Genomic DNA, 71505 nt, shown 5'->3' on the forward strand with positions numbered 1-71505 from the left:
TGTTGAGCCCCTTTGAGGGTATTTGGTACCACTGCTACACCGATGATATCCAGTTATATATTTCTTTTAAACCCCAAGATGTTTCTAAGCTGCACATTCTGAATGAGTGCTTATAATCCATTCAAGGTTGGATGGCTGAAAATTCCTCCAACTTAATAAAAAAAGAAAACTGAAGTCCTCTTATGTGCTCCTGACAGGCATGTACCTAAGATAATGAATGGTCTTGGTCCCCTTTCAACATTTGTGAAATCGTCTATCAGGAACCTAGGGTTAATCTTTGACACGGCTCTCACTTTGGGTGTTCATGTCAAATCTCAGGTTCGGTCGTGCTTTTATCAATTAAGAAACATTTCTAAATTAAGCCCTGTTGTGTCACACACTGAAATGGAGATTGTTATACATGCATTCATTTCATCATGATTGGACTATTGTAATTCACTGTTTACATGTCTAAGCAAAAACTCCCTAGAGCGTTTGCAGATTGTTTAAAACACAGCAGCAAGACTTCTGACCAAATCCTCGAAGTACTCACATGTGACACCGTTGCTAATACAGCTGTATTGGCTGCCCATTGAATTCAGAGTCCATTTTAAGATTCCGGTTCTGACCTTTCAAGCTCTTCATGCACAAGCACCAGCCTACATCATTGAACCTTTACTGCCCTACATCCCTAGCAAGTCCCTGAGGTCATGTGATCAGGGCCTTCTTGTTATTCAGCTTACAAGGCTGAGAACTAAGGGAGAGAGAGCTTTTGTCACTGTGGCTCCCAGACTGTGGAACTCTCTCCCACTGAGCTTAAGATCTGTGGACTCAGTAGTTTCTTTTAAAAAAAACAACTAAAAACACATCTTTTTAGAATTGCATTTTTATTAACTTTTGTCTGTTTTTGTTTTATACTTTGTTATCTCTATGTGAAGCACTTTGCAATCTTTTATCTAGAAGGATGCTATACAAATAAAATTGTACTTACTTACTTGCTGGTTGCTTTTTTAGAAAAAAAGTCATTAAAGGGGTGTGAAAACTTGCTAAATATAGTGACAAAGTCGCAAAGTTGGCAAAACTTGTGCCAGTTTGCGTAACTTAGATGAGCAGGCACCCTTAGAACGGGCGGCACAGATTTGAATCCTACCCGTGGCCGTTGCAGCATGTCTTCCCCGCTCTCACTCCCTCTGCTTTCTTGTCACTCTTCAGTGTACCCTTTCAAATAAAGCCATCTGCAGCAGATACTTGAGCTTTTTCATCTCTTTTCAGCAGATAGTTCTGCTTCTTCAGCTGTAAGTTCCGTTACACGGCATTCACCTGGCATTTTTGCAGGAAATGCACCTTTTTGTATTTTTTTAAAAGATTTTTGTAAGGTTGTCATTTGTAATATTATTTATTACTTTTCAGATTGTTGCACTTCTCTGTTAATTGTATTTTATATATTCAACTGATGGGGCGTAGACTGTTTGCCAGGGTGTTAAGAGGTTTGTTTGAATTATTGTACGTTTGTCTTTATGTAGTTGTTAAGATTTATTGATTGTTTCTTTTATTTCTTTAGAATATTAAAGAAGTTGTTTTATCAGTGGAAGCAGGGGAGACTCCTGGAGGATTTTGAGGTATTTAGCTCTGGGCCAGTCCCTTAACCCACATCTGCATCTGCATTACCTGCTGCTAGTTTATAAGAGAGTCGAACCAGACTTCCTGTCGGGGGTTCGTGGGCTTTGGAAATTGACAGATGCTTTAAATTAGCCCTCAGAAAGATAGCATTACACAGACAAACACAGAGTAAATAGCTGATATTAGGCTAAATGACTAGTACATTTGACTGCAGTATTCAAATGGTACCTGTTGATGTAATTAATGATTCTTGCAATTGAATGTCCGAATAACTTAACTTACCCTGACCCTTTTATTCCTCCCCACAATTGTGAGATTAACTATATGTGTCAGCTTCAAAAGATCCATCATTCTCTAACACAGGGATGTGATCGTGAAGCTGACTTCTGCTTAAACATCTCCTGCCTGTGTTTTTATTTTATTTTATTTTATTTTTTTGTCTATGTATTTATGGAAAGTAAAAGGGATATGACTTTAGTTAAAAGAGCATGCTGTTGTTATTTTTCTTCCTTTTCTTTTTTTAATAGGAAAGGATTAGTACTTAGCTGCTGAGGCTGCCTGACATTGCTTAATTTGAATGAACACCTGCTTTTGATCACAGGCTATTTGAATATGGTCAGATGTAATGGAGTGAAGGAAATGTAGACATTAAAAATCTCTAACACTACTCTTTCCACATTGTTGACAGCCCAAACTGCATGTTATCTGTCACATATAAAAAACTGAGTCTAAACCAGTTGCATTCTTTACACAAATTCTTTGTTAGTTTTAGTTCGAGTTAGTTAGTTTAGTTTTAGTAAAAATAAGAATTCTGTTTTAATTACATGAAGTTTCCATATGGTTTGATAATACACATGTACCCTGTGATATGGCTCTGTGTCCCAAAGGCTAGAGTATAATTTGCTGCTTGATTTACATTAAGAGCCACCTACTGAGTCATGCAAAAAGCTCCTATCACTCTGCTGCTGTGTGAACTACCCAGTGTGAGTACCCAGAAGCATCGCTGCACATTTAGTGTAAAGAGCAATCAATCAGTTTGGAGACGCAAGCCAGAGGAAACAATTCAGCAAAAAAGGTGCTTTTTAATGTCTTTTATTATAGTGACAACTTCATTTTAAAATGCCTTATTTGATTATTTAAGCTGTTATTTATCTTTTTAAAACTAATTTTAAATTGAATATTAGGCGCTATGCAATTAAATCATTCCTTCTAAAGGCAACAATAGACACTTTTCCATACATGAATCTATGTTGCCTATACGCTACTTGAAATGTAAAAAAAATGGTATCCACTGCACAAATGTTTTTGTGTTGGTTTTCCGTGATTAAATCAGACTTGATTAGGTGAATCTAAGAACACTGACTATGATTACATAAGTATATGCTATCATAAGAGAGACAGTATATTTTATGTTTTAACATATATTCATATAGAGAGTCAATCTTCTGTAATAACATAGATATTAGGTAGACATAGATACTGGCTCTAATTATTTAATTTTTTTCAGTGTGGACAAACCAACAACTTAATGATATTGTAGATAACAATGATAATGATCAGTTCTATGTTATTATCACAAGCTTTGCTGGTAGATTTTTTCCAGTGTCAATAATTCTTTTCATTTTGGTTTTGTATTAAAAAGTCAGTTAGCATTTAAGATTATATGTCCTGTAAAATTCCTTTTAAAAAATATTTCAGGAAGCACTTTATTACTCACACTTTCGCTCCCAAAGATATAGTAACTGATCTATGACTGTCTAGGAGTACATTTTCTTGATAAGATGCATTTTAATTGTGAACTGTCGATCCCTCCCCTGTTTGCCCCTATAATTTTTTTTTCCTCAGACCTACAGCAGATATGTCACTTAACTCCACCTCCAACAATTTTCTGGACTATTTCTGTTCCACAAATGCAAATTCATCCCAAATGGTTCCCTTCTATACAGTGAGAATCATCCTCCTCCTCACTCTCTCTGTCCTCATCTTTTATATTGGTCACCAAAGATGGCAGCAGCAGCGCTCCTTTAAAACAGCAAGCCACTCTGACATCTTCACCTACCACATGGCTGCTATGGAGCTGATCTGGGTCTTAGCATGTTTGGTCATGTTTTGTGGTGCATACACTAATCATTTAGTAAGTGAGACTGTAGGATCATATGCCTGTAGCATTGCTTATTATGGAGAAATACTTTTCCACCTCCTGACCTGTGTAGAGCGTTATATGGCTGTTGTTCACCCCATCACCTACATGGGTCTAAGAAATGCCCGTGGGGTCAGGATCAGAAACATCAGCATTGGCTGTGTTTGGCTGCTGAGCTTTGGACTGTCGGGTGTTAAAGTTTTATTACCCTCTAACTACAAAAGTGCCCCATTGTTCTGCATTTTGGCTCTCTCCATAATAATCATAACTTTGTGCAGCCTCTCTGTTCTGTGTGTGTTGATTCGCCCAGGGCCAGGGGAAGGAGGTGGGGAAAAGGAGATGGTTGACCAATCAAAGCTGAAAGCTTTCTACACCATCATGGCTATAACCTGTGCTGTGTGGCTATGGGTTGTTGGGGTGCTTTTATTTAATGCTCTCAACATCTCACGTCTAGTGAGCAGCACTGCTCTGTGCTCAGCATTGATGTACATGATCTGGTTTAACTTTCCAAATTGTTTGGTGTTACCTCTGCTGTTTCTGCATAGAGCAGGAACACTCTCATGTTCCTGTTGTATCAACAAATGAATACAAGAATTGAATTTGAGTACAACAGAGATGTAACAGATGTAAATGATTTATATAATATGCTAAAATATTTGGAAATGTTTCAGTTTTATTACTACCATAAGACAGGGCTAAGTCAAGACTCGAACCACACTTAAGATCCAGAAGTAGACGATAAGTCTAAACTGGTGGTTTCCTTTTGTAAACTTATCTGACAAAACATTGTTGCTGAACAGTCACAGGATTTAATTAAACCCTATGACTTGTTCCTTTGTTTTGTTATTGAGTTATTCAACGTCAGAGTTTATAGAAGTTTTACAAATTGTATACAGAGTATCACCATTGATTTTGGAAATAAAGGAGGCTGTTTGGCTTTATTTAGAGACATCATAGTCTTAAAATAAAGCCTACAGCTGATGCTGTCCTATTAACAGAAAAATGAAAAACACCAAATGGATCATACATGATCATAAAATTTGTATGTTTCCTTTTCTAAAAGACACACAGAACACAAAAAGCTGTTCTGCATTTGTCCACACTAATTACGTTTGATGTAGCAGTGCTACTTTCAATGTTTTTTTTTAATCCAACATCTGAGAGTTATGGACGACTGAAAAGTGCAGCAGAGTAACCTCCATGTGAAACAGAGTCTTGGAGAAGACAAACCTAAATTTTGAAGCTCCATTTCATCAGCTGCTCACAAAAGAAAGAGATTATAAGATACATGTTGGGTCCATCACTTGTTATTTTACTAGATGTGAAATCATAGACATCCTCAGCTCTTATAGTTATCTCAACCTTTGACAAAGGTTGTGGATTGAAGTGAAATGTTAAACACATTGCTTTCATTCTTATTTGAATTGAGGGAAAAAATGGAAAATGGACGAAATGATTTGCCTTCCAAATGTTTCATTTCCCATACAGAATAAAGGTTGCTGCCCATGCAAATGACAGCACAAATCACCTTTATTGTTTGTACAATTCTTGTATGTGATTTGTGTGTGTTTGTATGTACAATTCATTGTTGCCCAATTGTAGTCAGCAGGATGCTTTAAAGTTAAAGTGTATGCTCATGTGAGGCCTAGCAGGCAGTAATCATTCAGATAATCTCTGTAGTATTCATAAGTTTGAAAACTAATATGACTGAACCTTTACTTCATCATTAACAGAATGTTACACAATTGTATCATAATCACCAGCTAGAGATAATCAAGGCAGGCTGTAGTTTTTTAGGTCCTTCAGGGAATTTTAGCTGAACTGTAAGAACACACACTTGACAAAAAGAAATTAGGCATTAATTGTTCATGTTATTAATCTTTTGCAGAATTAATAAGGCATAGCTCCTATATATTTCTGTTCACATTCAGATTTTGTAATATAGCAAAAAGTTATAGCAAAAAGTTTGTTTGTATGTTTGACTATGTTGATTAGGTTCATTAGTTTTAGCTGAGATGTGCAGCATCTCCATGATGCCAGTTAAAAATCGTTTCATTATCAGTTTATTATTTAAATTTACAGTACTGTGCAAAAGTTTAAGGCAGGTGAGAAAAAATGCCGTAAACAAAGAATGCTTTCAAAAATGGAAGTGTTAATCGTTTATTTTCACCAATCAACAAAATGCAGTGAATGAACAAAAGATAAATCCAAAGTCAAATGAATATTTGGTGTGTCCAACCTTTGCCTTCAAAACAGCATCAATTCTTCTAGGTACATTTGCACCCAGTCTTTGAAGGAACTCGGCTGGTAGGTTGTTCCAAACATCTTGGAGAGCTCACCACAGGTCTTCTGTGGATGTAGGCTTTCTCACATCCTTCGGTGTCTTCATGTAATCCCAGACACACTTGATGATGTTGAGATCAGAGCTCTGTGGGGGCCATACCATAACTTCCAGTACTTATTGTTCTTCTTTATGCTGAAGATAGTTCTTAATGACTTTGGCTGTATGTTTGGGGTCTTTGTCCTGCTGCAGAATACATTTGGTGCCAATAAATAATCATTTATATTTCTTTGCTTGCAGCATTTTTCACACCTGCCTAAAACGTTTGCACAGTACTGTATGTTTGTAAAACTTTGTACGAATCTATCATGGCATAGGAATCATGGCAACCTTATCTAGAGCATAAATTATGGTAAATGGTAAATGGCCTGTATTTATACAGTGCTTTACTAGTCCCTAAGGACCCCAAAGCGCTTTACATATCCAGTCATCCACCCATTCACACACACGTGATGGCAAGCTACGTTGTAGCCACAGCCACCCTGGGGCGCACTGACAGAGGCGAGGCTGCCGGACACTGACGCCACCGGGCCCTCTGACCACCACCAGTAGGCAAAGGGTGAAGTGTCTTGCCCAAAGACACAACGACCGAGACTGTCCAAGCCGGGGATCGAACCGGCAATCTTCCGATTACAAGGCGAACTCCCAACTCAGAGCCACGATCGCCCCATGGCCACAATGCAAATTAATTTGCATTGTGGCCCTGTTGACTGTAAATGCTGAAATTTCTATTTTATTGTGAAACTTTATTGTAATGGAGAGCTCATCTGATAAGCTGAATGAAAATAAACACTTCAAAAAAGAAGTCTGCATCCATATCGTCAATATTGCTTCCGTGATTATTAATCCTTAGGTCAAAAATCCATACATTTGACCATACATGTTCTGATGTTTGTTATACGTTTTAGTGTAACATATTTTAAACAGTACTGCAACCTAAACACTTAACAGCATACACTACAGGTTTTCTGGTCCACCCCAAGGATCGGGTTCCCTGACACAAACAGAGTAACAGAGTGTACACTGTTAAATGCCAGGATGATTGCCATGAGTTATACATCAGGGAAGCCAAACAACCTCTGGTGAAGCAGATGGTACAACACAGAACAGCTAAATTGTCAGGCCAGGACTACTTAGTTTAAGCTGGTTAAATATCTTTAGCCTTTCCTCTCTGGAGCCACCTTAGTGTGCCCATAGTTGTGTGTGTGTTGCTAATGTTACACGCCGCATGTGACGCTCAAAAAAATTACAAAATACACACATACATCATGTGTAAAAAACGTGTGGCGAGAGGTTCCATAAGAGCGCAATATGTAGACAAGAGTAGGGGTTGATGTTGTCTGATTATGTGTATGCACATTAACTTATATGAGTGAGCGTATCGGTAGGCACTGAGCATTTCTAGACACTGAAGTATGGTGGCCCCTAGAGACAAAGCATGTACAAACTCCAAAACACTTACAAAATACAAAACACATCCAAACTCCAAAACACAACGGAAGTGCTCCAGGACGCTAGGGGCAGTGTTGAGCTTTTGTCACCTAGTAACTACACAAGCCAGGAAGTAACAATGACCGGATTTGGGCTGTATCCCAATTCAGGGTCTGCAGCCTTAAAGGCCGCATTTTAAGGCCGATTACGTCACAGCGATGTGACGAAGGCTGTCCCAATTCAAAGGCTGCTCGAAATGCGGCCCTCAAATGCGTCCTTCATTTCCCTGAATTTGAAGGATGGGTCGGTGTAGCCTTCATGGCCCAACATATCCCAGACTTCATAGCACGTTGGTGGTGTGGATAATTTTGCCGAAACAAACGGTGGAAGCGGAGCGGCCGAAGAGTAAACTTTCAAAAGTAAGTACTGAGTATTATGTCACTTATTTATGCGCAAATGTTTAATAATGAAGAACATTAAAACATTACTGTTGGCCACATGTCAGCAAAGTTATGTGACATTAGTGATGTTTGTACTAACTTGGTTTTAAAGCCTTTACTTCAAAATATACGCCGTTCAATAGTTGACCTTAATCTTGGATAATTAAAGTCAGTCATATATCCACAAACACAACAAGCTGAAAGTCAGTGATGCTGCTCGGTTTGCAGGCCTGAATATGACGGCACAAGCAGGATTCACTGCACTGTTAATGTTAGCTATGTTATATTGCTGCCTCTGTTCGGTGGTGTCGAGCCAAACGGACTTTAACGTGTGTTTGAACGAGCTGACGGTTCACTCGTTAAGCTGAAAGAAAGATGCTTTAATCACAGGAGTCACACATGTGTCCACTGGACCATCTGGGAACTCTTCTTGTTTAGCACTCGTAATAACACAAACACTAAATCCTCCTTCTCTTGTGCTGTTTTGTAGCAGTGTATACACCTGAGACTGTCACCTGTCTGTCTGTCCTGCACTCTCTCTCTGTTTCTTTCTCTCTGATTGTGGAATAAAAGTATGAACATGTATTTATAAGTTACACTTGTGTTTGAATCCTGCAGCTTATCACACATTTGATTTCCATGTGTGACAACTGCAAGTGTCCAGAGTGAGGACAGACTGAGGGACCCACTGCTGCACATCATCTGTGAGGCTTTGCACCCCTGATGATCGAGGAAGAGCCAGCAGCAGCTGACAGATGGAGAGAATAGACAGACTGTTCCTGTTTGTGAAGGACTGCTAGAAAAGTTTAAAATAACTAATTGTCTGTCCTGAATCAGTCTTATTAGGTAATGTTCAAATAATTTTATCATTCCAGTGTTTTCAGTGTGGGAGAAAGTACTCAGGGCCTTCAAGTTACACACTATGAAAGGCAGCAACAAGTTTAATATTCAGAAACCTAAAGTATGTATCAGCAGCAGAATGGAGCTAAAAATAAATGTTTGTTTCAGTTCTATGAAGCTTTGAGTATTTTGGATTAGTAGCACTGCTGTGTTTGTTGCATCATATTGCTGTAATTGTTTATATGCTTTATATATTCTGAGGTAAGTTGATCTATAGTGTTACATCATATTCTATAAGGACGTTATGTGTTTGTATAGTTTCTGCCCAGTTTGACCCATTTAGCAGAAGTCAGCCTGTTTAAGGCCTGATATCTATTCTGTGTGACTTAAAGCAGTTATGACATGGTCTGATTTTCTCAACCAATAAAGGGATATTTCATATATCAGTCTACTCTTCATTCTATCAGAAACAGTTATCACAGCTCGTACATTTGCTTTTTACACATATAAGCATTGAGCCAAATTTAGTAATGCCAACATATTAAACGGACAATATTTGTCTCTTATATATAATACATCTGTATATACACTGTCAAAGATACTTGTCTTTGAGTGAAGATTTAAGGTGATAGGACATATAAATAACTGCAACTTGAATCTTTACTGAAGCTCAGTATTAGACACAGAGTTCACTCACATGAATTTCACTCACATGTGCTGTACCAGTGTACCTGCACATGTGATGTGACAATAGAAGTGATTTGATTTGAGAGTTCAAACTCACTGCTGTAATAACTTATGATTAATATAATAACTATAATATTGGCCATATCATATTTACACTGACTTTAGTCTCATGAACAACATTAACTAATTGTTATTTACTAGCTAATCTTAAATGACTGTTCAGTACAGAACTGAAGGCCAACAATCATGTTTTACAGTCCCGTGGTCTCAGCCTCAGATACTTATTAAATCACACAAAGCTCGTGTAGAAACAAACACACGAACAAAATGTGTTCTCCTTCATTTCTGTCAAACAAAGCTGTATGAAACGTTTCCAGCGGTTGCTGTTATGGTTGCTAGGCAACCTGGGCAGCGCGACGGAGGCTAGACCGTCCCATTTTACAAGCCTCGCACTTCCGGCCTTAGCGGTCTTTGAGTACGCGGCCCTTGAGGATCGTTGAGGCTGCGTACTTTAAGGCTGCAGACGCTGAATTGGGATACAGCCTCTGTGTCTCATCTCCCTTTTCCTAGAGAACTATTTCCTGTTCTCTTCCTTGTGTCTCCTCCTGTTGTCTCCCTAGTCATTCTCATTTCACTAAGTGTCCTTTCCTACCAGCTCCCATGTCTTGTTGTGTGAATTAGTCTGCACCTTAGTGTTTCCTGTTTTACTTTCACAGTGTCGTGTCCTATGTTCAATGTGTTTAGTTTTGCTTCTTCTGTCTCATAGTGTCTGATAAGCTCCAGCTGTTTTTCCCTCCTGTTTCTCGTTCCCTCGTTATTCTTTGAGTACTTAAGCCCTCTGTTTCTGTCTACCTGTTGTTGCAATCTCTCTTATTCTTTAGCTGTGTGTTCTGCTTGTTTGTCTAGTTTTCCAAATTAAATTTGTTTAAGAGTCTGCATTTTGAGTATTACTGCCTGCCTGCTGCACACAGTTTTCATAACACTACCTTTAACTAATCGTAATATCTGATTCTGTAGAGGTTAGTTGGAGCTGACGGGTAAAGGGACTCTAAGAGTTCCCTGAGTAGCCTTTCAGCTCAACGAATATTCCTTAGGTGCACCTATTAATGGAAGTTCCCTTGTAGATCAGTGCTTTTTGAATATAATTAGGTTTAATATAGTGGTTTGGAAAACTAAGCCCAGATATGTTACTTTCAGAGGCTGAAGTAACCAGTAAGAGCTATTTATACTAATGTTAATTAATACTTAGACTTTTACCTTCACTATTTGACAAAGGGTTAAAAAAGGAATGTCAAGCATGTAGACGTTTTGAATGCAGAATTTCTTATTTAAGCTGTTTAGCAGGACCCAAACAAAAGCAAAATCAAACTGATGAGATAGAGACTGGCTTAGCTCACCGTAGAAGTTAGTCTGTAGAAGTTGGTAGAAGTCTGGTGTGTTTGATGTCAACAGTTACATAACAATAGAGAAAAGCTTCTAGAACACAGTTATTCCCTTTTTGAAAGAATATATGAAATTTATCTAGAATTTCCTCCACTAACTCCCGGTAAGATATGATTTGTAAAGAATACTATTGTACATTCACAATGTACAAACAATGCACAGTGGGCTAAAAATGGTGTATGACTTATACATTTTGAAATTTGACTAGTAGATGAAGCCTGAAGAAAAAAAATGTTGCAATGTTTTATGATGCACTGCAGGTGGCAGAATTGGACAGAAATGAACACATGCTGTGATCACTGCAAACGCACTGCAGAAAACTAAACAGAGACAATCCACTTATTGGCCTATTCATACATTCCACATTGTTCACAAGAAAACACCTACAGAAACATCTTTCACCATTTCAAATTATTATATGATTATTTTTTTTTATGGAGGAAAGCCTAGCAAAAAGCTTAACTAATAAAATATAACTTAAATACCAAGAGGTTAAGAGCAGCTGATATTCTTGTAATCAAACTAGAACTGTAGTTAAAAGTTAAAAGTAGTTTTCTATCCTCTCACTCCTGTTTTTCTCCATCATTTAACTCCATTAAATGTCATGAACTCCGTTTCGTTTTCATGGCTGCCTGGATGATAAACTCAATTGTTACACATGGTAGAGCAGAACGCTGATCATTTTATTACAGATGAAAGACTTTAGATAGTTTTTCAACACTCAGTGATGCCACAGTGATTGTGTGATTTATGGACCTGCATCAGAGTTTGAGCCCAGACACGGCTAGTGATGTCAGACTTAAAGACTGGATAAAGAGTGATATGAACATATCTATAACTTACCGGAATGAAAATGTCTGGAGCACCAACAGATATTTGGAGATGGAAGAGAACTGGATATCAGCTCGTCTCACAGCTGCTATCCAGACTAGAGGCCTTCTTTTGGTAACATCCGATACATGAGCTGCCTCATGTTGCTTCCAGGTGGGGAAAGAATGAAAAGATAAACCATTTTCAACCTTATTCCCTTGACGGTCGTGCGATCTAACATTACAACCGACCGCACAGCAAGTACGAACCATAGCTGGTGTTATCCATGTGCTTTCGCTCCTCTTTCGCTAGTGCTTTGTTCAGCCCAGAAACATGGCGCCTCAACCAAAAATCCTGGCCACGCCCCCTCTCATGACATCATGCTTGTTTTTTTTTTAATTTGTTGTGGATTTTTAATTTGTTGCGGATTTTTAATTTGTTGCGCTTTGCACTTCCCAGCCACCGTAATATTTTGATATTGTTAGGGATGATGCAATGATCGGGGACCATTTTTAATTTCGTTGTACCTGTGACAATGACAATAAAGATTCAGATTCTGATTCTTATGAAAATGATTCGTTAAACATGTTTGTGGTGTTTACAGTAAAAACTTTTTTATCTGAATTTAGATCAATTGTGCTAAAATAGTATGTCAAAATGAAAAAATAACTCCAATTTCAGATATTTTAGGTTTTGCTGAAAATAATGATACCAAACAAGGCAAGATAAACAGTGTTTAAAGGTGAAATATAGAGGTAAAATCAAAAGTAGTCAAAAACGGCCAATTATACCCTGGACCCCAGAGGGTTAAAAAGCATTTTAATGATGGCATTGAGATTAATGTCAAAGATGCCCACTGCTTCCTTCAGTTTTCTCCTGTTGCTACCTTGATTCAATTTTTCTTTTTCTTTTTTTTTTCACACAGAGTCAGTGAGTTTCCTTCTTAAACCATATTTTCTCTTGCATCATGGTGATGGTAATTCTTCTTCTGCATCTAGTGGGAGTCCTTCACTGTGGGAAAATTGAAGCTACAAATATTTATTCCTATTCACCGAAATGTAAGATACATGTTAGTATAGTGGACAGTTTCTCCTATCACGTGGAAGACCAGGTTTTGATTCTCTGATGGGGAGTGAGCAGTATCTTTCTTTGCTTTGCTATAGCTCATGAGGTAGAGCAGGTTACCTACTAATTAAGGTTGGTGGTTTGATTCCTGTCTGCTCAAATCTGTGTGTCAAATATCCCTGGGCAAGATACTAACCTCAACTTCCTCTCCAATACATCTATCAGAATATTAATGTGTGAATAGAGACAGCTCTTTTGTAGAAGTAGCATAGAAAAAAAAAACTTGTATGGCTTAATGAGACAAGTTGTGTAAATTGCTTTGAGTCCTCAAATGAGAAAAGTGCTATTTGAGAACCAGTCCATTTAGACTTTTAAATGTAATTTCTTTTAAATTCTGTCATGGTACAAATAACAGTGCAGGCAATGTTTACTGTGAGCTTGGTAGTAAACTTCTAGAATGAACAACACCTTAGAATTACCTCTGCTCTTTGTAACCAGGTGCGAAAAAAGGCAGCTCCCCCATCTTTAATCAAATCATTGTTAAATATTATTAATAATATTTTTTTAATGATCTATGATCTATTTGAAATGAAAGTGACCATGGGAAATTATACATGACTGCAAGTTGCACTGAAAGCATCAGTCTGTATTTTTCTCCTGATCTGTGGGCAACTTGAATGCAATGCAGCTTCGTTGAAAACTATTTTTGTTTAGCATCGCTTGAGCTGCAGAAAGAAACCACACAGTAAAACACCCCATGCTCACTGTCAGTTGTCCACACAGTCAGCAGCACAGCATCGTGGATGTCACAGCTCCGTACATCAGAATGTGTAAGTGTCTATTTCCACATGAAAAATAAGCTTCAGCTTCAGCTAGTCATTATAGCCACCATTAAATCAAACTCTTTCTGCATTAACCATCTAACAGGCAAATGTATCCAGATATTTTAGCAGATATAAATTCCAAAATCAATTCACAGGTTCAAAGTTTGGACTTTCATTACCCCTTTTAGTGTCCCTGCTAGAATTTTCACCTCTTTTCACCTCCAGTCTCGTGAACTGCTCATCTCACAGAAGACAAAAGGGAAGAACCCCAAATCTCTTTTACATCCCATTTTTTTTTACCTGCTTACCCTTTCTCCCCCCTATTCTACTGGGTGTCACATCTTCACATTTTGGACATCCAATCAAGTTGTTGACATTTTATCACCCGATGTCCAACCACACCTTATCTGTCCCTCTCTGTCTGTCTGACTTACATGATTTAACACAAAGTTTGTACTTTTAAACTTTAAAATCAATTCGTTACATTTTCTTTGCTATTCTTAACATTCTTTAGCACATTTTCACATTAACTTTCATTGTAACATAATTCAAACACAGAGGAATACTTTCACCTCTTTAAACTCTGTTAATTCATTTTTAAAAATGTATTTATTTTATTAAACTTTTTTATTTTTATAGTTTTATTTAATCATACATTTTGTAGTCAGACATTTTCTTAAATTAGTGGCCCCAGGCTGTCCCTTTCACCCCCCATCCTGCACCACACACCCACACACACACCAAGGTCAGACTCTTGGTGAGGAATTAGACACAAAACTGTAAAGGTTGAAGTTGCTCATGAGCATTTAGACACCACCACAAAACTCATACATTAAAACAGTGATTTCTATGAATCAAACTATGTTTCTCATTGAAATATTGATCAAACTTATATTTTAATTCATCTTTGATTAAGAACAAAAAAAGCTTTATTATGAGGAAAAAGAGGAAACCTCTGTTTTAGAACTTTGATGACTTTTAGGCTACGTCTACACTAGTCCGAATTTGAAAAGGCGTTTTCATCTTAAAACGCTCCGCATCCACACTATCATTTTCAGTCGTTTTCACAGAGTTGTGTGTCCACATTGAAACGTCCAAAAACGCTACTTTCATTACTTTCCGGCTCTTTGAAATGTCGTGGCAAAATGTTGAGGAAAAGCACCGAGTTTTTTAAATGGACTAACAGTGAGGTGGAGTTGTTGCTGCGAGTAACACAAAAGTACAAAGTTACAAAAAGCAATTAAAAACAAGAATTAAAGAATTTGAAGAAAAGCTGATATTAATCTTTAATGGGGCTGTCAAAATTGAGAGCAAACAAAACAACTGCTGTATAATGCCCTCCACTATGTTAGTTTAACTGGTCACATGACTGCAACACATGACTAAACTGTGTCATGGTTTTCGAAAAAGGCTCCGGGTTCGCTGTCCACACTGCGACGTGAAAACAGCATTTTCAAATTCATATCCACTTTGGAGAGCGTTTTCAAAACACTGCATTTTCCTGGACCGAAAAAGCAGACTCAGTGTGGATGGAAGGCCAAAACAGAGAGAAAAAGATGCATTTTCAAACGAAATCGTTTTAGTGTGGACATGGTCTTACTCACATAAGTCTGAATATTAAGACCTTTTAATCTCTCTCAGCTGGGATTTAAAGACAACTGGGGGAGTATTTCAGTCTCTTTCTACCTCAGGTCTCGTGACAATACAGACAGCATATTTTCCTCTTTTTCTCACAGTGTAATTCTTACTTACAGACAGACAAAAGATTACAAAAAATGGAAAAATACTGATGCATTTTATCATAACAAAATCTCCTATGATAATATACTATCAAAATGCATGTCTTGTTTAAATGTATATAATATAAAATTAAAGCAAACAAACAAAGACATATCAGGTATAACATCGCAAAATGACAGCAATGAAAAAAAAAACAGCGAAATCCATGTTTCATTTATCGTGTTACTCTGTCCTTCGCCGAGGAAAAAACAAACATAGGGTTAGATTCGCAACTGAAGAGATTGAGAATATAAATTCAAAATGAATTAAAAAATATTACATGTGATTGTAGCAAGAGACATATTAAAGAAAAACTCAACCTGGCTTCATAGACAGTTGTTCATTGTTTCTCACTCGTTTCTCTGACAGTTTCTTCTGAATCTCTTCTATTTCTTTCTGTTTCTCTCTCAAGTGTTTAATAATTTGTTGCTTGTCATTTTCAAGCTTTCCCTTCCTTTCTGTCATTTGAATTATAATGTTGTCAGTTTCCTCTATTAGTTTTTCTGTCATCTTTAACAGTTCTTCATGTACTTCTGTTCTTTTTTCCAGGTCAGTTTCTTTATTTATAAGTTTCTGCCTTTGTTTGTCTTTTTCCAAAGACAAAGGTGAGATAGTCTCTGACCTTATCTCTTTCATCTCTGTCTTGTCCTCCTGCAGTAGTGTGTTGAGTTTTTCTCCCTGGTTCTTCAGACATGTCTTCTGCTCCATCAGTTTTTCAATGGTTTGTCTGACATGTTTTAAATCTTCCTCCTTGTTCTGCAACTCATCTTCAAGTCTTTTATTTTCCTCACATTTCCCCTTCAGCTCGGTTTGATAAAGTTCGTTTTCATCCTCATCATGTGTCTTGATTTCTGTGTGAATAAAAATGCAGGAAAAAAATGTTTAAAACTAGTATCGCTGAGAGCGAAAACACATACTTGGAAACAATGCTAAGGATATTACTTAAAACAAAACAAAACAAACAAACAAAAAATTATACACTCTTCAAGACCATGAATTACTGTATAATATAATACTAATTTGAATGAATAAATCAAAACATGAAACAGTCTTGAGTCGAATGTATATCCACATACATATCGATATAAGGGTTAAAGAAATACCCTTTATTTAACTTATCTACAAGTCTGTAGATAACAGGAATACAATTTTGGTAATTTCTATGTATTACACATGCGCTGGCAGTTTTAAGGTACTATACCAGTATTAAAATGTAAATAAAAATAAACAGTTTGAAGCATTACTATTACATTAGAGAGGTGCTGCCAGTTTTATTCAAAATCACATAATATCTATTTATACATATCTCATTTTCAAGTTTAATTTCCTTTCACTTTGTTGTTTATATGAGTAAATGAGTGGGAACATAATATTTTGGTGGCAATTCTTACAATCAGGATGAAGCACAAAAAGTTTTATTTTTTTAATATTGTTGCTATAATAATATTTTTACAGTGGGTGATTGAATAATTTGAGGTTGGGATAAAAAGTACAGTGAAATTTGAACTTACTGGTTTTCTTTTGTCCACATTTCCATATTAGCAATATTACAGTGCCAAAGCTTATTAAACAGACAGCCAAGTTGACGATAATGTGAACAGCAGTATTGGACTGGACCATAAAGAGATCACCTGTAAATATATGGAGACATAAATTGCCAGAATCTACTTTATGTAACTGAAAATTAATGTGAGTGATAAAAAAAAAAAAGCATTTCTACCTGAAACATGGATGTTTGCCTCTTTGATTTGACTGATATTCTTCTGTTGAACTTTGCAGGTGAAGCTGTAGCTCTGTCCTTTCTCCACAGTCACTTTACTGCTGACACTATAGAGGCCATCAGAACCTCTGACATTCTTTGTAGGTTCAACAGAAATAGGTTTTCCCTCACTGTCCACCCACAACATCTGAGGCTCTGGATACCAGCCATTAGATTTACACTCTAACACCATTTTATTTTTGACATTGGTGAGTTCTATGACTGGTGAGGAAACTGAACCTGCAAAGAAAAGAATGACCAAAATTTGGTGAAAAATAATTGACAACATATTTTAAACATTGTTTCTTTAAATAGTTACAGTTCGCACAAATTATCTCTGATCAATATTAACTCAAATTGCCCTTTTAACTGCCCTAAGAGACTTACAGAGAGGCCCAATGCTATGTGAAATCTACCGTGCCAAACTGGCTGGACAAAATTCTAATATTCTTATTTATTCTATTTGCTCTTGTCAAAATTCCTGTATATAAGCTGAAATTACCCTGTACCTATCCAAGTATTTCTTTGTTAAATCAGTGTTCCTCTGGTCCCTCTTGGTGGGTAAAAGGGCCACCTTGGCCTCAGTGTTTGTATTACGGGGCCAGCTACCCCTCGGTTGGCTAAAAGCCCATTTAGTGGATGCACAAATCCTCTCCAATTATAAATACTGTTGTTTTTTGTTATGCACCTCTCTTATTTGTCCAGCTGCTCCGTGTGCTACACTGGTCAGGTTGTGTGGCCCTATGGCCAGAATACCAGAATGCCTTTGATGTTGTACTCATTCCGTCTTGTCAGTTTGTGTCAATATACTCAGTCCAAATATCTGTTCAAGAAGCATTTTTTAGCCCAAGTAAGAGCTGGTTTGGTCACCCAAAATAAATGCACTTCTATTCTCAACGCATATGCCTCTGTGAATGATCTGCTTTCTATTGTAGCTGACCCAAGTGTTCCTTTAAGTAACATAGATATTAAGGATCAAAGGGCACAGAATGACAAGAGGGATAAAGTCTTTCTTCACATCTAAACCGCAAAGTGAAGAAATTAATCTAAATGTAATTAAACTTACCTACAGCAAGCGTCACCACAGTTTCTGCATTAAATTTAGGTACAAGGCATTTGTATGTTCCTGCATCAGAGAGTTGCACCGTGGAGAGTTTCAATGAAACGTCTCCACACTGCAGTTTGTTGACAGAAAGTGATGTTCTTCCTGTGTACAAAGGATTGTGCTCAGTCAGAAGCTCCACACCCTCTCGCCTCACATAGACAGATCTAGGTTTGAGGTCAGTTCTGGACCAATCCACAGTCAGGTCAACAACATCCACAGCAGGTTCCAGGTGGCATGGCAAAATGATGTCATCACCAATCATGGCCACTACTGGCTGAGTTGGACCAATCATCTGATGCTGACCTAAACAAAGTTAAGCATACACAGAATTCTGCAGTTTTGGAATTTTGAAGACTTCATGAGTTTCCAAGATCAGGCTGAGCAAGATATGTAACTAATTTATTTCACTACATCAACATAAACTGTTGCTGTTACAGTGTTTGTTTTCATGTTTGATGAAAGACTAAAGGTAAGTACTTTAAATTGTGGATTTTATAAATATTTGTGGGCAACTTACCACCACAAGATTGTGTTAGAAAAATGAGGATCACAACATGTTGCAAAACCCAGCGATGTTTATCCTTTATTGGACTCATTCTAGATGTCTGCAAAAAAAGTGTATATATCAAAACTGCAAAAACAACACACACACCAACTCCAGGCCTCGAGAGCTAATCATTTGAGTCAGGTGTATTGACACAGGGTGAGATCTAAAACCTGCAGGACACCAGCCCTCGAGGCCTGGAGTTGGCAACACCTGCATTAAGTCATTCTCATGCTAAAATGCCCTTAAAAAGGAATTCAATCATTTTAAAATAAAATTAATAAAATGTAATCATTTAAAAATGATCTATCTTGTAACTGGGCGGAAGTTGGAATACATCACGGATCAGTTGGCTGTGGTCGCGAGGTCTCAGAATCTGCTCTGTGAGCAAAAGAGTGACAAGATCTCGGATTCGAAGGTAAATAACATCATGGAAAAACTCGCAGCTATCCAACGGATGATGGAGGGACCAGTGTCGGAGTGCTAAAAGAAACAGCTCGAAATTCTCATTAGTTGGTTGGAAGACAATTGCTATCATAATCTGGCTACCCCTCCGGCGCCAGCTGCGGGCTCAAGGCTGGAGCCGATCAAAACAATCCCTGATAACGACTATGTTGAGACTGTTCCTTCCCATCCCATGCAAGGCCACCTGGGTTGGCTGGTAGACTGTTTACTTAGCCTGGCAGGGCGAAGGACACTGTCTCAGCTGAACTCTGGACACGCACACACATACATATACTGATACTGATAAGCACTCACCGACGCATCACCCTCCCTACCCCGGATCCAACGCCACCTCCAACGCTTACCTCCCCTCTTATGTGGACATCGGGTCAGCTGGAGGCGCAGTCGAACGATTGCAGCGGTCCCAGATCAGATGTACACACTGGAACTCTTTCCCATGTTGCTCGTCTGTGTTTATTGTGCTATGGTGTGTTGATATCTGTCCATTCCTGTATTATCCTTTTGTGTTACACATTTCGATGTTTTTTTCCTCGCTACCTAGCCTGACCTGTCTCCCCAATGTGATGTTGTGTAATGTATGTACGGTCGGCAAGGTCTGTCATCTCGGTTGCGGGCAAAAGACCTGCAACTGACAAATAAAGGCTATCTCATCTCATCTCATCTCAACTGTTTGTCTGGGGAGGAGTGCAAGGACATTGCAGGAAATCTGGATATTCAGTTAAAAGACAAACTGGAAAATTTAGACTTTTCTTCTTGGCTTTTGATGAGAGGTACCATGTCATCTGGGCGTAGACGAGTTACTCATCTTTGTGAAAGCAAAATCCCAAACTACTTTTTACAAAATCTGAAGTCTCTGAAATTTTATGGAATGCCAGGAGTGACATAATGAATTAATTAAATACACCATTAAATAATTAATTAAATGTGGCAATAATTAATTAAAATTGGAAATAATTAATTAAATAAATATTTGAGATACAGCCTCTTTCCAAAAGTGCTTAGATGATTTCGGAGATATCTGCCCAGCCCAGTCTCAGGGCAAAGTGTGGGATAGACCCGCTCGCCTCGCAAGCAATTGAGCTGTTATTACCACCGACAAAGCGCAGGCCCCGGTACACAGCTGTAATAACACCAGCAGTACACTGACTTCATTTACTGTTCATTTACTATTTATCACGTTTTTATTTCCTGATGTTCGTATGTGTCCTACGTGTTTCAGTCGCCAATTCTGAATTATGACTAACATTAAAACCATGTTTAAGGAGGAGAGAGAGCAAATAAATCCGATTGACATCAGTGTGACGTGTGTATATACACAAACTTTATTAAAAGAGATAACGTTGATGTTTCCGTCATGTACTAACTGCTAGGTTTAACTGTACAAAGCTTGTTTTACACTATGAAACACATACAGATTTCATGTTGTTTGGCTAATTTTTTTATTGTGAATATTAATCATGAGGGTAAACGGCCCTGTACACCACAGAGTGAGGTCAGCATCTCCACGATATCTTCAGCTCTCTGAGTTAAACCAGAGTTTCCCAGCAGGGTCACATGAAAGTGTTGGCAACATCAAACTAATAACAGTCATCTACGAATATGTCACGGGTCATATCAATATGATTTTACAGAAAATCATCCTTAATACTGCCAACTATTCCAGAGATGTGAAAATCTACAGTATAAAGAACACAAAAATATAGCAGTCTAACGCAACACTGTAAGAGAGATGAACCGTCAGTTTGTCGCAGATCAAAGTGGAATGAATGTGATTGGTTGAACAGGTGTTCGTGATCTGTGTTATCTGTGTTGTTATCAGTGTAAGAGACTCAGCAGCAGATTAAACATTTATACATTTAATAAATCACCAAATTAATACACGCAAGAAACGAGCAAACCTGTTCCGACAGTTTGTGTTTGTATTCCCTCAGCTGCAGACTCGCTGCTGTTTAAATATTTGAGAGCGAAGATTAGATAGAAAACAAACATCAAACATAGACTCAGTCTGTATTCACGTTTGATATGAGGCCAGCACGTATAGTGGCTGTGTCCTGTTTTAAGATTATATATGTAAAATTGTTGTCTGACCTGTATCGATCCAGCCGCTCAGAGTCAGTGACCCGACAGACAGAACCTGAGTGAATTAAGTCCAGTGTTTAACCACTGAGAGCTAAAACTTAGTGGAGGTTTCAAAGCTGTGTGCCGGTGATTGGACATCAGCTGATGAAGTGGGTTCGGCTATAAAGTGCTCTGTTTCCTGAGCGCAGAGCTGCTGGAGCTTGTTTTCCTACAAACTATATTTACTTAATTTGTGCAGAGTAATGCGCCAACATTGTGTTAAGTTGAGCCTATCATGACTATCACCAAGTAACGCAGTGTTTCTTGAAAACTGGGGGCCCGCTGCTTTTGTCATGAGAAAAATTTCAGCTCGTTCTTTATGTTATGGAAGCACAGAGACACAAGACCAGATGGAAAGAGATGATTGTTCGGTGAAACTGAGAATCTGCGAATGCAACATGTGGAACACGGAGAGTGGAATATGTAAACAAACCAGTTAACGTAAAAAAAAAAAAAACAGGTAAGATGGAACACAGGGGCTGTGAGCTACACTCTGTCAGGTGACTGTTAGCAGAGCTAGAGACATCTCCAAAAACATCGGACCAGACATGTGAAGATTACGCCACTACATTTGCGGCTAAAACACTATTAAAAGTGTAGTTCGTGACAGAAAAACGGGTATTTTAAAACTTTACACCACCACCCACACTGCCTGTGATTTGAAATGCATTCTGGGATACCTGGCTGCCCCAAATCCACACCATCAATCGATTATCTAGGATCGACCTGTCTTCACCTTCTTTGCACGGCAACCAATCAGATGTTAGAGAACCTGCAGTGGCAGCATTAACCCCGCCCCCTTAGTTTGATGGGTGAGACTGACAGATAAAATAATTTCAGGGTGAGAGCTGAAGGGGACAAAAGTGCCAAAATGAATTAAATAAATACATCATTAAATAATTAATTAAATGTGTCAATAATTATTTAAGGGTCAATAATTAATTCATAAATGTCATAAATATTTATTTAACTAATTATTGCCACATTTGATTAATTATTTAATGGTGCATTTAATTAATTAATCATGTCAGTCCTGGCCTTCCAAAATTTAGCATAAATGTACATTTTTATTTTATAACAGTCATAAACATTGGCAGTTTTACTCTTTCACATTTTCATTGTCTAATTGCAACATCTATTTTAACTGTTTATAAAGAGATCGAATTAATAGAGTGATTGAAAGTAGAAAGACAAGACACACAAGTAATACTGAGTTCAATATATCCATGAGGTCCTACTCATCCTATAAGCTGTGCCTGTGTATAGGTCATGCTTTCTATAGTTTATTTTTCCAATGAGATAGACTTACTGTGTATTAAATGCTGATAGAAGATAAGGATTGTATTTCAAATTTCAAGCTCTCTGAGCAGCAACTAATAACAGCATGTAATTGAAAATACACATTTTAAATATTTATGAATGCACAAGTATCCAGAAATAATAATTATATTACTTTTACTCTTTCACTACAAAACATTTCATTGCTTACAGCACTCTTCGTGCCTCATGTAATTGTTAATGCTAATGTGATTCATTTGATTTTATGCATTATACGCCCCTGCTAGAAAACTGAAACGAAGTAAATAATCTAAATAATCTAAATAAATACAGAAGGAAAATGTTACAGTTTAGCTTCTAGGATAAAAGTCTACGTACCACTTTAACTGCTCAAAACAGTCACCACAGCTCAAACAAAAGTAGGTTGTAATAAAACAACTCTCAACCCAACCCTCTATTACACAATAACAAGTGAGGACGGATTGGAATTTTGTTAAACCTTCAATTTGATTCATTTGTCCATTGAAGTCAAAGCTGTGAATATGCTTCAACATGCTACATGCTGTGGATTCAGATGATAGCCAGATGCATATACTGAAGCACCTCTTCAAGCATACATTACACACATCTGTCCAAGATGACGTTTTTCACCATCGAACAGTACATGTTTACAGATTCACAAACACTTTCTCATACACAACCAACACCACACACCACACACACACACACACACACACACACACACACTCACACAGAGAGAGAAAGACATATCCTCTCTCAATCCATGTATCTCTTTCTCCCAGACACACACATACATCACATATTCAAAGCCTGGATATTTCAGTTACAAATGTATACATACTTCATTCTGTTGTGTTTATCTTTTCTTCTTGAAGTTTTCAGTGTTGGTGCAGCTTACATAATAAATGTGCTCAATAAGAAATCAGATGTTGACCTGAAAATTTCTTCAGACACATCCATATCCTGGTGGTTCTTGACTCCACCCACTCTGTAAACAGCAGACAAAACAGCAGCAGTCTGTGGGTATGTAGCTGTGTTGACAGAAAGAAAATTTGAGAAACCTGTTGCTGCAGTCAGCTCTGTGTTTTATCTCTATTTGGCGAATACATTAAAGAAAAGCACAAAGCCTCAGCCAAGGTTGGAAGTGACCCATCAAACTCTCACCAGAAACACAGATCAGCTTAGACTGATCTGATGAAGCAGGTTAATTTTTAAATTAACCTGCTTCATAGTAGCGTAAGTAAAGCACATAACTTAAACTAAAAGCACAGAGTTTCTTTTAAGTCACCTCGATGAGACAAAGTCCTGCTTTAAGTGCAGGTCTCTGCACGATTCCAAGAACAGTTCTTTATAAACATAAATACTGCTTTTCTCACACTTTGCTGCTACATTTAGAGCTTTGTGGGAGTTTTTAACAACTGACAAATGTTTGTCATCTTGTATGTGCTCACGGTTTCACAGAGAAACAACAGTCTGACTTCATTCAGAGTTTATTCAGTAACATGTAGAAAAAAATCCCTCCGCCACTGCCTCGTTTGAGTTTTGGACAAAATGCATTCTGGGATATTTGCCTGGGTTCGGCTACAGTAGCTAGCAAGCTGATTGGAGACCAAAACAGCCAATCAGATTTTTTTTGCTTTCAAGTCTGTAATTGGTTGGTTTTCTGGCACAAATATAACGGTGTACAGAAAGAGGTTAACGCGCAGGGACAGAAATGTTGAAAGTGTGAGCGACACACAGCGAGCAGGTCCCCAGAGATCTGACCAAGAGCAAATGCAAAAGCTTGGCAAGAGGGGCTGTATGGATAATAGCAAACACTGAAATACATTTTTTGTACGCAGCAATGAATTTTGGTCACTCAAGTTTAGCTTTTCTTCATTCAAAATAAATTTCTCCTGAAAATGCAACACTTGTACTTGCAAATTCTTTTTACGTGCGCTCAATTTTTTTTTACATGCTCAGAATAGTGGCACAAAGATAACGCTATAGTTTTTCACAACAAATTTGACTGTTTTGTTACAAACTTCTTGTTTGCTTGTTCCCTATATCAAAAACAAACACAAAACAAACCAAAACACAAAACAAACAAACAAATAAAAGCGAACGACTTACCGATGAAGACTCCAGACTCCGACACAGTGATCCAAACTGTCACTGTCAAAGTGAAATGAGTCACTGGAGCTGAGCAGGATCTAACGAGTCACTGCAAACCTGACATTCCTGTCTGATCAGTTTCTAGTGTTCCTTGCTCTATTTATCAGACACACACTGAGCATTATGAACACAGGTACAATTGACTTTCATTGCATATATTTTATTAGATCAGTACAGATTATGTATAAACCAAAGAGGAACTCAAAATGGTTTCAGCTGTTTCTTATTAACTTCAACAAGGAGCTCATTTTTTTGGTAGTGTTTGCATTTCATTCTGTCTGTAAACACAACAGCTCTAAACGTTTTGAAAATATTATGATAAAACTCTGTAGGGTGTACAGCAGGATCATATTATAACAATCCATTAAAATCTGGCTTACATCCACCGAATTCAACTTTATGATTTGTTGGTGGAAAATTCACAAAAAGCCTTAAAACTTAGAAACGATATCCTTAAAATTGCGATGTACAATGTCAACATTTCTAAAGTATAAAGATTTAAAATATCATATCACATTTGACTTCTGACCTCTCCCTAAGTTTAACAGACCAACCTGAAAGTCAAAGTAAAAGGAGGCAGCACAGCTGGAACTGTGTTCAGGCCACAGATCATCGTTCATATGTCACGTCACTGTTGTGATCTTTATAAAGAATCATTTTTACCTCTAACTTTGTTCTTTTCATTCACAGCTGCTGTTTGCAGAGGTCTGAATTTTGTTTTTTCAAGGTTTGAAAACTGCTTGAATTTCGGATGTGGTTCTGAAACTGCTTGAAACTGTAACTGTATTTCATTCACCACAAAAAACTTTCTGATTGAATAGTTTGCCACTCATTTTATTTCTCTATCTCATAAGAAAAGTCTAAAAGCAAAAATTCCCTGCCTGGGCTGCCTTGCACCTCTGCATGTCACTGATTCTCACTCTTAACTAACTGAAGCCTTTCATTGAACTACCAAATAAACGCATTGGTACTCTCTTTCTGGCCACACTCATGGCAGTACTTCTGCTTTATTTGTATTTTTTCGTATTTAGCAAAACAAAAATGCAGACATAAGTGTACACATTAGTTTTTGACTGCTATTGAAAATTGTTTTCTTTAAAAATAACTCTCACTGAACCAACACAGTCAATCCCTCAACATTAATATTATCGCTGCTCATTCTGCCTTCATATTAATTAATAATTTTTTTGCTTTTTAAAGAACTTATTTTAACATTGCACTCATCAACAAACAAATCCTCCCTAACAAAAAAAGTAACTTCAAGGGCCAAATTGCATTATATGTCTACATGTCAACATACAGGCCGCAAGTAGGGGTGACATGGGCCTAAAGAGAGAAAGAGTTTGAGACACCTGCTTTAATCGGATTATCACACGACACAGATATAAAATGGTAGAATATGTTTTCAATTATAATTTTCCTTAAATGTATTGCTCAGGGGTAGAACAACTCAAAAGACTACAAAGGCTGAACAGCAAGTCCTACTTATTATTTCTCCATTATACACTTTTAGTGTTGTTCCAGCCTACATGGTTCATGTCACGGTCCTGGTTTTGGTGACCTGTAGTGTTTTGTGTATTGTTATTGTTTTTTTATGATTTCGTTGTGGTTTGTGATTTCTAGTGTTTAGTAGGGGTTTAGTTCTGTGCCAGTGTGTTTCCTTTTGTACTTTGAAGGCCCGTGTCTCATGTTGCTCCAACACGTTCTCATCCCAAAACGTAACATTTTACGCTAGGTGACAAATCGTCAACATATTACATTTTCGGGCACCCAACGCATTCCTACGTGACGACATCGGAAACACATGAGAACCGTTTGGACTCAATCTACACATCTTCGCTGTTTCCCTTAAAATCGCTTGGGAAAACACTATTTCACGTCATTAAAGTGCTGGTTAAGGTTATGGTTAAGGTTACAAATAAGGTTATGGTTAGGCTTAGGGATAAGGTTAGGATTAGGGCTGCAATGGACTACTTGCACAATCACTTCCGCGTTCTATGTAGTCCTGCCCCGGTGCTTCCGGTATGGTTAAACCATGGCGACGTTCTACACTCGCTGCCTACAAGAGCTCCCAAAATTGAACATCACTGATGTTCATCGGATTTGCAGAGTGACGACTACCCCAGCCAGCAAATTGGATAAAGGATTTAAGTTATATGCTGCATCATATATACACAACTACGAAGGTAAGAAAACGTAAATTAACCGACAAAGAAACGTTAGCTAACGTCAAATGCAAACACTACGTTACTCCGCTATGTCCTTCATTTGATGTCAATTCTCTACATTACATGTTTTCTTAAACGGTGTTTTATGTCGTCCGAAACTATAGTTGAGGTTTTCTTAACTAATGTCGCTTTTGTTGTTAGACACTGTTATAATAGCGTTAGGTAGTTGGCTAACTAAGGAGGTAGTTAACTACCTAATGCTACTCTTGCTAAGTGTAAAGTATATATGTTTAAGACGTGCTGACATGAGTAATACAGAAATAATGCTAATGGTACTTGTATCTTTATTCAGTGTCCAATAAAGACAGGTTGTCAGGGGAGGTCGGTGTGAGAGCCCTGTGCTACAGGTCAATGAGGAAGAGTGAGGCACCACACAGACTAAGTGTAGGCAGGAAGCTGTGTAAAGTTGTTAATCCCAGTTCAGTGGGGTTCAGTTCATTTAAGCATTAGTTAAGTGCATTCCTAAAGGCCCATCAACTTGAATGTTTTCCTTGTCTCCCTGCTTTATCACTCCTAATTTGACTAGTCAGATAGTTTAATCAACGTGTGTTTGGGTGATCAGAAACATTTGACACCAAGTTAATACTGCAAATATACACAATCTAAGTTATTACAGTTATCAAGGATGGTTAAGTTGTTTTAATAGGGAGAGAAGGAAACACTATGCATTCAGGAGGGTAAGCCTGTAGGGGTCAGTAACCATAACACTGAACTATGTTCCTGTTCGGCTCTTCCATGAGGATGATGTTACATTTTTAATTTTCGTTCTTTCTTCGTAGATTAAGCTTCTGGATTCATCGCCGGTGGTACTGACACATAGCCAGTGCTCCTGTGTGGCAGGCGCTGTTATGTGCAATCACACTGTGGCACTGCTCTTCCAAACAGCACAATACTCACAACTCAGAGTGCCGGTTGTCCCCCTGTGCATAGCTGCACGGAATCTGAACAGCAATGGCACAAGCCACGGACAGTGGTAATTTAAATTAGGTTAAAGTTTTTGAATTAGTCCATGTTTACATATGAACAGCAACACCATCCATAGTAAATGTGTCTTCTGTTAGGGTGTGAAGCCAGGACCCATCAACTCTATGATCTTCACTAAGCCGGTACCAAATAGGATGGCCCAGACTGGAGTACGGTAATTAGATTTTAAAATTTGGTTTCCTGTGTTACAAATGCATGTTGCTATTTGTTAATACATACATGTGTCTTCAGAAAGTGTAATGTTGTATGTAAATTAATACCTATTCTGACACATGTATGAACAAACTCTGGGATGTATATGTACATGACTGTCTCTAACTTATGCACCACTGTTTTACACCTTTTAGTTTAGTTGTTGTTCAGTATAATAACCTTCTTCCTTACATTATTGTCATTGATGTTTTCTTTAGGAGTGGCTTCTACAGAGGCATGGTGGGTCCGTTACCAGATCCCTGCTTGTTCAGAATAACGGAGGCATATGCAAAATTTAATATTGAGGACAGGCCACTTGTGACCACAATGAACATGAGACCTGACAAGCCCCTTGTGGAAAGTGCTTTTGGGCTGGTGCAGGAGGGCAGTGTTCTGTCATATCAGCAGCCGGTTTTGACAACCCGGTACATCACACTACACCGTGATGCACCACCAACACCGCACTTGCCTCTGGAGGGGTATGACATCTTGCCATCAGATTGTGTGTTTGTGTGCTCAGAAGAAGAGCTTCTGCATCTGAAAAGCTTGTCTGTAACTCTGGAAATGGCTCACAAAATAGAGGAAGCTACACGTGAGCAAAGCTCTTCATCTGAGTGGCATCAGCTCCGCAGGCCCAGAGTGACTGCCTCTAGGTTTCGGGAGGTGTGTCACGTCAGAGGCCAGAGCTCGGCAGAGTCACTAGCAGAGCGTATATTGAAGGGAACAAGGCAGACAGCAGACATGAGGAGAGGAACTGAGATGGAGCCTGCAATAGCAGCAGAGTATAGTAGGCTAATGAATGTTAACTACTCACCCTGTGGTCTGGTCATTCACCCCATTGCCCCCTGGCTTGCTGCATCTCCTGATGGTGTTGTTTTTGACCCCAATGAATACCCCCAGTTTGGCCTTGTCGAATTCAAATGTCCCAATGTACAAAACTTTATTGACTGCAAATATGTGCAGATGGAATGTGGTACCCCTAAACTAAAAAAGAGCCACGCATATTACTGGCAAGTGCAAGGACAACTGCTCATCAGTGGGATGCAGTGGTGTGACTTTGTTGTGTGGGCACAAGAGGACTACCTAGTGCAAAGAATATACATGGATACAGATGTGCACAATGCAATCAGAGAAAAGGCTGACTATTTCTTTTTTTACATATATATGCCAAAATACCTGTGTTTGGAAAAATGAACAGTGAAAACATAGCAAAAAGGAAAACAGATTCTTCAGGCTGGCTGGAACAAAATAACTGATGTTTTATTTGCAATGTATTTCATGAATTATTTTGTTGTTACTTGTTGTTACATGTTACTTTTATGTGAAATCAATAAACTGTTATTTAAGCAATGGCATCAATTTCATTTTTTAAAAACACACATTAAAACATTGAATTTGTGCTGAACTTATTTACATGGTAAGTATTTAAAAATCCATGCCTAGCATACTGACATACATTTAGACAATAACACAACTGAATGAAGAAAATGACAAATGGTATTTTGGATGTTACAAAAGCACAATGTCACTTATGATTTTAAAACGATTTAGTGATTTACTTTATAATTTTGATAAACAATTTTGTTGAATATGAATAGTAATATAGTAGTATAATTAAACAGTATTATTAACATTCAACATTTGCAATGAATTAGAATTATCAATAACTGGAACTCAACTATCAGCACTCAAGTACCAGTTCTGTAATCAAGTTTTGTCAAGGAAGAAATGCAACTGTAGTGGCCTCAGCTGCAGGTCATTTTCCATAAGTTACTTGTACTGGCACTGGTGTCTTGGGAAAAGTCCATCTTGTCTCACTTAACCCATTTTTTAACTAATGCTGTGTTCTGGTAATTTGACAGCATACATGCTACTGCAAACAGTTGGTTGATATTGTAAACATGTGACATGGTAATGATGCTATCAAAAAGTTTGTTCTGTTTTATCCTCCTAATGACTCGCTCCACATGTACCCTGAGTCTGGCTATGGCCTGCGTCTCCTTAACCTGGTATGCTGGCATCTGCTTCTGCTTAGATAGAAAAGGTGGGCAGTACACTTTGCATTTACAACAATCGGTGATTAGGAAGCCCTTATCTACCATCACTGCCATGTCTTCAGTCAACTTCTCAGCAATGCCTGATTGTTTGAATAGTTCCTTGTCACTAACCGAACCAGCATACAGATTAGAGATGAATGTCACTGGACCATGTGGAGCTATGCCAACCAGGGCTTTCATCGTACAGTGGGATTTGTACGAAGAGTACATTTCACTTTGGAGAAGTGGTGAGGATGGTGTCTGACACCTCAGCTCTGTACAGTCAAGGATCATCTGGGTGTCTGAGAAATCTTTGAATTCCTCAGGGAGGTAAGCTTGCACTTCTTCACGTGTAAGCCAGATGCACTGAGACCCCAGTGCAGTGGCAAGAAAATTTGTCCATGTTGCAATAATGCAGCTCACTGTGGACTGGTGTATGTTAAATCGGTGTGCCAGGTCCCTCTCCTTCAAACCAACTGACAGGAAAACCAGGAAGAGAAAGAACTCGTCAATTGGCTGTAGCAGCTGCCTCTGGAAGGTGAAAACAAAAGGGAAAATGTTACTCCTTAAGCTATGAACTAGTAAAATTATGCTTTTCTTGGCTAAATGTTTTGTAATGGTTATGCATACCATACTGTACCATGGGGTAAACAATGAGGTGCTGTAGTACACAGGTGTATGTATGTAAAGGATGCTGAGTCATTTAGCATATATATACCTGTGTATGTATGCTATTGTACATAATGTAATGTAATTGTACATAAATACATTAACATTACACCTCTAGTTCTAACTACCAACAAACCCATAACCTACCGTTGATGTGCGTGCAGGTGTCAACAATTCTTCGTTCCTATTGGCAGCTGACTTGGCTCTTGAAACCCGGATCATTTCATAGATGCAAGGCTCAATCAAAAACCAAAATGCCATCAAATGATCATAGCTTGGAAATCTATTCATGAGAGAGACAAACATCATGTCAATCATTAATTAACATTACACACTGACATAAAAATAATGTAAACTGTGACAAATATGCTAATGGTATGCTGTATAACATAGTCTGATTAAGAGTCTATTTGGTGTTGTATATTACCTGTAGCATATTGTTTAAATACTAAAGCATCTACATGAAACATACAATCAGCAGAGAAAAAGTAAATATCTATTTTGTTTTCATTAAGACTGGAAACACTTTCGAAATTTAACTGATGGTGACTTTGGTATATTTTAAACAGTTAGCTTGAATAGAGCTTAGGTGTACCTGGTATAGAATCGGATGTCAGTGTCGGAGCCAGCAAAACGCTGTAACCCAAATTCTCGCTGGACACGTAACTCCTGTATCTCCTTCCTCAGAGTCTCCACGTCTTTGGACAGGTCTTCTGCAGCTGATGCAGATATGTCTAATGCAGACGGCTCAGGGACTGAGCAGTAGTCATGATCTCTTGTAAGACTGTGCTCTTCTTGATCGTCAGCAGGAACTAGTTCAGGGCGTCGCTCCGTTCTCTCCCAAACACTACGCCGCAGTGGTTCAACTTTATAGCCATTCCACTCAAAAAGTGTTGGTACAGCACCTTTAATAAGCCGCCTTCGACCATCAAGGGTTGTTGGCTCTATGAGTTGATCACTGGCAAAGTGTCTGCTGCAGACCCTGGTGTGAGAGGTAATCGTGAAATGATCCCGGCGTATGTTTACCAGCCATTGTCTTCTCAAGTCGGAATGGGTCGGAAAGCCATGAAAACTTAGTATGCCGTTAAATTTGGCTGAAGCCGAACAAAGTGGGACACAGCAATGCTCGGAGTATTTCTTCTCCTGTTTTTGAAAATGTTCTGTTTTAAATACTTTCCTTTTTATACTCATTCTGAAGTGACATTAGCGTAGCTACCAATACATAAACAAACATACCGGAAACGCCCAAGCGGTAGTATTTGGAAACGGAAATACGTCACATGCCTTAGTGCAAGTAGTCCATACAGGGCTGGAACCCGCCGCGTACCATAACAACGTGGAAGGTCACCTTTCGCGTTCCTCAGGAACGCCGCGGGACATGACAAAACGTCGGGATGTTACGCCTCGGGAGTGAGAACGGGCTCGTTAATGTGTCTGATTTTGCTTCCTTGTCTCATTAGATCGTATTTGTCCCAGCTGTGTTGCCCTCCTGTCTCTCATTCCCTGATTGCTCCCTCTGTGTATTTAATCCCTGTGTTTCTCTTTGTCAGTGTTGCGTCGTACCCTCATTCTGGCCTGTGTGTTTTGTTTCCAGTTCAGTTTCCAGCCCTCTTAGTTTCATTCTGTTTTTTGACTAATGCCTGCAATAAAGCAGTGGACTTAAAGTTTACGTTCTGCCTCCACAAGTCTGCATATTGGGTCCTTTTTCCTGCTTGGCTGCACACAGCCATGACAGTTCATGCAGTCAGCTTGATATACTGTTGATACAGAAATTCACTCTCACAATAGGAGTGCCTGTAATCATAACTCTATGACAGAATGCCAAAAATACACAATTTCCTGTAATACTGTTTGGTATATGCCATATTTGTATAATATTGGTACTTCATTTGTAAAATATCACGTCACATATCAGATGTACCAATGAGAAAATATATAAATTATGTTGATACTCATATATCTTATACACATTTATATCAACTTTTTCTGTGGTCTACTTTTCCCAAGCTCTCCAGTCACATAATCATATGACACATGACTTCAAGTACTCTTTCACCCTTTTGTATCCTCCTGTCAAGGTCTGTGTGCGACAGGCAGGAAGGGAGGAACCAAAAACTCCAGGAGGCGAAACTTAAACTCAAAAACCTCAGCTTTATTGCTGGCACGAGCCAAAAACAAAACCAAACTGGAAAAACTGCAAACAGAACCCACAGGCAAGTAAAAGGGTATGACGCAACACTGAACAGAGGAAAACGCAGACAATAAATTCAAGGAGTAAATGAGGGCCAGGAGAGAAACACAGCTGACACAGAGAAGAACTAAAGCGCTGGAAATACAAAATAGAAACAAAAATACAAGTAATCATAAACCCCGATGAAATCACATAATGATAATAATGATAATAATGATGATAATAATGATACTTTAATCACTGGTGACCCAGTGTTTTGACTTTTTTTTTAAAGTGATTAAAGTTTTGGACATTTTTTTTTTGAGTGCCAAATACTCTCTACTACACTACTACTCTGTACCCTTGTACAAAAATGCCCCATTCACTTCCACTAAAACCACATTTTTTTTTTTATCTCTCTGCCATTGCAATATAAAACCATGCATTCTGTAATGTCAGCATTTCATTTTGAAGAAAAGTAGTGATATTTGACATGTTTTACTTTATTTCACCAGATTTAACCATTTTGCCATTCTAAGCCAATTGAGAACATTTATTTTGGAAACTCCAACAACACCGAAAACTTCAACAACATAAAATAACACCACTCGGCATATGAAATGTGAAAACATTAAAATGGAAATATCCAGGTTTCGAATGAAAAAAGGTGTGCGTGCGTGCGTGCGTGTGTTCCTGTCTAGCTATCTTTGTCAGGACCAAAATCTGCATTTTATTATACTTGTGAGAACCAACAGTCACTTGTGAGGACACACAACCCGGTCCTCACAAATTTGAAGGCATTTTTAATACTCAAAATATGGTTTTAGCCTGCAACAAGTGCTTTAAGGTGATACTGAGCAAAGGAGGTAACACCTTGAATCCGATGAAACACCTGGCGATGCATAGCGTTTTTTTAAAAGCAGAGAAATGCACCGTATTTAATAGCTTGCTGCAAAACCGAGCACCGAGCACATCTACTGCGGGTGTGGTGCCTGTTATCGGACCCGGAGTTAGCAACATCCATCAACAACCTGAAGAGGAGAGTCCTGGCCCCTAGCCCTGCCAGTGTAGCAGAAATGATGATGGATGATGATGGCAGCAGCAGCCGTTCTTCTCTGAGTGAGTAGCTTAATGTTGTTCGTGTGTAATTTACGTTGAGTAGGCTAACCACGTTATTAAATTAATGCATGTAAGGTGAACTAGCAAACACCATCGTAGTTACATGCGGCTGTCTTCTTGTTTGATGGCAGATACTCCCTTCACCCTGGCCAAAAAGGCTAAAATGACCAAAGAAAAAGTGGTCATTTTAGGACAAAGGACCTAAAAGGACCCCCTGATGATCCTCTAATCACATGAGTCATTGATTAGAGGATCATCAGGCGGTCCTTTGTCCCTCCTTGGGGGGATACTCCCACTGGGTTTAAATCTGGGACTCTCCACCATTTGACCTTAGAACTGAAGAAGCTTCTCGGATGAGAGGTGAAACGTCTTCAAGCAACTTAAAGAAGTCCAGACGCTTTTCTTTGCAAACTCCTTTGACTATGATGACCTGGATGACTGAGAACCTTCACAGACATGAAATCTGATTGTGAGGTGGATAGTATAATGTTACTTTTACTACCATACATTTCCTTGTGAAAAATTTTCAACAAGTTTTACCTTTTAAGAGTAGTTTTACTGCAACATATTTTGTTATTATTATAGTATTAGTGTTAAACTAACAGTTCACCACTACATTGAGCAACACTTGATTACTTATAACATATTTATAAAGGATCACTCATTGATTTAATGGTAATCATTTGAAAAATATGTTACATAAAAAAACAATACAAGTGAGTTTAAATGTATAGGGAAACCGATTACTGGAAGCAGGAAAGATGTGGGTAATTAGGAGAAAAGAGAGAGACTGAAGGAAAACAACACAAAAAGTTCATCACAGTTATGATCAAACAGTTACTTGCAAAATTCTTTAGGAGACTACTTTTTGCTTCTACTTAGAAATTGGACTGTGGAGTAACAATACTAGAGTTTTGGCTACTCTGCCCAGCTCTGTATATACGTTTGAGCAATTCAAATGTATGTTTTTTTACTTTCAAGTTTTTCATAATTAGTAGATCATAGTATGCTTACCAGAACTGATGGTCGATGACGCCCTGAAGGATGACAGAGCGCCAACCTTTGCGGTTGAAATAATCACAGTGATTGTCCTCAGGAGCAGTGAGGGGAATGTGACTCCCATCTACTGCTCCAGCGCACTGTGGGAACCCCCATCGCTGTCTGAAGCCTTCAATAACTTGTATCAGGTCATCTAATCGAGGCCATTTAATGTACATAGGCATGAGGACATAGCGGACTGCAAAGGAGAATTCATGGACGATCGAACAAACTGTGGATTTGGCAATAGTGATGTGTCGGTCGCGAATGAAATGGCTCTTAGAGCCGGATCTTTGACGTGAACGACGCGAGCCGTGGGTTTTTTTTTTTCTCTCACCCTCTCTCTCTCTCACACTTTTTTTTCCGCTTCACTCCGCACGCGAGCCTTGTGCTTTGCGCTGGGAAGAGTGGGGAGGGGCGGTAGTTACACTCGCAGGAGCACAGGAACAGAGCGGGAGGGAGTGACAGAGAAAGAGAGCCAGGGACAACAACGTCACATTAGAAAGGTATAGTAATCATCCACAACTATTTTCAGTTGCGGATGATAAAGGATTCAGAAAGTTTATTCATGCAGGCCCATATGACAGAGAATATGCATCTTCTTTTTCATATTTTAATTTATATTTAATTGTGTTGTGTTTTCTATTGTTTCACTTTAAATTTGTTTAAAAGGAAAAAGCTGAAAATTTAAATAGTTAAAAGCTGAACTGTGAATATTTGGTTTATGTATTATATGATTTATTTATTAGATTTTATGTGGAGTGAATAAATAAAAGTATATTTACGGTACCCTAGAGACAAAGCACGTAAAAACTCCAAAACACGTAAAAACTCTAAAATACATAAAAACTCCAAAACACGTACAAAAGACAACAGAAGTGCTCCAGGATGCTAGGGGCAGTGTAGTGGCTACACAAGCCAGGAAGTACCAATGACCAGATTTGGTGTGTGGTAGTAACAGGTAAATGAACATTTTTTTTAAATTATTTGAATATATATGAGTGCTTGTGTAAAAACACACAAACAATACACATTGTGTAATTTAAGCGATCTTGGTAGCTCTGTTTTGGAAGTTCAGTTCATGCTAGAAATGTGTTTTGGATTTTGTACGTGTTTTGTCTCTAGGGGCCACCGCATACATTTATATATAAACATATATAAATAAAACCACTTTTTTTACATTAGTAATTCCTTTTGTGCATAATTTTATATTATTGTTAATATTAAATTAATTAAAACAACAAAACAACCTGAGGAGCTGGTTCGGAGCCGAAAGAGCCGGCTCTTTTTAGTGAGCCGAGCCGAAAGAGCCTTGAACTTGAACTCCAATTTTGAAAACACAACTTTTTTTTTTTTTTTTTATAAAGCTCTGACTTGTATTATGAGCATGAGTCTGTGGTCTGGGAGAGAGTCCTATAACTCTGTTGTTTGCATAACTCAGTTACTTTTTTGAAGAAGTAACTATATAATTAATTGCCCAACATTATCTGCAAAATACAGTATATAATGACCAAAGTTTTTTGCAGCTGTTTGCCTAAAAATGCAGTTAAGGTGTTTTTTTTTTAAATAAACATTTCAAACTATTTACAGAACAATCAGCTGTTCTGCATCAAATCTGATGCCACACAAATTATTTGTGCCACTCCAAAAAATAATTTCTGTCCACTATGAGATAAAGGAGAACAACAGCCTGATACCTGCAGGCCTGACAACAGGAGATGTATCACTCCTGTAACACCTGTAACATTCAGCAGTCGCCTCATTGTTCTGACACACAAAAAAACTATTGACTACACTACACACTAACTACACAAGATTTGCGCTAAACGTCGCAAATCTCTCACATCTCAAAACACCGCCATCACTCCTAAAACGTCCCCCTTTCCTAAACAACTAAATGCCATTTTGCCATATCATTTTTTGATTGGTCGACATGGTACATTTTTCGACCAATAGGAAAGGCTGGGGGGGAGGGAGGGTTTGGTTTTGGCTTTTCTCACATTTTCTTGCATTTTCCTTATAAAACGCTGTTTTTACCGTTTCTTCCCGCAGTAAATATAAAGAACGATAGTATTCGGGAAGAAAACCAAACATTGCAAATATTTTTATCATAACTCTGGTTTTACGTGGCCTATCAACACAATTTAAAAACTGGTATAAAGTCCACACTTTTCCGTCAATTGTTCCGTCTGTCCTGCTCACATCTCCAATGGTTGTACACGTTGTCATTAACGTGGCTTCACTCCACATCAGCCACGCCGCTTTGCTGGCTAAAACACCGGTGTCGGCACATAAGGGCGCTGTAATAGCCTGTCAACCACGTTGATTAGCTGCGTATATACGAATGTGAATCGCATTATTGGCTGGATTATGGGATAAGGTGGATCGTTCTAATCCCACACAGGAGCAGCCAGTCACTCACTGACTAACAATTCTGTTTTGCAGTGTTAAAGTTTTAATTTTAATTTCAATTCAGGTTAGATTTTTTTTTTTTTTTTTTGTGCACAACGCAGACTTTCTGTGCGCAGAGACCGTGCCAGCAGTGCGCAAATGCGCAAACGTGCAGCTTAGAGGGAACATTGCTTGTGTGTATGCAGGGAGCATGTCTCTAACAGAAGTGTGGTCCAGTACCCAGACAGAATAAGTGGTGTCTTGTTTCATGCTGCAGCAACATCTGATCAAACTGTGTGAATGCAGAAGTTATAAGCTAAGTAAATATTGGCACTGTCATTTCTCTTATTTTTCATACTTCCACTTTGCACTGTGGGTCCTACTTGTCTATTAAGAGACACTGTGGGCAGTTTGTGAACACACATGTCCTGTGACTTAGTTTCCACCATAAAGCATTGCGTTTATTGTCTGTGTTAGAAATCACCAACTATTTTCATATATATATTCAAAGAATTCTGACATGGCCACAAACAGTTATGTGTGTCTGATTTTTGGTACTTCGATCTACAGTTTAAAACTGGTGTGTTTAATGGGGTCTACAACAAGCATCATCACAAAATTTGGATGAACTGTTTAATTAGAGAAAGAAAGCAAAAGAATAACAAAGCAATCTCTCACATAAGTCAAACAGAAGAAAGTGAAGTTTAAAATACAACTGACAATCAACTAAATCACTCACATTTGACCTACGTTCGCAGCAGCTCTGCTTCTCTGAAAACTATTTAGAGATGTTTCAAATTCACCACCCAGGAAGAGTTTGTTGGTCAGTCAGCAGCAACACATCATGGAGATCACAGCTCTCTGCATCAGACTGTGTGAGTACTGTCTCCATTTATACATTAAATCTAAACTGTAAAGACTTTGTTTTTGTTGCTGTTAAAATGCTGCAACTCTTCCAGCAACTAAACTGTGTGTATTTTAAAGCTTCGATTAATCATTGTTTTTAGTCTGAAAACCAACACACACAAACAGCATTACATTACATCATCTATGAAAAAATTGTGATCAGATAAAATTCACTCTAATGACAACTGCTGTCTTCACTCTCTTGCTCTGTGTGATCACAGACACCACGTTTGCTGAAAATGAATTTAAAGCTGTATCATTTACACACTCGGTTGCAATTTCCCCTTTTCTTTTAGACAACAGAACAAGTGTGAATAAGTGACTTTAATAATGGCCAATAAACATCAAGCAGTATTTTTTAACATAATTATTTTAATCATGTGACACAAATCACAATAAACCCATATTTTTGAAAAGTTGCACTGGCAGTATCAGGCACATGTGTTGACCTGTTAACCTTTCTGTCCTTTAAAAAAATAAATGTTGCAGTGTGTCATGTTGCACTGCAGGTAGCACAATTAGACTGCAATGAACACATGCGGTCATCAGTTCAAAGGGACTCACAGTGGTGTTTCTGTGTAGCTTATCTGTGTATCCAATTTAAATAAAAAGTTAGAGATGACGTTATTCATAGTATAGTCTTCAAGTGCTTAATCCAAAGCACACTGTCTGTTGATTCACTCACTAATTATATTCACAATATTCACTTGTTTTGTCTTTAGGGATTGGTTAGCTTAGCTCATAGCCAACGTGGTAGCAGTTTTTCCCTTAGAGTCAAGCAATCTTTTCTATTAATGAATCTGTAAGATTTGTAAAAAAAGGCACTCACTGGAAAACTAAATATTACAAGGTGAACACTGACTGATTCATAGTCATTATGAATCAGTGGGGCGATCGTGGCTCAAGAGTTGGGAGTTCGCCTTGTAATCAGGAAGGTTGCAGGTTCGAGCCCCGGCTCGGACAGTCTCGGCCGTTGTGTCCTTGGGCAAGACACTTCACCCGTTGCCTACTGGTGGTGGTCAGAGGGCCCGGTGGGGCCAGTGTCCGGCAGCCTTGCCTCTGTCAGTGCGCCCCAGGGTGGCTGTGGCTACAACGTAGCTTGCCATCACCAGCGTGTGAATGTGTGAATGACTGGATATGTAAAGCGCTTTGGGGTCCTTAGGGACTAGTAAAGCGCTATATAAATACAGGCCATTTACCATTATCGTTTTAACCACATGATAAAGATCACATTAAATATCATATTTTTAAAGTTTTAGTGGTAGTATCAGGCACATGTACACAATGTAAAACTGCATGTAGTAAAAAAAAAGTAAAGTAAAAGTAAAAAAAAAAAAAAATTGCAATATTTCATGACGCTCTGCAGATGGCAGAATTGAGCAGAAATGAATACATGCTGTCATTACTGCAAACTGAAAACTAAATACTTACTATACTTACTGGCCTATTTATACAGTGCACAATGTTCATAGCCAGTTGGACACAATTTTCCCTCCAGAACTAGTTTAGTTCTTCATGGCATAGACTCAACAAGGTGCTGGAAACATTCCTCTGAAATTTTCATCTATATTGACATGATAGCGTCACACCTGCAGATTTGTTGAAGTTTCAGACTATTTTCAGAGTAATTTCTATTTTTTGTGGAGCTGATATTAGCTGACATTAATCCCTTTGCAAGCAATTATAAGAATCAACTACATTTTTTTTTGTAATGTAATGTTTATCTCTTCAGTGATGACTCTTGTAATCCTGCTTTGTGCACATGATCAGAAAGTTAGTGAGTATCAAAAATCTGCTCATTGATATGGAGGTTTTCTGTTTTTGTGTTTGGTGGGTCGCGGGGGGAAGCAGCCCAAGTAGATAAGCCCAGACTCCCTCTCCCCAGCCACCTCCTCCAGCTTGTCCGGGGGAACACCCAGGTGTCCCCAGGCCAGCTGAGAGATATAATCTCTCCACCGTGTCCTGGGTCTGCCCCGGGGCCTCCTCCCGGTGGGACATGCCCAGAACACCTCACCCACAAGGCGCCCAGGAGGCATCCTTGTCAGATGGCCGAACCACCTCAACTGGCCACTTTAAATGTGAAGGAGTAGTGGCTCTACTCTGAGCCCCTCGCGAATGGCCAAACTTCTCACCCTATCTATAAGGGACAGGCCAGCCACCCTTCAGAGGAAGCCTATTTCTGCTGCTTTTATCTGTGATCTCGTTCTTTCGGTCACTACCCACAGCTCTTGACCATAGGTGAGGGTAGGGACGTAGATCAACTGGTAAATTGAGAGCTGCACTTTTACACTCAGCTCTCTCTTCACCACAACAGACCGGTACAGCATCCGCATCACTGCAGCCACAGCACCAATCCGTCTGTCGATCTCCTGCTGGTCAGATATAAACCAAGTTTAGGTGGAGTTTATTTTTGTTGTGCTGACTTTTTACAGTCAGTTACAATAACTCATACTGCGTGCTAGCTAGCATGATGGAGTTTATATACTGCTGGGCGGGTGCTGTGATTTTATTGATAGTGAACTTTATTTTATTCATAAGGTTAATTAGTAGAGTTGCCAACCGTCCTGTACAAACGGAATCGTCCCGCATTCAGAGAAATTATTACGCGTTTCGTGTTGAGCTGAGAAGGAACACAGTTTGTCCCGGACTTCAGCCAGGATGGAAAAAGACACAAAGCTGGAGTTATTGTGTCTTTGCTGCACAGCTTCCTCTTCTTCTCTCATTCTCTCCCCTCTCTCTCCTGTTGCTACTTCAATCATGAAACTGATCAATGATCAGCTGATCAGCTTTTCTCTCTTGTTTATTTATCGCTCACTTTGCGCCACAAAGAGGAAACCGCTGGATGTCGCGCTAAACAACAGCAGCACGTTTAAGCTTGATCAGCTGTTGTTAGAATTTATTTAATATTAATTTCTAGTATCAGCTGATGTTTGCTGGAGCCACAGCTGTAAAAGCTGCTGGTCATGATGGTTTGTATATCTGGTGAGAAGGAAACATGAAGATGAAACCAGGAGATGTCCTTACTGAATCATCAGAGCTGAACAGGTGATGGAGAAACAGGTTTACCTTTTAGGTGACATGAATGAGTTGAAGGGAAGTTATGAACTGTTTCTGAGAGACAAATAACACCAGGATCCTTTTTTATATAGCTGACAGCTGGTAACTGTGCAGGGGCGGCTCTAGCAAAGTGTTGCCAGGGGGCCAGGTAGGGCATTAACAGGGAAAGGGGGGCACAAAGAAATACTTTCTTATTCTCATTTAAAATGTCTGGCTGTTATTAAATAATTATCTGAAGCTTACAACCAAAGTTTTTATCTGACGTAAAATGAATAGAAATCATACATTTACCAACAAGACAGCGTACATCACTGTCACAACAGCGTTTGTTTTCATTCAAAGGCTTTATGGCTTTAATATCTGGGGGGCCGGTCTTTGGTCAAAATGCATGCATAGACTCGAGACACAATGCATTTTTGGGACTTTCAGGTGTATGGACCAATGTTTTATTTTCTGATTAAACCGGAAATCTTCAATGAGCAGCTAGATTTGTCTCGCATTAACTGGCTGAGTTAATGCCAATTAATGCGACATCGAAGCAGCTGGAATCCACAGCTGTGTGTGTTCATGGAGCTTGCATTTTCACCTGCTGGACAATCACTACCTGACAAGTTTAACTGTCTTCAGAACATTGCAGAGGCCTTATTGACAGTATTTGGCTCTACATATCTGTGTGAGCAGATTTTCTCTCACATGAGTGTCCTCAGGTAGCCGTCTGAATGTTGGACACTCGGAGACCTGTGTCTCTGAGTGGGAGACCAGAGATCACATTAACATGTGTGTCTCTGTATTAACAAACATGCCATATTGGCCCAGTTTAATTTTCTTATCATTCTTGTGAGGAGACCATAAATAGCATTTGTATTTTCTGTTGTACAGTTCATTTGCTGTTATGGATAAAAAGTGTCTTTCTTTGTTTCAAAATAGCTGATAACTTTTTGCTGATAGCTGCCAACATCTGTGATCAAATATAATTCTATAAAGTGGTTCTATATAATGTGTAACTGTTCATATAGAGCGTTATTAAATTTATTGCTAATGCAATCATATGGCACACTGACTTCTGAGGAAATTTTAAATGGCACTCGCCATCAGAAAGGTTGCCTACCCCTGCTTTAGAGGATGAAGAGCTGATCCAGTGTTCCACGACCGAGACGAAAACCGCATTGTTCCTCCTGTATCTGAGGTTCCACTAACGGACAGACTCTCCTCTCTAGCACCCTGGCATAGGTAGGCTGAGGAGTGTGATTCCCCTGTAGTGGGAACACACCCTCCGGTCCCCTTTTATTAAAGATGGGAATCACCACCCCTGTCTGCCAATCTAGGGGTACTGCCCCTGATCTGCATGCAACATTGTAGAGGCATGTCAACCAAGACAGCCCTACAACATCCAGAGTCTTCATAAAGTGAGGGCAGTCCTCATCCACCTCAGGGGCACTGCCACCAAGGAGTTGTTTAACTGCCTCAGTGACCTCACACCCAGTGATTGACGGGTCATCCCTTTCATCCCCAGACTCTGCTTCCTCCAAGGAAGACGTGTCAGTGGGATTAAGGAGGTCCTCGAAGTATTCCTTCCACCGCCCGACAATTTTCTCAGTCAACGCCAGCAGCACTCCACCCTCACTATACACAGTGCTGGTAGAACACCGCTTTCCCCTCCTGAATTGCCAGACAGTTTGCCAGAATAGCTTCGAGGCAGTCCGAAAGTCTTTTTCCATGGCCTCTCTGAACTCCTCCCACACCCGAGTTTTTGCTTCAGCCACCGCCCACGTGGCGTCCCCTTTGGTCTGTCGGTACCTATCAGCTGCCTCTGGAGTCCCACAGGCTAGCCAAGCCCAGTAGGACTCCTTCTGCAGCTTGGTGGCACCACCACTACAGGCACCAACTACCTTGCAGCCACAGCTCAATGCAGCGGCTTCAGCAATGGAGATGGTGAACATAGTCCATTCGGACTCAATGTCCCCAGTCTCCCTCGGAATGCCGTTGAAGATCTGCTGGAGGTGTGAGTTGAAGATCTCGTGGACCGGGACCTCTGCTAGGCGTTCCCAGCACACCCTCGCTGTATGTTTAGGCACGCCAGGTCTGTCCCCCACCACCTAAACCAACTCACCACCAGGTGGTGATCAGTTGACAGCTCAGCCCCTCTTTTTACCAGAGTGTCCAAAACATATGGCCTTAGGTCTGGTCATATGATTACACTTATCGTATTCCTTTTTTTTTTTTTTTTAAACACAGAGTCAATGAGTCTCCTTCTGAACAATATTTACTCTGGCACCATGGAGATTTTGGCTTTTCTTCTGCCTCAAAACTTCCTATTCCTATGACATGTAAGATCCACCTAAGTATTTTTGTTATTGTTCAATTTTAGCAGTAAAAGTATAAAATTAGTATTTTCTTTACTTTCTTTCTCAGATGCAGTGTCCTTTTGAATCAGTTGAGGCAGATTGCAGTTCTTTAACTATGAATTTGAAGGATTTTACTGTAAGGGTGTCATTCATTGTGAAGTTGTGTGTACATTCAAAGGGGAAATAAACCCATGTAGCAAAACAAAGAAGAGTAAATTCATTTCAAATCAGTTGTATTCATTTAGGGCCAAATCACAACAGGTGCATCAAGGTGCTTTACAATGTAAGATAAAGTACACAGGCAGACTAACAGATGTAATCCTACAAATATTTATAAAGATGACAGAAGAGAGTACTGGTATGAGACTGAGCTCACAAACAGTGATTTTTGGATTTTTTCCTGTAGTGCTTTTTAAGACAGAACCCTTCCTTTCTCTCTTGTGTACAGAGATTTCTCCAGATTCTTGGAATGTTTTGATGATATTATGAACTGTGGATGATGATGATAGAAGCCTTTAAAATTTTAGATAATTTTATATAATACACAATTTGTGAATCCAGTTTTTTTGACTCAGGAAAACTGACTGAATGCAGCACATAGAACATACTACTCCTTACTGTGGTCATGACACCTTAAATCATAAATCATGCAAGTAAGAATTAAGCGCTCTCTGTACGCACTGTCTGCAAGACTCTGCTTCACTTGAATTAACACCTGTTTTTTCTTTGCAGTAGATTTGAATATTGTCAAAGGTAATGGACTGATAGGCTCAACCACAGCAAGTCATATGGAAATGAGTCAGTATTACTCAGAGCTCAGTCTAAAAGGGCATTTATAATAAACAGTGATTACAGTTTTTTCACACTTCATTAACAGTTCCAGCTTTACTTTGTTGATTCTCTGATGGAATAATGTGAAACCTAAGCGAATTAAACTCTGTTTTGGTGTTTATCTACTGCATCTTTGATTCAAGCTTTGATATGACTTTTTTATTCTTTTATTTTTTCCCACATAAAGGATCCATGATCATCACTGATTTGATTTCCAAAAAGAGACAGTCAGTAATTTTCTCTGAGCATAGAAAGATCTGAGAAAACATCCTTTTTGGCCCGATATTGTTCACAGTATCAATTAACACACAAGCATGCGTGCACATTTGCAGTGAACAGCAATCAGTGAGTTTGGACATGTGAGATTAACGATAACTTGACGACAGACAAGGTAGTTGTTCTTTATTCTAATCCATACTTTGCACAAAAGCATGGAATATATTATTGCATCATTGCATTTTTTTTAGGCAGATATTTTTAAGGAGAAATTTACACTGTATTACACTGTTAACTTACTAAAAAGTTTATTTGATGATTGAGAACTAAAAATAGTCACGTTTTTTAATTATGCACGGTTATGACTGGGAAGTAGGACTGTATCTCATATGTATCTTTCACTATATAATGTATTAAAATGATTGTTATTGTTTTGGAAGCCAAATAAATTATACCAGGCTTCTGTAAATACACAATAAAAGATATGAATTCAAACAAACCAAAAAACAAACCAAAAAAGAAACAACTGTTGTCTGTTGCAAAAATGTACTGTAATTTTTACCACGTTGAACTACAAGTCAGCCTACTGCTACTAAAACGGAATTAGTATATATACATTCCATATGTGTTTGTGTTTTCATTTTTTACTCACCAAGAACATATGCATTTTGGAAGGAAGATATAATCAACACTGTTAGTATTTAAACAAGAAAATTCCAGTTGCCACACAATCATGACTCCATCAACCTTTTTTCAGTACAAACAAAATGAGGATGTCATTTTTAACCTTATTTATTTCTTTTCAGATTGTTGCATTTATTCAGTGGTTGTATTTCATATATTCAACTGATGGGGCATAGACTGTTTGCCAGGGTGCTAAAGGGTTTGTTTGAATGATTGTACATTTGTTTTTATGTGGTTGTTAAGATTTATTGATGGTTTCTTTGAATTTAAAGAGGTTGTTTTTCTTAACAGTGGAAGCAGGGTACATTTTATACATATCTCTTCATAATTTTATACGTTTCTCTGTACAATTTTTATACATATTCCTGTACATTGTTATCTGTACAATATGAACTTCAGTTGCTTAAGTATATAGGACCACTTTGTGTCTTTCTTCTATATTTCATATTGCCCTTGCTATAAGAGCTGTGTAACACTCAAGTTTCTCATTCGTTGGATAATAAAAGTTTATTCTATGCTATTTTATTCCGTTCTATTCTATTACCTGCTGCTAGAGAGTTAGTTTATTAGAGAGTCAAACCAAACTTCCTGTTAAGGGGCCGTGTGCCATGGAAATTGACAGATGCTTTAAATTAGCCCTCAGAAAGATAGCATTAAACACACAAATACAGCGCAAACAGGTGATGTTTACACTGAATGACCAGTAAATTTGAATGGTGTATTCAGTGAATTGGTAATGATGTAATTAATGATTATTGCAATAGAATGATGGAATAATTTAAATTACCCTGGCCTTTTCATTCCTCCCCACAATAGTGAGATTACCTATGTGTGTCAGCTTCAGAAGGTCCATCGTTCTCTAACACAGTGATGTGATCACGCAACTGACTTCTGCTTAGACATCTAACCTGCCTGTGTTTTTATTTTTTCGTAATTACAGAACGTAATAGAAATATAACTTTGGTTAAAAAAAAAAAAAAAGAAAAACGAAAATGCTAAAAAAACATTGTTTTTCTGTCTTTTCTTTTTTTCCTAAAAAAGGATTAGGACTACACAGGTTGCCTGACACTGCTTAATTTGAATGAACACCTGCTTTTGATCACAGGCAATTTGAATACTGTCAGATGTAATGGAGTGAATGAAACGTAGACATTAAAAAAATAAGGTAGAGACATTAAAAGTCCAAACTGCATGTTACTTTCTATCACATATACAATATGTGATAAATATGTTATTGTTGTGGAGGGAACTGGACTGGCCTCCCGAGTCTGAACCCGAGCAGTGTTTTGTTATTGGACTTATGTGCAAACCACAGTTTGGCCATAACAAACCCCATCTTTGAACATAAGAGTGTCCATAAGTGCAGGTGGCACCAGGACGGTCTAGGCTGCAGGTCGATGATCGATTTTGTAATCCTATCACCAGACCTAAGGTCATATGATTTAGACATTCGGGTAAAGAGAGGGGCTGAGCTGTGAACTGATCACCACCTGAGCAGAGTCTGGGGACGAAGGAGATGACCCGCCAATCTCTGGGGGCGAGGTCACTGAGGCAGTTCAACAACTCCTTGGTGGCAGAGCCCCTGGGGTGGATGAGGTCTGCCCCGAGTTCCTGACGGCTCTGGATGTTGCAGGGCTGTCTTGGTTGACACGCCTCTACAATGTTGCATGACAATCAGGGGCAGTAACCCTGGATTGGCAGACCGGTGTGATGGTTCCCATCTTTAAGAAAGGGGACCGGAGGGTGCGTTCCAAACACAGGGGAATCACACTCCTCAGCCTCCCTGCGAAGGTCTATGCCAGGGTGCTGGAGAGTCTGTCCGTCCGCTAGTCGAACCTCAGATACAATGCGGAAAAGGGTGGAATGCCCACTCCGGGTCAGGGACGAGTTCTTGCCACAAGTGGAGGAGTTGAAGTATCTCTGGCTCTTGTTCATGAGTGACGAAAGAAGGGAGTGGGAGATCGACAGACGGATTGGTGCTGCGGCTGCAGTGATGCGGATGCTATACCAGTTTGTTGTGATAAAGAGAGAGCTGAGTGTAAAAGTGAAGCTCTCAATTTACCAGTCGATCTACATCCCTACCCTCACCTATAGTCAAGAGCTTTGGGTAGTGACCTAAAGAATACAAGAAGTGAAAATGGGCTTCCTCCAAAGGGTGGCTGGCCTCTAATTTAGAGATGGGGTGAGAAGTTTGGCCATTCAGGAGGGGCTCAGAGTAGAGCCGCTGCTCCTTCACATCGAAAAGAGCCAGTTGAGGTGGTTCGGCCATCTGACAAGGATGCCTCCTGGGTGAGGTGTTCTGGGTATGTCCCACCGGCAGGAGGCCCTGGGGCAGACCCAGGACACGCTGGAGAGATTATACCTCTCGGCTGGCCTGGGAACGCCTTGGTGTTCCCCCGGACAAGCTGGAGGAGGTGGCTGGGGAGAGGGAGGTCTGAGCTTCTCTGCTTGGGCTGCTGTCCCCGCGACCCGGCCACATCCATGGATGGATGGATTGATGGATAGATGGATGAAAACCGGTGGCATTCTTTACACAAATTCTTGTTAGTTTTGGTTTGGGTAAAAAAAAGAAGAATTGTGTTTTAATTACATGAAGTTTCCATATGCTAAGATAATATACATGTACCCTGTGATTTGGCTCTGTGTCGCAAATGCTAGAGTTGTCTTAACCGGACGGTTTGCCCAGACAAAGGACTCAAAAGCAGACTCACTAGTGAACAGCTCCGAAAAACTTTACTTAACTCAAGGTGCCACAACAAAAGGGGAAGACTGGGACCGGGAATAGGAAGGGGCAAGTTGATGACAGGTGCGGGAAATAATAAGGGGGAACCAACGGAGATGGAGGAACTTGGGAGGGTCTACAAAGAGACAGAGAAATAATAATTAACTTGAGAGAAGGAATTACTAACTGGAGGGAAAAGTGAAGAGAGTTACTGCCCATATTTAATAGACCCAATACAGAGAGCTCTGCAGGGCGGTCTGGGGAGTCGAGGAAGGCCGGGGGCAGGCAACCAGGCAGGAGAAGCAGCCAAGGATCACCAGAACAGGTAGGTGAAAACACTCCAAGCGGAATGAGCCACGTCAACCTTTGTACACGGAGAGAAGCAGGTTACACAGGAAAAAACAAGATCAAAAGTTTAAGAGAACCAGAAACCAAGTTACTGCCAGGTGGCACACAATGAACTGTTGAAGCATGGTAGACTACTAATGGTTTAAGAGCTCTCCTGCTGATTGCATGCAAACAAGGTCCAGGTGAGATGTGGAAGGCTCCACCCCAAAGGGGAGGAGAGAGGACCAGCAGGCACAGATGGACACTCCCAGGCACTCCTACACACCATGACAAGAGTATAATTTGCTGCTGTAATTTAAGTGCCACCTACTGAGTCATGCAAAAAGCTCACATCATTCTGCTGCTCTGTGAACTCTGAGTACCTAGAAACATCGGTGCACATTTAGAGTGAAGAGCAATCAATCAGTTTGGAGACACAAACCAGAGGAAACAATTCAACCAAAAAGGTGCTTTTTAATGTCTTTTATTATAAAGACAACTTAATTTTTGAATGCCTTCTTTGAATATTTAATCTGTTATTTATCTTTTTGAAACTAATTTTAAATAAAAAAGGCAATATGCAATGAACTCATTCCTTCAAATGGCATCACAGACAATGAAGACTTTTCAATACATTAATGTATGTTAACTATACATTACTTGAAATGTAAACAAAACAATGTTATCCACTGCAAAAAGGTTTTTAAGTTGGTTTTCCGTGATTAAATAAGACATCTTGTGAATACTTGTTTGTTGATTAGGTGAATCTAAGAATATTGATTAGGATTTACATCATTGTATCCTATCATAAGAGACACAATGTATTTTATGTTTGAACATACTTATATTCATATAGAGAGTCAATATTCTAAAATAACATAGATTATTTGTTTGTTTATTTATTTATTTATTCATAAGGAAATGATTAATTAGATTTTTTTCAGTGTGGACAAATCCACAACTTAATGATATTGTAGATAATGATCAGCACTATGTTATTATCAGAAGCTTTGTGGGCAGAATTTTTCCAGTGTCAATAATTTTTTTCATTTTGGTTTTTGTATTAAAAAGTCACTTATCAATTAAGATTCAATGTCCTGTAAAATTCCTTTAAAAAATATTTCAGGAAGCAGTTATTACTTCCACTTTTGCTCCCAAAGTTATACTAACTGCTCCATGACTGTCTTAAAGTACATTTTCTTGATAAGATGCATTGTAACTGTGAACTGTCAGTCCCTCCCCTTCTGTCCCTATTATTGTTTTGTTTTTTTCTCAGACCTACTGCAGATATGTCACTTAACTCCACCTCCAACTACTTTTTGGACTATTTCTGCTCCACAAATGGAAATTCATCCAAATTGGTTCCCTTCTATACAGTGAGAATCATCCTTCTCCTCGCCCTCTCTGCCTTCGTCTTTTATATTGGTCTCCAAAGATGGCGGCAGCAGCGCTCCTTTAAAACAGCAAGCCACTCTGACATCTTCACCTACCACATGGCTGCCATGGAGCTGATCTGGGTCTTAGCATGTTTGGTCATGTTTTGTGGTGCATACACTAATCACTTAGTGAGTGAGACAGTAGGATCACATGCTTGTAACATTGCTTATTATGGAGAGATATTTTTCCACATTCTGACCTGTGTAGAGCGTTATCTGGCTGTTGTTCACCCCATCACCTACATGAGTCTAAGAAATGCCCGTGGGGTCAGGATCAGAAACATCTGCATTGGCTGTGTTTGGGTGGTGAGCATTGGACTGACATGTGTTACAATCTTATTACCTCCTAACTACCAAACTGCCCCATTGTTCTGCATTTTGGCTGCCTCCGTTATAATCGTATCTTTCTGCAGCCTCTCTGTACTCTGTGTCCTGATTCGCCCAGGGCCAGGGGAAGGAGGTGGGGAAAAGGAGAGGGTTGACCAATCAAAGCTAAGAGCTTTCTACACCATCACAGCTATAACCTGTGTTGTGTGGCTATGGGTTGTTGGGGTGCTTTTATTTAATGCTCTCAACATCTCACGCCTGGTGAGCAGCACTGTCCTGTGTTCAGTGATGACGTATCTGATCTGGTTTAACTTGCCCAACTGCTTGGTGTTACCTCTGCTGTATCTACATAGAGCAGAAAAACTGTCATGTTCCTGTTTTATCAACAAGTGAAGACAAGAATTGAATTTGAGCACAACAAGATTTAAATGATTCAACTATCTCTCTCTCTCTCTCTCTCTACATATATATATATCTATATATATAGATATATATATATAGATAGATAGATAGATAGATAGATAAACTGGTGGTGCCCCTTTGTAAACTTATCTGACAAAACGTTCTACCTGACAGTTACAGGATTTAATCAAACCCTGTAACTTGTTGCTTTTTTTGTTATTGAGTTGTTCAACGTCAGATTTTATAAAAGCTTTCCAAATGGTATACAGTGGTCGCTCGCTATAACACTGTTCAATTTTCGTGGCTTCACTGTTTCGCAGAATTTGTTTGTGCAATTTTGCATGCTGTTTTCTTTTCTTTCTTTTTTTTTCTTTTTTTTTGCAGCGCATTGTGGTCTGCCTCCTGATTGGCTGTAGACCACTGTCAATCAATCTCGTGGCGTATCTCCTGTACAGTACAGAGTACTTGTCAAATTAACATAAATCTTTGATCGCTAGCAGTGTGACTCTGAAGTGCTGTTCTGTATGTTTGTAAGTTTTCTCCCCAACAAACACAACAATGTTGACGAAACGTCAAATGTTAAAGGCAACCGCGGGTGTTTTTGGTTTCATTCTATCATACTGGACTTCCCTCTCTATGAAGGTTTGGACTTTGAGAGTGTGTAAACATGTGAAAATGTTCATGCCTGTCTGAGAAAAGTGTATAAAGCATGTAGTTAGGGGTTTTACAGCCTTAAAACATCTATAATAATTGTAAAAAATAAAGTTATCTACTTAACGGAAACAGAACTCCCATGATAAACGAGGGACCACTGTACAGCGAAACAGAAAAAGTCATCATAAAATACATGTTGGGTCCATCACTTGTTATTTTACTAGATGTGAAATCATAGAAATGCTCACCTCTTATAATTATCTCAACTTTTGATAAAGGTTCTGGATTGAAGTGAAATGTTAACCACATTGCTTTCATCCTTGTTTGAATTGGGGAAAAGAAAATGGAATGATTTGACTTACAAAAGTTCTCATGTCACATACAGAATAATGGCTGCTGGCCATGCGAATGACAGCTCAAATCACCTTTATTGTTTGTACAATGCTTGTGTGTACTTTGTGTGTTTGCATATACAATTTATTATTGTATATGCAAACACCAAGTTGCCAGGTGTACTTGGCAGGATGTTTTAAAGTTTATGCTCATTTAAGGCCTGGCAGGCAGTAATCATTCAGTTAATCGCTGTAGTATTCATACATTTGAAAGCTAATAGGACAGAACCTTTAGTTCATCATTTACAGAATGTTGAAAACACATTTGTATCATAATCACCAGAGATAATCAAGACAGGCTGTAGTCCTTTTAGGTACTGTAGGGGTTTGTGGCTGTACTGTAAGCACACAATCAATATATACATAAATTAAGCATTAATTGTTCATGTTATTAACCATTTACAGAATTAATGGGGTGTAGCTCCTATATTTCTGTTCACATTCAAATGTTGTGATATAGCAAATAATTTGTGTATGTTTATGATAGTTTCTCTTACTGTTTCTCTGAATGTTGATTAGGTTCCTTGGCAAGTTCAACAGTATGTTTAGCTGAGACATGAAGCATCTTCATGATGCCAGTTAAAATTAATTTTATACAACCAGAGTTATGATCAAAAACACATGCATTTTCTTTCTGAATAAAACAGTGGCGTTTACAGCAGGAAGAAACGGTAAAAATGGCGTTTTCTAAGGAACGCGCTAGCAAACACTCTCTGCTTGCTATTGAAAAAAAGAAAAAGAAAAAAAACCCCTTCCCTATTAGTGGAAAAATGTACCAAGTCGACCAATCAAACAAACAGGAAAACAAGAGTGATACACCTCATGTTGTCATACCCGCAGGGTTTATCCCTGTGGTGTTCTCCTCTGTCTTACAGTGGAAATAAACTATTTGTTAGAGTGGCACGCCTGAGGCCTTGGCTGCATTTTTAGGTAAATAGTACCATATAACTTTGTTGTTTGCAAAACCTGTGCATCATTTTTAGAAATGTAAAATTTCTATTTGCATTTAAAGTTATGAAAATAATTCGTTAAACATGTTTATGGTTTTTACTGTAAAAAATATAACTTTTTCTACTCGGATTTTAAATTTTTTCTCTGTCAAAATGAAAAAAAAAATAACTCCAATTTCAGATATTTGAGGTTGTGCTGAAAATAATGATACCAAACAAGGCAAGATAAACAGTTTTTAAAGGTGAAATATAGAGGTAAAATCAAAAGTAGTCAAAAACGACAAATTAAACCCCGGACCCCAGAGGGTCAAAATTAAAATACAATTTTTAAGTCAACCACCATAATTCTGCAAATTCACCGCAGTATTGCTTCTTGTCTCATAACATACTTTCCGGTGTGTTTGTGGACACAAGTGAGACGTATGATTTTCTATGTACTAATATGTGTCTCGGTTTTATCTGCTTGTATTTTATATGATCAAAATGTTAAATACATAAAACAAAGATTTCATCATTACTTAAATAATTGCTTGTGCAATACAAGTCAACCATATGTTGGGCTGGACAGTAAATAACTTTAAATCTTTCGGGTGTTTTTTTGTTTGGTTTTGTGTTTTTTAATTCAATTCAATTTTACTTATATAGCATCTAATCACAACAACAGTCGCCTCAAGGCACTTTATAGTGTACAGTAGATCGTACAAAAATAATAAATAATAATTGGCTTTTATACAGTACTTTTAATGGTGCAGCTAACTTGAGATGCATACTGCTGGGGCCTTCATGTTTCCAGCTTCCTAACTATAAATTTTATTGTTGTATGTAAATGCCAGCAGTATGCACGGCGACACATCTGTCGACATTGCGTTCGTCAAATCTGTTCGCTTTGCTTTGGCTTTCGCTAGTCTTATCCTTTTCTATATTATCCCAAAATGCCCTTGGTTTGCGTGTACAATCGCCAGCTACTTTTAGAAATTAAAGCGTCATATGTTCTGGCTCTTAAACAAACAGCGACAGGAGATGATTATGGACCTCCTCCACCACTTTTTGAGCCCCATATTCCAGCCTATAGGAAACAAGGAAAGCGGGCTGGTACACTCATCAATGTCAGGGATCTTCTCCATGCTTCCCGTGGAACTACAGGACAAGGAGAGTGCATCTTTAGTTTGATGCTCCCTGTTGTCCCTGGAACTCCCACGACACTTGATCCACTGCTCTCAGCATTCTATTTCCCTAAGCGGCCTCAGACCCGTGGATGTGGTGTGGACCACAGAAATCTTTGCTCGCTTAACCGGGCCAGTGCCTCAGATGTTAGGATCTATGCCCTTCAAATGGCTCTAAATGTAAGATCTTTAGCAAATAAGACGTTTGTATTAAATGACTTCCTAAAGTCACAACAGCAGGACTTTCTGTTTCTGACAGAAACATGGCTTCAACCTGGTGAGTCTGTAGCTTTTTTGGAAGTGGTTCCTCCTAATTGCTCATTCTTCAGCCTCCCTCGGTCCTCTGGTAGGGGGGGAGGCTTAGCCACAGTGTTCAACACTCGGTTTCATTGCCATCAAACATTACAACACTATTCATTTTCTAGTTTTGAACTCCAGCTGTTTGAGTTACACCTGAACTCTGCTGCCCCTTTGTTGTTTGCCCTTATATACCGTCCTCCCAAGTTTAATAAGGATTTTATCAAAGGATTTTCAGATTTTATGGCTGGAATTGTTCTTAAATTTGACAATTTTTTAATCCTTGGTGTTTTTGACATCCATGTCTGCTGTGACTCTAAACTTCCGTTAAAGGACTTTTTAAATATTATTGCCACTTTTAACTTGACCCAGTGGGTTACTGGTCCAACGCATGAAAAAGGTCACACACGGGACTTGGTGCTTTCCCACAGGCTGGATGTGTGCATCACGGAAATATCCGAGTTGCGCATCTCCAATCATTTTCCTGTGTTGTTCACTCTAACGCTGTGCTGCCTGGCAAATAAGCTGTGCGTGCCAGCGCGCAAAAAACGAGCCCTTAATGCTCTAGCAGCGCCCGCTTTTTCGGCTGCCTTTATGGATACTGGAATAATGAACTCGAACTTTAAAAGTGTTGAGGACCTTTCCGACATTCTTCATTCTGCCTGCACTGATATTTTGGACTCTACTGTTCTGTTCAGGACTTTCCCCTTACCAAAAAGCTGTAAAAACTGCTAAGACATAGTTTGTTTCAAACTTAGTGTCAGTAAACAGTCACAGGCCTCCGGTACTTTTTAATGTCCATAATTGTTTTCTTAGTCTATGTGATAATGCTGGAGCTATATCTTCACTAAGTATTTGTGATGACTTTTTGGCATTTTTTGACTACAAGGTTTTATTTATGAGGTCTCTTGTCTTGTTGACTGATGCCTCAGATCCTACTCTTCTTCCTTTGTGCTCATCTGTTTTAGAGCAGTTTAATTCTGTCTCCCTTAACGATTTGTCTGTGGTAGTTCGACACCTAAGATCATCACACTACCCATCTGATTGTCTCCCCCCAGTTCAGCCTCTTCTTAAAAAACATAGCCTGGACCCAATTGTTCTGTCCAATTACAGGCCAATCTCAAAGCCTCTTTTTCTCTCAAAAGTCCTGAAGAAAGTGGTCTATTTATAGTTACAGGCCCACCTCGATTTTAGCAAGATCTCTGAAAAATTTCAATCTGATTTGAAAACACTACATAGCACTGAGACAGCACTTCTAAGGGTTTTTAATGACATTCTTTTAACCCTGGACTCCAGTAGCTCTGCTGTCCTCTGCTGACACGGTCGACCATGACATCCTGTTATCACGGCTGGCCTAAAAGGATCTGCCTTCCAGTGGTTTCGGTCCTATTTATCAGGAAGGTCTTTTTACGTTAATATGGGCCCCCATAGCTCCAAAATAGCCTCTCTTAGTAATGGTGTACCTCAAGGCTCTATTTTGGGTCCTACCCTGTTCGCATTGTATTTGTTGCCATTGGGTTCAATCTTTGTACAGTACAATATTTCATTCCACTGCTATGCTAATGATTTGCAGATTTATATGCCCTTAAAAGCAGGGTCAGACCATCCCCAGCTCTTATTACGCTGCCTTGATGACATCAAACAGTGGATGTCTTTAAATTTTCTAAAGCTAAACGAAAATAAAACTGAAGATGTCATTTTAGCACTCTGGACCCCATTTTTAATGGCATTTTTATATTGTTAAGCACTTTGTGCAGCATCATCTGTCTGGAGATGCCCTAAATAAATATATTTGATCTTGAGATCAAAGAAGGCTGTGAGTGATTTTGATCACGCAGCTCTACAACAAAGTGCAATTTGTAAATGTCCGCGATGAATTAAATACATTTCTCCAAAACCTGCTGTTTTGTTACATGTCAGTCATTTATCTTCAGTTATAATGTCATACACCAGTATATGTGCTCAAAAGTACAAACCTGAAGTGTAAAAATGCTCATTGAAAGACAAAAGTCTACACTGCAGTTATTTCTTCACTCCAACATAATTAAGTGATATGTAAAGTTAAAGTCAAACAAAAAGTAACACAGTGAAAATGATTAAGACATTCAGTGAGTAACCTCTATATCTCGTTAAGCCTGATTATGTTGGTCAGAGGCATCTGTTTCTCTTATCATATGGCATCACCATGGAGTACACTTCAGAGACAAAGTTTAAATAAATATTCAAAAGCTCCATTGAAGTGATGTTTTCAGTTGTCATTGCCATAGGAACAACAAATCTTAAACAGATGTGTGTTGAGCATGAACAGATGCAGAATAGCATTTATTTATCTATAGCAACATTAAATGCCCTGTGACTGAAAGTGGCTTCAGTGATGTTGGCAATTTTCTGAGTGCCTGGTCTAACCCTCAAAGAGGATTAAAATGTTCACTATTTTTGTGACATATCTCAGCACAGTTCAGCAAACTGAGCACAGGAAACATGAACCAGTCAACAAGCTGCATCAAACACAGCATTAGTCTGAACTGGTTTGTTGCTCCGCCCACTGACAGTGAACTGAAACAGTGAAGCTTGACTTGACACAAAAGACACTCAGCTTCTTTGGAAACAGCTTTACTAAAACTAGATTATTGCATTAAGCCTTGAAGCTGTTCAATTAATATTAAAATACTTTTAATAGCAGAGAGACACCATGACTCACAATTGCTAAGTCTTACTTCTACATCAAGACAACATGGAGGTCAGAGCTCTCTGCATCAGACTGTGTGAGTACTTTCTCTATTTCTACATTGTAATCCAATAGCCTACTTTGATAACCTAAATTTTATTTTTGTGGACTACTTATCACATATTGCTATTTTTAGTATTACTTTTATTATATGTAGTAATTATACAGTATGTGTTTTAGCAACTGTGTAGCTCTTGTATCTCTCTTCAGTGATGACCATCATGATTCTGCTGTGTGTACAGGATCAGAAAGTTGGTGAGTTTTATCATATATATCAGCTTTAGTTCACATTTTGACAAGCAAGCAATATTGGGGAAAACATTGATTTTTTTTGTGAAATTTTTATTGTTGTATTTTTTTTATTCACTGATTAAATGCAGTATGCCAGTTTTAGTAGTAAAACCCTAAAGTGAGTCTTTTGTTTTTCTTTGTTTTAGATGCAGTTTCTCTTCGTGTTGTTCCAAACAGATTGCAGTTCTTTGAATATGAATCAGTAACATTTCACTGTGAAGGAGTCAATTATTGTGAAGTTGTGCAGAAATTCAAAGGGAAAGCAGAATTGTGTGGTAAAACTAACAAGAGGACACCAACAGGATCATCCTGCACGATTAAAAATGTTTATACAGCAGACAGTGGAGAGTACTGGTATGAGAATGAAGGAGGGAGAAGAAGCAACATTATCAACCTCTCTGTCACTGGTACTTTTGAAGAAAGAACAATATGTTGTACTGAATTTTGATTACATTTATTTCCTGTATGTAATTATCCCGTGCATCTCATTTAGCTGGTCCTGTGATCCTGGAGAGTCCTGCTGTCCCTGTGTTAATGGAACAATCTGTGACTCTGAGCTGCAGAAAAAAAATTGCTTCCTCCAACTTAACAGCTGGTTTCTACCAAGATGGACGTCCTATCTATCAAAGCTCCACAGGAAACATGGCCATCCACAGAGTTTCAAAGTCAGATGAAGGACTTTACAAGTGTAGCATCTCAGGAGTTGGGGAATCACTAGAAAGCTGGCTGAAAGTCACAGGTGAGACACTCAGATGTTTCAAAATAAGGTGATCTGAATGACAGCTGATGCTTTTAATGCAAAGCTGTTAAATCTGTTTGTATTAGCGTTTGTGAAATACTGAGAAGTTTCCAGTGTGCAAACCTAAGTTACAGATTTAAACAACTAAAGCAGGTGTGCCAATGTTTCCATGGCGTTTTAGAAGCTTTTAAGTCGATTAGTAATATTTTGAAATGTCATACTGAAGAAGTTGAATTATTAAATGTGATGGTTCCATTCTTGTCTCATTTAAACCTTTCTGTGCTTTTAAACCAGACATGACTCATTCCTCCTCTGCTGCCACGCCTTGGATCGTTGCCACCATCTTAGTCAGTGCTCTGTTGGTGGCAGTGGGACTGTATCACTTTGGAAAAGGTTACTGGAAGAGGGGTAAAGAAAACATTATTATTGGTGGTAGTAGTAGTATAAAATTTGCAAAATTATAGTCTGTCAGGCAGATGCATTGTCAGATTTTATTATCCAAAGTTTTTAAATAAAAGTGAACTCTATAAGCTAACTGGCTAAAACTGAGAAACTATCTGTGCCTGTTTGACATCTTTCTCTCTTTTTTTTTTCTTTTTTTTTTTTAGAGGCAGCAACAGTGGATGCAGGAGGAGCAACAGCAACATATGCTTTTGTAAGAAAAAACAGGAAGACAAGAGGTATTTTACTGAGCAACAGTATCACAAAATTACATCTGTCAGAAAAGTTTAGCCTTTGTTTTCTCATGTGGTGTTGTCTGTAGCTGTACCTTTTTAAAACGCATATTTAATATTTATAAATGTATAGATGCGAGTGATAATTTGATCGTCCAAAATGTACGCCTCAAATGAAAACCACATAGTCTCACGGCTGTGACAGCAGACGTGTGGGTTTCTGGTAAGGACCCAAATGCTGATGCAGAGAATGCGCTTTATTTTGTGAGGTGAACAGGATACAGAAGGAACGGAAAATGGTATAGAGATTGAAAATGTGACGCCATTCAGGGTAAAACCGCAAAGGATTCTGGGAACCCGTGGCAAGAGGTACTAGCGCACGCAGGCTTTCAATTGAAATCAGTTACACAGCGATTAAAAGAAACACAAAAAATGGCAAGAAACTGTTGTATTATTAACTGCAATAGCCGCATGACAGCCACGGGAAGCCGACGGGTAAAGAGATTGGTTGTTATCGGATTACGTCGTTGAAGAGAAATTGTTCAAGCCATGTTTCCGAAGTAACAAAGAGCCGACGGATGGTCTGGATTGCAGCCATTCGAAGACCAAATATAACGTCCCAGAACACTCCAGCTCACATGTTAGTCTGCTCCAAGCATTCCCACAAAGGTCAGTGTTTTGTAGTAGTTAAAACGTCATTTTTCATAACATAATTGGTGATATAGGTTACAAGCAAGTCTGGCGCTGAACAGAAATTGTCGCGCTATGCTCCTTTGTTTATTGTGCATAAATAGTGAATTGTCCTGACACAATATTGCGTTTCGCTTCTGTTACTACCACGGTACATTGACAAAAACATATACTTTTATTCACAGGACAAAACAGTTGTTTTGTATCACTAATTGTCCAGTGCGATTACAGCATACAATATTATTGTCACTGCTACATTTCTGTAATGTGTACTAGAAATTATTTCCACTACTAATTAATTACAGTTGAGCTTAAAGGTCCTATTAATAAACGGTTAACAAATGTGTATTTATAAAGACGATTTGTGAGACTGGTAAACTTACCTTTGTTTGTACGATGGTCTTTCGTTCTACATGGTGCATTTCAAGGTCCTGTACCCATCCATCGGTAAACTGTACCTGGGCTTGTTGCAGTGACCTGAAGTTACTAAACTTCATGAGTGTATGCACTCACTCTAAGAACCGTATAATTATAAATATGAGCGTGGTGAAAGTTGGGCAGCAAGCTAACGTCTTTTGTCCACTCTGTGTGCTCGTAAGGGTCTGACCCTTTCACTCCTTTGATTTTTTTCGTCGTGTCTTTTCTTTGTCTTTTCATCAAGTCTGTCTTTGTATGGACCGGCATTGTTCTCCTTCGTTTTTGTACATTCCTTTTCGGGGGGGCAAAGAAAAAGAGAATGAACGTTTTGCGGTGCTGCAAATGCTTGTATTTGATGCGGTACTTGGATTGTTTTGCCACAAGTTCCCGGCATGCAATGCGCGAAAGTCGCGTGGTCTGTCAATCTCTATACAGAGGAACTAAGAGAAACCTAAACTGAGAAAACAAATAAAACTCACCTGAAACACACATATGGTTGAAACCCGGAGAGACAACAAAGACAAACCAGCAACCAACAGGAGTTAACACAGGGCTTATATACTCACAGGGGCAATCAGGGAACAGGAAACAGGAGGGAAACACAGCTGGGAGAAATCAGAACTGACGAGACAAGCAAGCTGAGCAGAATACATTAACATGAGACACAGGCTGTGTCCCAATTAAGAGACTGCACGCTTGAAGGACGCGTACTACGTACGGTGCGTACTATAAGTACGAGAAATGCAGAAGTGAGAGGCTTGTGAAATGGGACTAGCCTTCGTTGCGCTGTTCAGGTTGCCTAGCAACCATGATACTAACCGCAAGAAACGTTAAATACAGCATTGTTTGACACAAATGAAGGAGAAAACATGTTTTGTTGGTCATTCATTTTTGTCATGACATCACTTTGATTAGTTGAGTATCTGAGGCTGAGAACACAGGACAGTAAAACATGATTGTTGGGCTTCATTTCTGTACTGAACAGTCATTTCAAGATTAGTTAGTAAATAACAATTAGCTAATGTTGTTTATAAGACTAAAATCATCTCACTGTGGTAATGTAAATATAATATGGCCAATATTATATGTATTGTCAGATTATTATGATATATTACAGCAGTGAGCTTGAACTCTGGGTCAAAGATTCAAGTTGCAGTTATTTATATTTCCTGTCACCTTAAATCTTCACTCAAAGACAAGTATCTTTGACAGTGTATATACAGATGTATTATACATAAGAGACAAATATTGTTTGTTTAATATGTTGGCATTACTATTAGAGATGGACCGATCCCGATATTACATATCGGTATCGGTCCGATACTGACCTAAATTACTGGATCGGATATCGGAGAGAAATAAAAAAAGTAATCCGATCCATTAAATATCAAAAAAGCACCTCACAAAACTTGCGACAACGTAACTTGGCTCATAACCGTAGCGCATCGGAGCAGTGTGCTCACGTGATAGAGCGGCTGTGTGTATTTGTAGCCATGCTATCAAACCAGCATTTCATTTCATCTCCGAGAAAGTTATCCCAGAGAGAAGTAAAGCAAATGTGTAAGTTCATCTCTGAATGTTTGTAAAGCATTCCCACGTTAAGCTTAACAACCGATATATGGAGCGACTGCCTCTTCTCTCTCCCTCCGTCTCCTGCTGCTACTTCAGTCATGAAACTGATTAATGATCAGCTGATCGGCTTTTCTGTCGCGAGTCCGTCTCTCTTCTTTGTTTTTGCCCCACTTTGCACCACAAAGAGGAAACCAGCGGCTGAACAACAGCAGCACGTTTAACCTTGATAAGCTGTCGTTAGAATTTATTTAATATTACTTTCTACACCAGGATCCTTTTCTACGTAGCTGACGGTTGGTAACTGTGCAGGGGCGGATCTAGCAAAGTTTAGCCAGGGGGGCCGATAGGGCATGAACAGGGAAAAGGGGGGCACAAAGACATACTTTTCTTTCTTATTCTCATTTAAAATGTCTAGCTTTTAATAAATAAATATCTGAATCTTACACCCAAAGTTTTAATCTTGTGTAAAATACATAGAAGCACATTACTGTATATAGTCACTGCTAAGTCTAATTTACCCTAGTAAGCTATACTACTTTTTCCTTTGGGAAGGTATCATGTGTGCATTCTGCAATTCTGTAGAAGAAAGATGTTGAATCTATTTATTTTTTCTTGAAAAATAATGTATTTATGTGCATTTTTTTCACCCTTCATCAAATTAAAGTACGAAAGTGCTAAGTACTCTTTAAAATACCAGAATAGGGAGGATGGAGTAGGTTTAAGTTTATTAGATTGATCAGTATTGCTGAACTATGAAATATTTTGGGTGATGTGTATTTTTTACATACAGGTATAACAGAATAGCTTTAGTGTTGTTGTTTATTTAAACTTGAGTATGAACTTATACAAAATGCAGCAAGATATAAAAAAAAAACAGTTTTATTGGTTAAAAAACACACTATATCGGATTCATATCGGTATCGGCAGATATCCAAATTTATGATATCGGTATCGGACTTAAAAAAGTGGTATCATGCCATCTCTAATTACTATTACATTTGGCTCAATGCTTACATATATGTGTAAAAACAAAATGTACAAGCTGTGAAAACTGTTGCTGATACAATGAAGAGTAGACTGATATCTTAATTAAATATTCCTTTATTGGGTGATAAAATCAGACCATGTCATAACTGCTTTAAGTCATACAGAATAGATATCAGAGCCTTAAACAGGCCGACTTCTGCTAAATGGGTCAAACTGGGCAAAAAGTATACAAACACATAACATCCTTATAGAATATGATGTAACACTATAGATCAACTTACCTCAGAATATATAAAGCATATAAACAATTACAGCAATATGATGCAACAAACACAGCAGTGCTACTAATCCAAAATACTCAAAGCTTCATAGAACTGAAACAAACATTCATTTTTAGCTCCATTCTGCTGCTGATACATACTTTAGGTTTCTGAATATTAAACTTGTTGCTGCCTTTCATAGTGTGTAACTTGAAGGCCCTGAGTACTTTCTTACACACTGAAAACACTGGAATGATAACATTATTTGAACATGACCTAATAAGACTGATTCAGGACAGACAATAGACAGGGAACAGTCTGTCTATTCTCTCCATCTCTCACTCTGGAGACTTGCAGTTGTCGCACATGGAAATCAAATGTGTGATAAGCTGCAGGATTCAAACACAAGTGTAACTTATAAATACATGTTAATACCTTTATTACAAAATCAGAGAGAAAGAAACAGAGAGAGAGTGCAGGACAGACAGACAGGTGACAGGTGACTTCAAGCCTGCGGTCTCTTAATTGGGACACAGCCATAGACCTATAAAGTAAAACAGGAAGTAAACAGAGACAGCCTGGAGGGAGAAAGAGAACATGGAGGAGCACATGACAGGATGAGGAAACGCAGAACACAATGAGTGGGAACACTACACCAGAACTAACACCACAATATAAACACAAACAACAAAGGTTTAATAAGGTTCAAATTGAACCCAATTACTTTCTCTTTTGAACAATAATATTCAGTAATAAGCATTAATTGTCTACAGCAGGAGAAAAAAATGCAGAAACCAAACAATAATTTTAACAGTTGACGACCCATAAAACAAAGAAGTATATGATGGTGTAGTTACAAATTAGAAAATACATAAATAAATAAAATACATTGAAAAAACGGTCTGATATTCTTAGAGTATATGTTGTACATTAAATATAAAACAAATAGATCAAAACTGTAAAGTATAATATCTTAGTTTAGAAAAGTACCAAAACCTAGGAAGTTGTTAAGAGTAGCTGATATTCTTTTGGCCAAAGTAGAATTACCAGGCAAACAGTAGAAATTCAATGTTAAAAGATTTTATAAAACATTTCTTGTTAGGTCAGTTTTCCATCAGTAAAAACTTGGCTAATTCAGTGATTTAGGAGTCACACAGATTTTCTTTTCTAACCATGATTGTCAGATTTTCCTAACAATTAAGCTTAATGAATACATTGAATAACAGACAGCAAGCACCATATTGCAGTGGTTATTATTCCCCTCTCTCCCACTGTCCCTCTTCAATACAAGATGAAGCTGCATCACCCTCTGGACCTATTTACTACAGCTTAGGCCTTAGTGACACTCAACCACAAGGTAAGACTAGTTATGATTCAAAGGAATTTCCATGATGGCACTGAGACATCAGAAACAGTAATTTGATCTAAAAGACTAAAATGTTTGGCTAACAACTAATTTTTTTAATCTGTTGTCAAAGCAGAAGCAGGAACCAGCATAGAGATGTCTTCAGCATGCATCTACCAACACATAGCAGAGGATCCCTTCTATTCTATGATACAGTAGGTAAGACAGGAGTCAGGGATGCCTTATGTGCTCCATTCACCCAGTCTATGAGATAATAGAGATCTATAAGTTTGGGATTGGTAAGTTTGACAACTTCATATATGGCATATCTGTACTTTTTCATACATACCACTTATTCCCTCACTCCCAGTTTTGTGTATGTAAAAACACTAATTTTCATGACACTAGAAAACGGATTTTTTACACCGAACGTTCTTCTTTGGAAACTACTCTATGAAGTAGTTATTGGTCTGTAAAATGCACCATGATACTACTTTTTTCTATGCTATTTTCTAATTTTTTCTTCTCCACCTTTTTCTGTGTCTTACAGGTTGCACAGAGAGAGTTGTCTGAAGACGTAATCACATTTGTGTGAGAATGAAAACAAACATGTAACCTAGTTTTATCACATATTGTTTTTATTATTAATCAAATTGTAGATTGTCATCTGGGTTTGATGTACAAGTGTATGAACTGTTAATGGTTTTCTTTGTTCAGTCAGATACAGCTGTAGTTGCCATTCCCACGTGGTTATAAATACATATAAAGACAAGCAAAGACACCTGCCTGATATTTAGAAGTTGAACTTTAACCAATTTGTTTGATCTTCTTGCTGTTTTACATATGTATGAATACTGTTACAATAAAAGCAGCTTTCAAAGCTTTCAAGGGTTCACACTGTGGTCAACCGTTAATCTCAAAGTGTCACATTGCTTTTTTCCAAAACAGACGCACTGAGTTTGTGGTCAGCAATAAAATATAACTGCCAAGTTTGATACTGAGCATGACTTTTAAGTCTTTAAGTGTGGTCTAGTACACAGACAAAATACGTGGTGTCTGCTCTCATGCTGCAACTTGATCTGAAAATGATCTGAAATTCTGCTTTTGTTTTGTCAGACAGAAAGTCAAAGCTAAGTGAGGGAAGCAGCCTTCAGCTCGTGGGGCTTGGCCTCAGTAGGTTACAGTAGGTTATATTTTGAGAGGCTAAATAAGGTCAGTGAATATTAATTAGTTACCATGACTCTGTTTTACACAAAGTTACATAACAATATAATAAATGTAGAAGTAAATATCGTGTGCAGATATATTTACAGATAAAAATACTGCAATTACAAATGAATTTAATTCACAATTAATTTTAAAAATCCACATGCTCTACAAACGTACAAACGTGAATGGTACTCATGGCCATTGATCAGTGTTCTTTGATCAGTGGGTTTTGGTCAGTGATTGTTGATCAATGGTCATGGCAATTTGCATAACTGTGATTAAGGAACTGACCTCACAGCCCATTGTTCCTTCAGTGGGCTGGTTTCAGTCATGTACTGTTTATAAGGTTTGGGGAAACCTGCAGTCAGCTGAGACTGAAGAAGTCACTTGTGTAGAATGACCACTCGGTAGCTTTCTTATGATGCTGCTTTATTGAACGTATATCCAACGTGGGTTATTACAGCACAACAACGGGTGCGGCAGCTAGGAGTAGCACTACACAAAGACAGCCCTGCCGCAAAGCATGTCATGGTGGCGTAAAGCCACAACATCCACCCGCTCAACACAAGCAACCCAGTATATGACATCTCCCCCCCTTTTCATGTTATTTTCCAATAACAAACCCCCAAATAGAACAGCAACGACACAATGATAACATGTGACATTATAGTAGCCTCTAAGCGGTTCTCTTAAGGACCGGGCACAATTGGCTTACTGTCAGCCTAAAGGGGAGTGTCCACAAAACAGCACTTATTAAACCTTTAAGGTAATTAACTCAACCAGGTAACAGCAGCATTGGTTGCAGCTCAAAACACAAGTGCAAAACAGCAACAATACAACATTCCCACTCCCCAGTCTGTCCTTCCCTCCCATTACCCCCGTGTCTACAGATCCAGCCTCTTGACTGGCTTGCGTAACCGGCCGCACCTCGTGCGTACCAGGTCCGGGACGTCTGCGTGAGTGGGTGCAAGCGTTGGGGCCGGACTAGGGGCCAAGGGTGGGGTCTCTGGAGTAGAGACACCAGTGCACTGAGATGGCAGCTCCTCAGTGTCCACAGTGGGTGGTGGAAAGGATTGTGGCGTAGCCCGTGGAGATGGTTCGAGGAGGAGATGGCGGCGGTTCCGTCGCAGCACCGCACCATGGGGTGTGGCAACGAGATAGGACCTCGGAGTGACGCTCTCCTTGGAGACGACGGCCGGTGTTGCCCAGGCCTTCTCCTGGTCCAGCTTAGTCAGGACAGCATCCCCTGGATGGAGTGGAGGTAGGGGCTTAGTACCATGGCGGTGGTCGTAGTAGAACGCCTGCTTGGCCTTCTGACCAGCATCCCTTCGTTTAACCTCTCTTTTGTTGGGCCACTTAGGTTGAAGGTTCTTCTCCAAGGTAGGCAGGGTTGTCCTGATCTTCCTCCCCATAATAAGTTCCGCTGGGCTGAAGCCTGTAGTGGCACAGGGAGTAGACCTATAGCACATTAGTGCTAGTAGTGGGTCATCATGCCGGAGGATTTTCTTAGCAGTCTGTACTGCCCTCTCCGCGTGACCATTTCCCTGTGGGTGGTGGGGACTAGACGTTATGTGGGCGAAATCCATCTCCCTCGCGAAGGCCTGGAACTCAGAGCTGGAGAACTGAGGGCCATTGTCACTCACTACCTCGTCAGGGATCCCAAACCTAGCAAAGGTCGACTTCAGTTTCTGAACAACCTGGCCACTGGTTGTGGACGGTAGGTGCAGTATTTCCAGAAAACGTGAGTAGTAGTCCGACACAACAAGGTAATTATTCCGGTTGTGTTCACAGAGATCCAGGGCTATCCTTTGCCATGGACGATCTGGCAAAGGTGTGGAGATGAGCGGCTCCCTTGTCTGTGTTGGCCTCTGTGCCAGACAGGTGTGGCACTGCAGCACTGCATTCTTTAGCTCAGTGGAGAGCCCCGGCCACCACACAGATGAATTAGCCCTATCCCTGCACTTGGTGAGGCCTTGGTGCCCTTCATGTAGTTTGTGTAGAATAGCTGTTCTCTGTGACTTTGGAATGACAATCCTGCAGCCTCGTATGACCAGGCCGTCAGCCTCAGAGAGCTCGTTTTTCACTTTCATGTACGCGTCAATGTTCAGGGGCACACTAGCTCCATATGCAGGCCAACCCCTGCGTATGTACGTGATGACGGTCTGTAGTTCAACATCCGTTGCAGTGGCTGCTTTAAGGCTTTCCATTCGGCTTGGGGACGCTGGAATGCCCTGTAACACGGTGGCTATGTAGCAGTCCACTTCACTGTGAGTGCTAGTGTCATCCTCAGCCCGAGTCTGTGGACTCCGTGACAACGTATCGGCGATGACAAGCGTTTTGCCAGGGACATAGACGGCCTCCGGCTTGTACCTCATAAGCCGCATCAGGAGGCGTTGACACCTCAATGGAACGTTGTCAAGGTCCCGGCTGTTGACCAGGGGCACCAAAGGTCTATGGTCGGTCTCAAGCCTGAAGCGATCTAAGCCACATAGATACTTATCAAACTTCTCGCAGGCCCAAACACTCGCCAAACACTCCTTTTCGATTTGAGCGTAGCGAGTTTCAGCCTCCGTGAGGCGTCTAGAGCAGTAGGCAACAGGTTTCCACTCTGCGCCATGAAGCTGAAGCAGCACAGCCCCAAGCCCGTAGCTACTGGCGTCTGCAGATACGGCTGTGAGTCTGTTGACGTCATAGAAGGCAAGAACCGGTGCTGATGTAAGTGCTCTCTTAATGTTCTCGAAGGCTGCCTGCTGTGGGTGGCCCCAGGTCCAACTGTTTTTGCTTTTCAGCAGCTCGTACAATGGCTGGCATACAGTGGCAAGAGCAGGAATATATCTGCCCAGGTAATTAACCATTCCTAGGATCCGTTTAAGCTCTTGCACGTTTTCTGGTGACGGCAGCTGAATTATGGCGTTCACTTTCTCAGGGTCTGGCCTGACCCCAGAATGGTCGATCAGGTGCCCTAGGAAGCGAAGCTGGCTCTGTCTGAAGGAGCACTTCTCTCGGTTGAGCTTCAATCCGGCTAACTCAATGCGCTGCAGCACCCTCTCAAGTCGGGTGTCATGTTGTTCCATGGTGGCCCCATAGACCAGGATGTCATCCATAAAGACCTCCACACCTTCAAGCCCCTCTAAGGTCTCCAACATCTTTCGCTGAAAGATCTCTGGTGCACTTGTTATCCCAAAGGGCAGCCTCTTAAAGCAATACCTGCCAAATGGCGTGATGAATGTCGTTAATTTGCAACTCTCGTGGTGCAGCGGGATCTGCCAAAATCCACTGGCTGCATCCAGCGAGGAGAAGACCGTTGCCCCACTCAACCTGGACATGGTTTCCTCAGGGGTAGGCAAGATATAGCGCTCTCTTTTGACAGACTTATTCAGTTTTGTCAGATCGACGCAGATCCTGGCTCTTGCTGTGTTCTTCTTCAAGACAGGCACCATTGGGGCACACCATTCGGTAGGTTGGGTCACCCTCTCAATGACGCCATGATTCTCCATTCTTTGTAGTTCCTCCTTCACTTTCTGCAGCATGGGGAAAGGCACACGGCGTGCCGTATGCACCGCGTATGGCACAGCATCGTCCCTTAACTGAATTTTGACTGGCTCAGTTTTTAGTGTTCCATGTTCACCGTAAAGTGGTTGGTTCCTAGTGGCAGTGAACGTTGCTTCATCAATTCGTCCCACCAGGTTCATCTGCACTGACAAGGAGCGGCTGAGAAGGTTGTTAACTCTGCGTCCACGAACCACATACACCTTGGATAGGTAGTCTTTGCCTTTATAGCTTATTGTGGCCTTTAAGTAGCCGAGACAAAACAGCTCTCCTCCGGGGCTATCTAGAGGGAGATTAGAAGGCTCTAGTGTTTCCTTATGAGCAAGTGTGTGGAACGTGTCTTCGTTTATGATAGTGACATCTGCTCCTGTGTCAATCTTAAATTCTACTGGGGCAGAGTCTAGCAGTAACTGCACAGTCCATGCTTCACTATTTCCTTTTGCATTACACACTGAGCCTAGAAAGTATGAGGCCTGCTCGCTTTTCTCTGTCTCTGTAACCTCATTCACTGATCTGGTGTTACGACACACCCTGGCCCAGTGTCCCATTTTATGGCAGCTATGGCAAACAGATTTTGCTGCCGGGCACCTTTCATCCCTGGCATGCTGAGTCTTCCCACATTTGCAGCATTTCTTGTCACGCCCCGCCCATTTTTTTTCCGCGGGTAGCCTACCTCGCTGTTGTTGTTGTGATTTCCAGTCCATGCTTTTCCGTTTATCCCGTACCTCCTGTACTGAGCCTCCCGCATCTCCCTGCAAGCTGACCTGCGCTGCGACCTCCTCTGACTGTCTGACGATCTGGGTCGTTTGCGCCAACGTGAGGTCCTTCATCAGCTGTAGCCTGCGGGAGAGGTCCTTGTCTCGTATCCCGACCACAATACGGTCGCGGATATTTTCCTCTTTACATGCACCAAACTCACAGTGCTCTGAGAGGTCATACAGGGCTCGGATAAAACTCTCCGCCGTTTCGCCTGGCCGCTGGACACGCTGGTGAAAACATGCTCTCTCATGTATAATGTTCCTCTGCGGGAAAAAATACTCGTCGAACTTCCTCATTACGACGGCGAAGTCGTCGCGACTTTCATCAGCGGCGAAGGTGAGTGACTTGTAAATGTTCTCTGCTTCATTGCCCATCGCGTAGATTAGGCAGCTCACCTGTACTTGTCCTTCGTCTTTGTAGAGTTTCGTTGCGATCCTGTAGCGCTCGAAACGCTGTTTCCAGTCGGGCCATTCCGTCGGCTTATCGAAGGGGAAGCTGGTCGGGGGATTAAACTTAGCCATTCTGTTGTTTTCTCCCTTATGGCGTTATTCCGGCGATGGTCCGGGTCGCTTCTGACACCATGTAGAATGACCACTCGGTAGCTTTCTTATGATGCTGCTTTATTGAACGTATATCCAACGTGGGTTATTACAGCACAACAACGGGTGCGGCAGCTAGGAGTAGCACTACACAAAGACAGCCCTGCCGCAAAGCATGTCATGGTGGCGTAAAGCCACAACATCCACCCGCTCAACACAAGCAACCCAGTATATGACAACTTGGATGAGTGACGAAACGTTTCTCCCACAAAACGCTACGTCCAGATGAACAGATTCAACTTTTGGAGATTTACTTTCCTGGATGATTGAGAATGCATCAAGACAAGTATCTGTACTTCTGCTTAAGTACAGGATTTCTATACTTTTGCCACCTCTGACTCAGTGTCAAACTACATATAACCTGTTTGCACCTGAAGAAAAGAAATGTTGTAATGTTTTATGATACACTGGTGGTGGCAGTGTTGGACTGCAATGAAGACATGCAATTATTACTGTAAAGGACTCACTGAGAACTGAACACATATACACAAACCGGCCTCTTCATTGAATCAAACAAACATAATATGGCATTTAAATGACTAAATAATTGAACTAGGGGGCCCAAAGTGTGGCAAGAAAGAAGACCCTCACACCAAGACAGAATGTTTTCATGTTTTTGATGGCAAATTCTGATCCTACTAGCCAAATGTAACACTGGAACTCAAAATTCATCTGAGGAAACATTTTTGCCTGTGTGAACTATAGCCTCAGTTCCTTGTATTAGATGTATTACTGTGAATGATGAAGCTATCAAAGGACTCGTCATTATTATTATCTGCTTTTTTCCACTTTTTGATAGACTTTTCCACCAGGCAAATCTTCACTTTAGGTTTAGAGCTCATAAAAGTGTGTGTGTTGTTTGTTTTACGGCAGACATCAAGATGACCTGCTGGAGTTCAAACTCAATATAACAACAGGGAACAGTTTGCCATGGTAGCTGGTGCTTGGTTTCACAATTTAAGAAATGGTTGATCCACTTGGATTCTACCAAAATTGGAATTTGGAGAACTTCAGAAATATTATCTCCTGATGTAATTGTGTAGGGGAATGGTTCTTTATAGAGTTTGTAAAAACTGAGCATAATTTAAATGCCACAGTCTACCTGAGTATTGTTACTAACTATGTGCATCACTTTATGGCCAGTAACATCTTCTGCTGGCTGTAATGTTCCAAAGCTCTGACCATTTCAAACTGGTTTCTTGGACATGGCAGTGGGTTCAGTATATTTAAATGGTCTTCAGAGTCACAAGATGTCAATCCAACACAGCACCTTTAGAATGTGGTGGAACAGGATATTCATTTTATGT

General features: G+C 39.5%; 4 protein-coding genes and 1 long non-coding RNA gene across 11 annotated transcripts; 3 read left to right on the forward strand and 2 right to left on the reverse strand.

Annotated features, from left to right (window-relative positions):
* Window positions 1–14900: 14900 nt before the first annotated feature.
* LOC100708561 (butyrophilin subfamily 3 member A2) lies at window positions 14901–24875 on the reverse strand. 5 transcript variants are annotated; one of them, XM_025903153.1, is made up of 7 exons: window positions 24802–24853; window positions 23531–23677; window positions 18781–18868; window positions 18225–18566; window positions 17120–17398; window positions 16911–17030; window positions 14901–16250 (listed from the first exon to the last, which is right to left on the reverse strand). In XM_025903153.1, the coding sequence occupies exons 3-7, from the start codon at window positions 18857–18859 to the stop codon at window positions 15715–15717; spliced, it is 1356 nt and encodes a 451-aa protein (XP_025758938.1). In that variant the 5' UTR covers window positions 18860–18868; window positions 23531–23677; window positions 24802–24853; the 3' UTR covers window positions 14901–15714. The 5 variants fall into 5 exon arrangements, with proteins under 5 accessions (XP_025758938.1, XP_025758943.1, XP_019209416.1 ...); XM_025903158.1 differs by lacking the exons at window positions 23531–23677; window positions 24802–24853 and adding exons at window positions 21171–21217; window positions 21361–21409; XM_019353871.2 differs by lacking the exon at window positions 23531–23677 and having other exon boundaries at window positions 24802–24875.
* A 1984-nt stretch (window positions 24876–26859) lies between these two features.
* LOC112843890 (uncharacterized) lies at window positions 26860–30649 on the forward strand. 3 transcript variants are annotated; one of them, XM_025903184.1, is made up of 5 exons: window positions 26860–27029; window positions 27364–27455; window positions 27851–28044; window positions 28133–28209; window positions 28466–30649. In XM_025903184.1, the coding sequence occupies exons 4-5, from the start codon at window positions 28160–28162 to the stop codon at window positions 29439–29441; spliced, it is 1026 nt and encodes a 341-aa protein (XP_025758969.1). In that variant the 5' UTR covers window positions 26860–27029; window positions 27364–27455; window positions 27851–28044; window positions 28133–28159; the 3' UTR covers window positions 29442–30649. The 3 variants fall into 3 exon arrangements, with proteins under 3 accessions (XP_025758969.1, XP_025758968.1, XP_025758970.1); XM_025903183.1 differs by having other exon boundaries at window positions 26860–27455; XM_025903185.1 differs by lacking the exon at window positions 27364–27455.
* On the reverse strand, window positions 29546–32249 carry LOC109198420 (uncharacterized). The gene is made up of 3 exons (XM_019353866.2): window positions 31548–32249; window positions 31100–31235; window positions 29546–30814 (listed from the first exon to the last, which is right to left on the reverse strand). Exons 1-3 carry the CDS (start codon window positions 32141–32143, stop codon window positions 30062–30064), a joined length of 1485 nt encoding a protein of 494 aa, XP_019209411.1. The 5' UTR covers window positions 32144–32249; the 3' UTR covers window positions 29546–30061.
* A 24746-nt stretch (window positions 32250–56995) lies between these two features.
* Window positions 56996–58914, forward strand: LOC109198411 (low affinity immunoglobulin gamma Fc region receptor II-like). The gene is made up of 7 exons (XM_019353846.1): window positions 56996–57144; window positions 57318–57362; window positions 57545–57805; window positions 57892–58137; window positions 58432–58545; window positions 58746–58817; window positions 58901–58914. The coding sequence occupies exons 1-7, from the start codon at window positions 57114–57116 to the stop codon at window positions 58912–58914; spliced, it is 783 nt and encodes a 260-aa protein (XP_019209391.1). The 5' UTR covers window positions 56996–57113.
* A 5089-nt stretch (window positions 58915–64003) lies between these two features.
* On the forward strand, window positions 64004–64854 carry LOC106096548 (uncharacterized). Its single transcript, XR_001222941.2, has 3 exons — window positions 64004–64094; window positions 64219–64301; window positions 64633–64854. It is a non-coding gene; the product is annotated as an uncharacterized LOC106096548 (long non-coding RNA).
* Window positions 64855–71505: the final 6651 nt, after the last annotated feature.

Source organism: Oreochromis niloticus, linkage group LG3, assembly GCF_001858045.2.
Source record: "Oreochromis niloticus isolate F11D_XX linkage group LG3, O_niloticus_UMD_NMBU, whole genome shotgun sequence".
NCBI classification, from domain to species: domain Eukaryota; kingdom Metazoa; phylum Chordata; class Actinopteri; order Cichliformes; family Cichlidae; genus Oreochromis; species Oreochromis niloticus.

What these genes read in the sequence shown, in the direction of transcription:
- LOC109198420 (XM_019353866.2), bottom strand. Translation starts at nt 32,143, where the DNA reads ATGAGTATAAAAAGGAAAGTATTTAAAACAGAACATTTTCAAAAACAG. An exon ending in GACATCCGATTCTATACCAG is followed by an intron (nt 31,236 to 31,547) that starts GTACACCTAAGC and finishes TCTCATGAATAG; the next exon opens with ATTTCCAAGCTATGATCATT. An exon ending in CACCTGCACGCACATCAACG is followed by an intron (nt 30,815 to 31,099) that starts GTAGGTTATGGG and finishes TTCACCTTCCAG; the next exon opens with AGGCAGCTGCTACAGCCAAT.
- LOC112843890 (XM_025903183.1), top strand. Translation starts at nt 28,160, where the DNA reads ATGATCTTCACTAAGCCGGTACCAAATAGGATGGCCCAGACTGGAGTA. An exon ending in ATGGCCCAGACTGGAGTACG is followed by an intron (nt 28,210 to 28,465) that starts GTAATTAGATTT and finishes TGTTTTCTTTAG; the next exon opens with GAGTGGCTTCTACAGAGGCA.
- LOC100708561 (XM_019353871.2), bottom strand. Translation starts at nt 18,859, where the DNA reads ATGAGTCCAATAAAGGATAAACATCGCTGGGTTTTGCAACATGTTGTG. An exon ending in GGCAAACATCCATGTTTCAG is followed by an intron (nt 17,031 to 17,119) that starts GTAGAAATGCTT and finishes ATATATTTACAG; the next exon opens with GTGATCTCTTTATGGTCCAG. An exon ending in ATGTGGACAAAAGAAAACCA is followed by an intron (nt 16,251 to 16,910) that starts GTAAGTTCAAAT and finishes TTATTCACACAG; the next exon opens with AAATCAAGACACATGATGAG.
- LOC109198411 (XM_019353846.1), top strand. Translation starts at nt 57,114, where the DNA reads ATGGAGGTCAGAGCTCTCTGCATCAGACTGT. An exon ending in TGTACAGGATCAGAAAGTTG is followed by an intron (nt 57,363 to 57,544) that starts GTGAGTTTTATC and finishes TCTTTGTTTTAG; the next exon opens with ATGCAGTTTCTCTTCGTGTT. An exon ending in TATCAACCTCTCTGTCACTG is followed by an intron (nt 57,806 to 57,891) that starts GTACTTTTGAAG and finishes CATCTCATTTAG; the next exon opens with CTGGTCCTGTGATCCTGGAG.